The sequence below is a fragment of the Oncorhynchus mykiss genome, chromosome 28, assembly GCF_013265735.2.
Source record: "Oncorhynchus mykiss isolate Arlee chromosome 28, USDA_OmykA_1.1, whole genome shotgun sequence".
NCBI lineage: Eukaryota > Metazoa > Chordata > Actinopteri > Salmoniformes > Salmonidae > Oncorhynchus > Oncorhynchus mykiss.
Genome location: NC_048592.1, coordinates 7,223,644 through 7,295,732, shown reverse-complemented (window position 1 = coordinate 7,295,732; position 72,089 = coordinate 7,223,644). Strand labels below are relative to the sequence as shown.

The 72,089-nt window shown below is 43.1% G+C and overlaps 1 protein-coding gene across 1 annotated transcript; it reads left to right on the top strand.

Annotated features, from left to right (window-relative positions):
• Positions 1 to 42,683: 42,683 nt before the first annotated feature.
• LOC110509205 (one cut domain family member 3-like) lies at positions 42,684 to 69,426 on the top strand. The gene is made up of 2 exons (XM_021590186.2): positions 42,684 to 44,002; positions 67,452 to 69,426. The coding sequence occupies exons 1-2, from the start codon at positions 42,943 to 42,945 to the stop codon at positions 67,820 to 67,822; spliced, it is 1,431 nt and encodes a 476-aa protein (XP_021445861.2). The 5' UTR covers positions 42,684 to 42,942; the 3' UTR covers positions 67,823 to 69,426.
• Positions 69,427 to 72,089: the final 2,663 nt, after the last annotated feature.

Sequence of the window (72,089 nt, the reverse complement as noted above, 5' to 3'; positions counted from 1 at the left end):
GATGACGTTTGCTTGTGCTTTGATTGTTAGTTCATAGTTCATGTCTCATGCGAAAGAGTGCTTTTAGTGTTGGGAAATCAGCATCTTGTGTGTCACGTGGTGAATCTTGCCACGTTCCTGTGGACAATAGGCAAATCACCTTCTATAGAGCAGAATCTTTCTTTGTTTCTTCTTGCACCTCTGAGTTATCGCTTTGAGAATTGTGTTGTTGATGATAAAGTTCACATGTTCCTCTGCCATGCAAGAGGTTCTCTGTGGCGTTTCCCCTGCGATGGGATGTCTTGACATGTAGTCGGCAGGGTTATCTTTACCAGCTTTGTACTTCACAGTGTAGATGTAAGGTTGAAGTCTCAGTCTCCAAGTCGTGCTGGGGGTGTGGCTTTTGGGTTGTTGAAGTTATGCTCTAGTGGTTTATGATCTGTGATGTCTGTGAAGTGAGCTCCATAGAGATACAAGTGAAAATGTTCACATGCCTAGATGATCGTCAGAGCTTCTCTCTCGGTTTGTGAATAGCACTGTTTAACTTCAGTGCAGTTGTTGCGAAGTCTGGTATGAACCACGAGCAGTATTGTATCGTATTGTATTGTAAAGCCCAGTAGATTGCGAACTTCCGAGGCATTTTGAGGTGCTGGCAGATTCTGTATGGCTTTGATTTTCTTTGGATCCGCCGAAATACCATTCTCTGAGAAAACATAGCCGTAAAACTCAAGTGTTGTTTTGCTGTATTCACATTTTTTATTTGTTCAGCATGAGATTTCTCTCTCTGTTCATCTTGAGATCTACCGTAGACTAGGATGTCATCGCTCATGTTTCTCACGTTGGGAAAGCCTTGCAGCACTTGCTGTATTGCATTTTGAAATACCTCGGCAGCTGAATTTATGCTAAATTTCAGCCTGGTGTATCTCCAGAGGCCAGAATATATAGTGAAGGTTGTGCTATACCTTGAGTCTGAATGTAACTCAAGCTGGTGGTATCCAGCATTAAGATCTAGCTTGGAGAACACCACTGCTCCATTCAGATCATGGATGAGGTCATCAACCGTTGGTGTGATGTGTCGTTCACGTTGTATTGCTGTGTTCGGAAGGCACATGTCGATACAGACACAAACTTTATCTGTTGTCTTGGGTTTTGGTGTGACCACGATTGGGGATACCCATGGCGTTGGCCCGCTGATTTTTTCAATGATGTCTTCAATTTGTAGTGTGTCAAGCTCCCGTTCAACTTTTTTTCTCACGTGAAAAGGAATCCTCCTGTGTGGTTTAGAGGTCAACCGATTATGATTTTTCAACTCCGATACCAATACAGATGATTGGAGGACCAAAAAAAGCAGATACAGATTATATCGTCCGATTTTTATATATATGTAATAATGACAATTACAACAATACTGAATGAACAATGAACACTTTTATTTTAACTTAATATAATACCTCAATAAAATGAATTTAGTTTCAAATAAATAATGAAGCATGTTCAATTTGGTTTAAATAATGCAAAAACAAAGTGTTGGAGAAGAAAGTGCAATATATGCCATGTAAAAAAGCTAACGTTTCAGTTCCTTGCTCAGTACATGAGAACATATGAAAGCCGGTGGTTCCTTTTAACATGCGTCTTCAATATTCCAAGGTAAGAAGTTTTAGGTTGTAGTTATTATAGGACTATTTCTCTCTATACCATTTGTATTTCATATACCTTTGACTATTGGATATTCTAATAGGTACTTTAGTATTGCCAGCCTAATCTCGGGAGTTGATAGGCTTGAAGTCATAAACAGCGCAATGCTTCAAGCATTGTGAAGAGGTGCTGGCAAACGCAGTAAAGTGCTGTTTGAATGAATGCTTATGAGCCTGCTGCTACCTACCACCGCTCAGTCAGATTGCTCTATCAAATCATAGACTTAATTATAATATAATAACACACAGAAATACGAGCCTTAGGTCATTAATATAGTCAAATCCGGAAACTATCATTTCGAAAACAAAACGTTTATTTTCAGTGAAATATGGAACCGTTACATATTTGATCTAATGGGTGGCATCCATAAGTCTAAATATTGCTGTTACATTGCACAACCCTCAATGTTATGTCATAATTACATAAAATTCTGTCAAATTAGTTCGCAATGAGCCAGGCGGCCCAAACTGTTGCATGTACCCTGACATTGAACGCAAGAGAAGTGACACAATTTCCCTAGTTTAATATTGCCTGCTAACATTAATTTATTTTATCTAAATATGCAGGTTTAAAAATATATACTTCAGTGTATTGATTTTAAGAAAGGCATTGATGTTTATGGTTAGGTACATTCGTGCAACAATTGTGCTTTTTACGCAAATGCGCTTTTTTTCATAAATCATCCCATTTGGCAGTTGGCTGTCTTTGTTAGGAAGAAATAGTCTTCACACAGTTCGCAACGAGCCAGGTGGCCCAAACTGCTGCATATACCCTGACTCTGTTGAACAGAACGCAAGTGACCCAATTTCCCTAGTTCAAAGAAATTCATGTTACCAGGCAATATTCACTAAATATGCAGGTTAACAAATATATACTTGTGTATTTTATTTTAAGAAAGGCATTGATGTTTATGGTTATGTATATATTGGTGCAACGACAGTGCTTTTTTCACGAAAGCGCTTGTTAAATCACCCATTTGGCGAAGTAGGCTGTGATTCAATGATAAATTAACAGGCACCGCATCGATTATATGCAACGCAGGACAAGCAGGACAAGCTAATCACTAGTTAACTTGTGATTATGTTAAGATTGATTGTTTTTATAAGATACATTTAATGCTAGCTAGCACCTTACCTCGGCTCCTTGCTGCACTCGCATAACAGGCAGTCAAGCCTGCCACGCAGTCTGCTCGTGGAGTGCAATGTAATCGGCCATGATCGGTGTCCAAAAATGCAGATTACCGATTGTTATGAAAACTTGAAATCGGCCCTAATTAAATCGGCCATTCCCATTAATCGGTCGACCTCTAGTGTGGTTGTACTGCTGGTTGCACTGTGTCATCAATGTCCAGCTTCACTTGAAAGTCTGAGTTTTCCTATGCCTTGGAAGAGGTCCTGGAATTCATTGGTAAACTGGCTTATTGTCGGAACTAGAAGCACAAGCATTTCGCTACACTCGCATTAACATCTGCTAACCATGTGTATGTGACAAATAAAATTTGATTTGATTTGATTTGATTTATGAATGAACCATCAGCTGGTTCACTTGGAGTGTACAGAGAGTTGATGATCTTCAGAAGTCCAAAGTTTGTTGCTGTCTGACAGTTAAGTAGTGAGCCATAGTCAACTTTGATTTCATTGAAAGTGGAATCCACCATCTTAGTCTTTGAGCCCGACTGGTGCTGTTTATTTCTCTCTCAGTAGATGTGGTTCAGATGAGCCATAAGCAAAGATGTTTGCTTTAGCCTTTTTTAATTCACAGCTGGGCTTTAACTTGTCATATGTGACATCATCAACAATGTTAACGCTTGCTCCCGAATCAACAATAACATCCACAGTAGTGTTCATAATGGTAACTTAGATGTTCTGGTTGCGATGATTTCTGTAGTGTACACACAACATACACATAATCATCATCATCATCAGAGCTTGGTGTCATGTTTTTGTGTCATCATGTGACTGCACTTTATGCACTTTGTGTTTCAGACGCCATTGGGTTCGTTTTTCAGCAAATGTATTAGTTAACTCTGTGGTTTGTGATCTACAACATTTTTGAAAGTGATTCAACTTTCCACATCCTTTAATTGTTTTCCCCCTTGCAGGGCAGTTTGTTTGTCCTCGTGTGGGAATTTTCCTCTAGTTATTGCATGTTCCGTTTTAACGTTTGTCACTTTCATTTTAGTAGCCCTGGCTTTTGTCATATTTTGTCATTTTGTACAGCGCACACTGAAAGTTATTTTTGTGATTTTGATTGAGCATTCTTCATGCCTGCAGTTTGTTTACCTGACATCTCTTGTGCTCTGCCTGTATCAAGTATTTGTTGGAGAGCCATTGAACCATCTTTTAGCGCCATCAGGGGGAGGCGTGCGGAACTGCAGCTTTGTATTATCTGTGACTTGATTTCTTTATCAACATTTGCAAACTCGCATGTGGATGTTAATTGCCCCAATCTTGTGTGGTAAGCATCCAAGGTTTCGTTTTCATTTTGTCTTGCTTGTCTGAAAACGTAGGTTTCATATTCTGTGTTGACTTTTAGACAGATATGCATTGAGCTTGGCTGCAGTTGTATCATAGTCATCAGCTGCTCCCGTATCTTGCAGTGACACATCCGACCTGCATAGCGTAACAGTAATGCCCTTTTCTGTGCGTTATCCGCGATGTCTAATTGCCACTGGAAAATGGTAGAATCCGTTGATCAATTTTTTTCCCACCTCAAGCCGATTAAGCTGGGTTCTGTGTGCACATCAAATATTTGAAAGTGTGGAAAACTAGCCATCGTGGTATTTATTGTACGATGTTAGCTAGATGATTCCAACGTTAGCTTGGCTGTTGTTGCGATCTGCGTTTACTCACGTAGTTCGTCTTGTTAATCGCATTCTTCTGTTGTGCGTTTTACTCTTCGCCAATTGTAACATCCGACTGTTGAGATTGCTTATTGTTATAAGAACTGAGGTCGGGGAATTTGTATACTTTAGTTTACCTTTATTCAGAAGTACGCTGGCCTTACATTGTTCACATGTCCCTCGCATGCATGTAAAACATGCTACTGTAAAACAAAGACAAACAGTCTTTACTTACTTACATTTTGTTGTAGTGTCATGTACACGTTTAACGTGGCGTTTTAAATACAAAACACAATTGACAATACAACTTTCATAACAGTTACATACCAATAAAAAGAGACTAGCCTGCTGTCCTTACTGAGTCGATAGGAACATTAGCCCAAGCTATTTAGGAGGGATATCACACCTGGTACAAATTATTGTCTAGTTCTGTTTTTCCTGCTGAGGGGTGCGCTATACCTGCGCCCAGAGGGGAGTAGTTCAAGGTCTGGGTACAGGGGGTGGCTTGGGTCTAAAAGGATTTTGTGAGCCTTGCGGAGGGCCCTGACCTTAAAGAGCTCATCCAGGCCTGTCTGTTTGACTCCAAGTACCTTGCTTGAAGTGGTGATAATCCTTCTCAGCATATTTCTCTGGCTGACAGTGGCATTGGCAAACCAACAAACAATACAAAAAGTTCAAATACTCGCAATGAAAGATTTGTAAAACGAGTCAGTGTAGTACAGTCTACATTAAAAGAACCTAGCTTTTTGTATATCAGGTCTGTACATTTACTCCACTGAAGCTTATTGTTCAAGAGGACACCCAGATGTATTCCTCTACAATCTCTATATTCTGACCTCTGATAGATGTTGCAGAGGTAGGTGTTGTACGCTTTCTGAAGTCTATGCACATCTCTTTGGTCTTGTTGGTATTGAGGACCAAGTGTGATTCCTCACACCACTCTACAAAGTCTTCTAGGACCGGGCCATGATGTTCCTCGTCATGATCAAGGCAGTGTCATCAGCGAACTTAATGAGGTGTCTGTCAGGATGGGAACTAGTGTAACAGTATAAATTTAGACCGTCCCCTCGCCCATACCCGGGCGCGAACTAGGGACCTTCTGCACACATCAACAGTCACCCTCGAAGCATCGTTACCCATCGCTCCACAAAAGCCGCGGCCCTTGCAGAGCAAGGGGAACTACTACTTCAAGGTCTCAGAGCAAGTGACGTCACTGATTGAAACGCTATTTAGCGCCCACGCTAACTAAGCTAGCCGTTTCACATCTGTTACACTAGTACAACTATTAGTGTACAAGAGTGGGGACAAAACACATCCCTGAGGAGAGCCTGTGTTGTTATTGCGTATGTCCGACACGTGGGGACCTATTTTGACTCGCTGTGAGTGTTGGCTCAGGAAGTCCAACAGCCACAAAACCAGCCCCCATCTAAGGAGAAGTCCTAAATGAGTCTCTATGCCAGAATGTAAGGCTGGATTGTGTTGAAGGCAGAAGAAAAGTCAACAAACAGAACCCTGACATGGGATTTGGCACCCTCTAGGTGTCTATAGACCATGTTAATCCCTCTCTAGGGGGTGTGGGACGCTACCATCCCACCTGGCCAACATCCAGTAAAATTGCAGAGCACCAAATTCAAAAACAGAAATACTAATTATAAAAACTCATAAAACATACAAGTGTTATACATCGGTTTAAAGATGAATTTATTGTTAATCCAACCACGGTGTCAGATTTCAAAAAGGCTTTACGGTGAAAGCATACCATGCGATTATCTGAGAACAGCGCCCAGCAGACAAATCATTACAAACAGTTACCAGCCAAGTAGAGGAGTTACACAAGTCAGAAATAGTGACAAAATGAATCACTTACCTTTGATGAACTTCATATGGTTGTACTCACAAGACTCCCATTTACTCAAATGTTTGTTTTGTTCGATAAAGTCCCTCTTTATATCCAAAAACCTCAGTTTTGTTTGTGCGTTTTGTTCAGTAATCCGCAGGCTCAAAGGCAGTCACAACAGACAGACAAAATGTATCAGTAAAGTTTGTAGAAACATATCAAACAATGTTTATAATCAATCCTCAGGTTGTTTTTAGTCATAATAATCAATAACATTTCAACCGGACAAAAGCTTCGTCAATTTAAAAGCAAAACAAGAAAGGCATGCTCTCGGTCGTGCGCATGAAAAACCTCTGGGACACTGCAGGGTCCACTCATTCAGACTGGTCTTACTCCCTCATTTTTCATAATACAAGCCTGAAACCATTTATAAAGACTTTTGACATCTAGTGGAATCCATAGGAAGTGCAATTTGAGTCCTAAGTCAATGGATACTGTAATGGCATTCAATAGAAAACTACAAAAATAAAAACATCCCACTTCCTGGATTTTTCTCAGGTTTTCATCACCCATATCAGTACTGTTATATTCACAGACATTATTTTAACGGTTTTAGAGTGTTTTCTATCCAGATCTACCGATTATATGCATATCCTAGCTTCTGAGCCTGAGTAGCAGGCAGTTTACTTTGGGCACGCTTTTCAAGAATGGCATCATCAACTCCTCAGCTAGGCTGATAGGCAAACTGAAATGGGTCGAGGAGCTTCTGGGTGACGCTGAGAATATGACTTTTCACAATTTTCTCAAGGCTCTTCATGTCAAGGCGACAGGGCGATTGTCATTCAGCACAGAGGGATTAGATGCTTTAGGAATTGGTATAATTGAGTTTTTCCACAATACTGGCACGTGTTGCACCAGCCAATTGTTCAGCACAGTGCTTTAACACATGTCCACGTATTTTGTCTGGGCCTGGGTTTTTGTATGCGTTACATCCCCTGAACAACTTTTAAAACATCAGACTGTTTAACAACAACTCTCTCATTGGGAGAAGACTGCGTTGCGGAGCTGGTCCGAGTCTGCTGGGTCCGTCATGGCGAGTTCGTACTGTCAAGGCTCAGGAGAAGACCCAGATGCAGACAGTTTCGAAGTAACAAAAGTGTATTACAAAAACAAGGGGGCAGGCAAACGACAGGTAAAGGGCAGGCAGAGGTCAGTAATCCAGGGTGGTGTGACAAGGTACAGAGTGGCAGGCAAGCTCAGGGCAGGCAGAATGGTCAAAACTGGGAAACCAGGAACTAGAGGAAGACAGTCGCATGGGGAAACCGCTCGTTGGCTTTACGAAACAAAACAAACTGGCAACAGACAAACAAAGAACACAGGTATAAATAGGCTGGGGATAATGGGGAAGATGAGCGGCACCTGGAGGGGGGTGGAGACAAGCACAAAGACAGGTGAAACAGATCAGGGTGTGACATAATGAAGTAATTCAGCAACTCAGTTCAATATGAATTCAATTTAGGATCATAACCGTTCATCATAATTATGAAAATGCAAATAAATGGATCAGTTATCAATGATTCAATCTATAAACTCAGTCAATTTGACCTCAGCATGATCATTTTAGCAAATAATAATTATGTTTCATATTTCCTACTTCCAGGTTTGTCTTCACATGCACATATCATTTAGTTACATTTTAACCATATATCAATGGCATAATTGTCCCGTGATGATCTGCAGGGCTGTGATCATTATCCATTGATCTATCACAACAGGTTTGGAGCGTGCGCACTAAGCCACGCTCCGCGGTAATCACTCACCATCACAGAGGGATGTAGAAAAAGCCAGGTATAGCGGAGGCGACCAGCAGCATCTTCCAACCCCGTATGAAGTAGGCGAGGAGAGCGAGGCAGGCGTAGCCCAAGCCGAAGGCCACACTGTGGTCCAGGATGGTGTAGCTCTCGCGGGTCATCTTCCCCAGGATTGCCGACACTGAACCAGGACCCCCAGACAACACATTACTAGGCCCAGGAGTTAGTTTATCCTGACAAGCAAAGACTCTGTGCCCTGGTTATAGCCTATGGCTAAAGCCTAGAACTATTATTACTGCTGTACTACAACTACTTGCCACAAAATAATGGATCACCATCACAAACCATTCAGGATGGTTTGGGGTATGCATTGTACATGAAGACTGTTTGTAGTATGCAGTATAATAACTTCCTGTGTTTGGTATTCTGAGTTCTATGTACCTCTGCTGTGTAGCCTATTTGAGAACACAATTGGCAATCCTGTACTGTTGGAAGCCCCCGGTTTTTAACTGGAACATTCAAAGAGGTTGGGCAGGAAAATGAATGCCACTGCCCTAGCCTTTTGTCACACGAAACACTTATGTCACTTAATACTAGTGATGAAATGTAACTAGATATCTGGCCCACGCCCCTCAGACAGTTGAGCACACAGTACATGGGCCAGTGGACCGAGGTAGACTGGATTAGTGCGACGATTGTCTAAACAGCCATTGTACTGAAAATCACTGGCCTCCTCCCAAACCTGCAGGACACAGAAATAATATCAACACAAGCATAGAAATATGACCATAAGACGTTCATTGACTTGAATAGGGATTCCCATTCTAGTAATTCCGTTTCTGAACTAAAAACCTTTTGTGTATTTAGGCTTTGGGAGCCTACTGTATCTTTTAGTGGTTGGCGGCACCAATGTCGATAATTTGATGTCATTATGAGCAAGTCATATCATGATATCGGTTTATGCTTCCTGTTGAACTACACATAAAAAAGTATATATGACTGTTCCTGCATGCAAAAAAAATCTCTTGGCTTCTCATTCAGAGTGGTTGGGTAGGTTTAGGCTCCCTTTGTGTAGATGTGTGTGCATACTGTTGCATGTTGATGTTTGTGTTAGTCTTAGGTCAATTTACATCCCCATGCTAGTCTCGGAATGGAACATTGGTTACATTGTGGGAGGCAACCAGTCTCTGTAGCAAGACTATCCCCATGCTATAAATCCTAGATCTGATCCTAGATCTGTGCCTAAGGCCAAACGTGAATGAACCTACCTGTCAGAGAGCTGACCACTAAAGAATGATCCGATCAGAATAACTCCTAGGAAAAAGATGGAGGTAGAGAGGAGGACCTTCCATGCATTATCACACATCAACTCCCACTGCCTTTTATGCTCACTTCGAGGCAAGCAACACTGAAGCATTCATGAGAGCACCAGCTGTTCCGGACGACTGTGTGATCTGTGTGATCACACTCCCTCCATAGACGTGAGCAAGACCTTTTTCAAACTCTACCTGACCGAGCCTGTAATACCTAAATGTTTCAAGCAGACCATCAGAGTACCTGTGCCCAACATAGCGAAGGTAATCTGCCTAAATGACTACCGCCCCGTAGCACTCACGTCGGTAGCCATGAAGTGCTTTGAAAGGCTGGTCTTGGCTGACATCAAGACCATCATCCCATAAAACCCTAGACCCACTCCAATTCGCATACCGCTCCAACAAATCCACAGATGACGCAATCTAAATCGCACTTCACATTGCCCTTTCCCACCTGGACAAAAGGATGTGAGAATGCTGTTCATTGGATACCACCTGGTAAGGGTGTTGAGCGTTCAACACCATACAGCTCAGCGTTCAACACCATAGTGCCACAAAGCTCATCACTAAGCTAAGGACCCTGGGACCGTCCCTCTGCAACTGGATCCTGGACTTGTTGCCTACCCTTACCAGGTGATCCTCAACACGGGGGCCACTAAGGGGTGAGTGCTTAGTCCCCTCGACTGTCCCCTCGACTCCCTACGACTGTGTGGCCAAGCACGACTCCAACACCATCATTAAGTTTGCTGACGACACAGCAACGATGAGACAGCCTGGCAGTGTGGTGATTTTCACTTTATGACATACAATTGGGCATTTGTGGATGAGTTATTAGCAATTGCGGGTGGGTGCAGGTGAACAAACAGCTGACCCGCACACCACTATAGCCTATCATGAGTTTTATGGTGGTTTTGTTTATATAAGGTCCCACAGTTGACTGTGCATTTCAAAATGCAGACAGCAAAAAAACAAACCTTGAGGTCGAAGGAATTTACTGTGGCGCCCCGAGACAGGACTGTGTCGAAGCACAGATCTGGGGAAGGGTTAAAAAAATGTCTGCAGCATTGAAGGTCCCCAAGATCACAGTGGCCTCCATCATTCTTTAATGGAAAAAGTTTGGGAACCACCAATTACTCTTCATAGAGCTGGCCACCCGGCCAAACTGAGCAATCGGGGGAGAAAGTCCTTAGTCAGGAAAGTGACCAAGAACCCTAGGGTGACTATGACAGAGCTCCAGAGTTCCTCTGTGGAGATGGGAGAACCTTCCAGAAGGACAACAATCTCTGCAGCACTCCACCAATCAGGCCTTTATTGTAGAGTGGTCAGACGGATGCCACTCCTCAGTTAAAGGCACGACAGCCCGCTTGGAGTTTACCAAAAGGCACCTAAAGGACTCTGACCATGAGAAACAAGATTCTCTGGTCTGATGAAATGAAGATTTAATTTTTTGGCCTGAATGCCAAGTGTCATGTCTGGAAGAAACCAGGCACCATCCCTACGGTGAAGCATGGTGGTAGCAGCAACATGCTGTGAATATGTTTTTCAGCGGCAGGGATTGGGAGACTAGTCAGGATCGAAGGAAAGCTGAACGGAGCAAAGTACAGAAAGATCTTTGATGAAAACCTGCTCCAGAACCTCAGACTGGGGCGAAGGTTCACCTTCCAACAGGACAACGACCCTAGGCACACAGCCAAGACAACACAGGAGTGTTGCTTTGTCATGATGGGGTACTGTGTGTAGATTTATGAGTTAAATTTTTTTTTAAATACATTTTATAATAAAGCTGTCACGTAACCAAATGTGGAAAAAGTCAAGGGATCTGAATACTTTCTGGATGCACTGTATATGAAGCCATAGAAGCTTTCATGTGTGACCTGTATGATCAAAAAGTGATGTATATCAAACAAGATGTCAGATGTTCAGCAACAGAAAGTGCTCAGACAGGGGTCTATCACCAAACAAAAACAGGCAAACAACTAAGCAGTCATACAATGGAGGAGCCTACAGAGCTAGCCAGACATCCCCCAGTGGCCCACGGCTAGAAGATTGAGGGAGACTTCTTGGTGATCGACTGGATGACACTCCCTCCAGCTCCAGCTGGCATCTTGGAGCTTGTGCACTGTTCCTGCAAGAAAATGTGTAATGTGTAATGTGTAAAATGGAGATGTACCTGCAACTCGAACAAGCTTACCATGTACAGATGTGTCTTTGTGTAAACTGCACATCTAATTAAGTGTAACCTTGATCACGACACTGACAAAGTTGATCTGGTCTTAAATGGGTAAATTACAGTGGGGCAAAAAAGTATTTAGTCAGCCACCAATTTTCAAGTTCTCCCACTTAAAAAGATGAGACAGGCCTGTCATTTTCATCATAGGTACACTTCAACTATGACAGACAAAATGAGAAAAAAAATCCAGAAAATCACATTGTAGGATTTCTAATGAATTTATTTGCAAATTGTGTTGGAAAATAAGTATTTGGTCAATAACAAAAGTTTATCTCAATACTTTGTTATATACCCTTTGTTGGCAATGACAGAGGTCAAAGTTTTCTGTAAGTCTTCACAAGGTTTTCACACACTGTTGCTGGTATTTTGGCCCATTCCTCCATGCAGATCTCCTCTAGAGCAGTGATGTTTTGGGGCTGTTGCTGGGCAACACGGACTTTCAACTCCCTCCAAAGATTTTCTATGGGGTTGAGATCTGGAGACTGGCTAGGCCACTCCAGGACCTTGAAATGCTTCTTACAAAGCCACTCCTTCGTTGCCCGGGCGGTGTGTTTGGGATCATTGTCATGCTGAAAGACCCAGCCACGTTTCATCTTCAATGCCCTTGCTGATGAAAGGAAGTTTTCACTCAAAATCTCACGATACATTGCCCCATTCATTCTTTCCTTTACACGGATCAGTCGTCCTGGTCCCTTTGCAGAAAAACAGCCCCAAAGCATGATGTTTCCACCCCCATGCTTCACAGTAGGTATGGTGTTCTTTGAATGCAACTCAACATTCTTTGTCCTCCAAACAAAACTGGTTGAGTTTTTACCAAAAAGTTATATTTTGGTTTCATCTGACGATATTACTTTCTCCCAATCTTCTTCTGGATCATCCAAATGCTCTCTAGCAAACTTCAGACGGGCCTGGACATGTACTGGCTTAAGCAGGGGGACACGTCTGGCACTGCAGGATTTGAGTCCCTGGCGGCGTAGTGTGTTACTGATGGCAGGCTTTGTTACTTTGGTCCCAGCTCTCTGCAGGTCATTCACTAGGTCACTAGGGTGAGATCTTGCGTGGAGCCCCAGATCGAGGGAGATTATCAGTGGTCTTGTACGTCTTCCATTTCCTAATAATTGCTCCCACAGTTGATTTCTTCAAACCAAGCTGCTTACCTATTGCAGATTCAGTCTTCCCAGCCTGGTGCAGGTCTACAATTTTGTTTCTGGTGTCCTTTGACAGCTCTTTGGTCTTGGCCATAGTGGAGTTTGGAGTGTGACTGTTTGAGGTTGTGGACAGGTGTCTTTTATACTGATAACAAGTTCAAGCAGGTGCCATTAATACAGGTAACGAGTGGAGGACAGAGGAGCCTCTTAAAGAAGAAGTTACAGGTCTGTGAGAGCCAGAAATCTTGCTTGTTTGTAGGTGACCAAATACTTATTTTCCACCATTCATTAAAAATCCTACAATGTGATTTTCTGGATTTTTTTTCTCATTTTGTCTGTCATAGTTGAAGTGTACCTATGATGAAAATGACAGGCCTCTCGCATCTTTTTAAGTGGGAGAACTTGCACAATTGGTGGCTGACTAAATACTTTTTTTGCCCCACTGTATGTTGACAAACTTCTGTTCTTAAATACAATTTCAATGATAAATGTTATACAGTGCCTTGCGAAAGTATTCGGCCCCCTTGAACTTTGCGACCTTTTGCCACATTTCAGGCTTCAAACATAAAGATATAAAACTGTATTTTTTTGTGAAGAATCAACAACAAGTGGGACACAATCATGAAGTGGAACGACATTTATTGGATATTTCAAACTTTTTTACCAAATCAAAAACTGAAAAATTGGGCGTGCAAAATTATTCAGCCCCCTTAAGTTAATACTTTGTAGCGCCACCTTTTGCTGCGATTACAGCTGTAAGTCGCTTGGGGTATGTCTCTATCAGTTTTGCACATCGAGAGACTGAAATGTTTTCCCATTCCTCCTTGCAAAACAGCTCGAGCTCAGTGAGGTTGGATGGAGAGCATTTGTGAACAGCAGTTTTCAGTTCTTTCCACAGATTCTCGATTGGATTCAGGTCTGGACTTTGACTTGGCCATTCTAACACCTGGATATGTTTATTTTTGAACCATTCCATTGTAGATTTTGCTTTATGTTTTGGATCATTGTCTTGTTGGAAGACAAATCTCCGTCCCAGTCTCAGGTCTTTTGCAGACTCCATTAGGTTCTTCCAGAATGGTCCTGTATTTGGCTCCATCCATCTTCCCATCAATTTTAACCATCTTCCCTGTCCCTGCTGAAGAAAAGCAGGCCCAAACCATGATGCTGCCACCACCATGTTTGACAGTGAGGATGGTGTGTTCAGCTGTGTTGCTTTTACGCCAAACATAACGTTTTGCATTGTTGCCAAAAAGTTCAATTTTGGTTTCATCTGACCAGAGCACCTTCTTCCACATGTTTGGTGTGTCTCCCAGGTGGCTTGTGGCAAACTTTAAACAACACTTTTTATGGATATCTTTAAGAAATGGCTTTCTTCTTGCCACTCTTCCATAAAGGCCAGATTTGTGCAATATACGACTGATTGTTGTCCTATGGACAGAGTCTCCCACCTCAGCTGTAGATCTCTGCAGTTCATCCAGAGTGATCATGGGCCTCATGGCTGCATCTCGGATCAGTCTTCTCCTTATATGAGCTGAAAGTTTAGAGGGACGGCCAGGTCTTGGTAGATTTGCAGTGGTCTGATACTCCTTCCATTTCAATATTATCGCTTGCACAGTGCTCCTTGGGATGTTTAAAGCTTGGGAAATATTTTTGTATCCAAATCCGGCTTTAAACTTCTTCACAACAGTATCTCGGACCTGCCTGGTGTGTTCCTTGTTCTTCATGATGCTCTCTGCGCTTTTAACGGACCTCTGAGACTATCACAGTGCAGGTGCATTTATACGGAGACTTGATTACACACAGGTGGATTGTATTTATCATCATTAGTCATTTAGGTCAACATTGGATCATTCAGAGATCCTCACTGAACTTCTGGAGAGAGTTTGCTGCACTGAAAGTAAAGGGGCTGAATAATTTTGCACGCCCAATTTTTCAGTTTTTGATTTGTTAAAAAAGTTTGAAATATCCAATAAATCTCGTTCCACTTCATGATTGTGTCCCACTTCTTGTTGATTCTTCACAAAAAAATACAGTTTTATATCTTTATGTTTGAAGCCTGAAATGTGGCAAAAGGTCGCAAAGTTCAAGGGGGCCGAATACTTTCGCAAGGCACTGTATGTTCCACTTTCATTTCTGTCTGGTTTGCTCAGTCATATCATAGGCAAGGCAAGAGAGCATGTACACATTTTAGGCTACTTACAAAATCTTTGATTTTTCCTCTACTATTTGATCATTTTCTCCAAAAGCACAAGCCTTCACATGGACCTTACACTTTTCTAATCAAATCAACGTTTATTTGTCCAGTGCGCCAAATACAACAGGTGAACAGGTTCACCTTCCAGTGAAATGCTTACTTACAGGCTCTAACCAAGAGTGCGAAAAAAAGGTATGTGTGTGTGCGTGTGCGTGCGTGTGTGCGTGTGTGTGTAAGTAAAGAAATAAAACAACACAAACAATACATTTGAAAATAAGAGTAGCAAGGCTATATACATACACTGGTTAGTCAGGTGTATTGAGGTAGTATGTACATGTAGGTATGGTTAAAGTGACTGCATATATGATGAACAGAGAGTAGCAGAAGCGTAAAAAGAGGGGTTGGCGGGTGGTGGTACACAATGCAGATAGCCCAGTTAGCCAATGTGCGGGAGCACTGGTTGGTCGGGCCAATTGAGGTAGTATGTACATGGATGTATGGTTAAAATGACTATGCATATAAGATAAACAGAGAGTAGCAGCAGCTTAAAAGAGGGGTTGGGGGGGCACACAATGTAAATAGTCCGGGTAACCATTGGTTACCTGTTCAGAAGTCTTATGGCTTGGGGGTAAAAACTGTTGAGAAGCCTTTTTGTCCTAGACTTGGCACTCCGGTACCGCTTGCCATGTGGAAGTAGAGAGAACAGTCTATGACTGGGGTGGGTGGCTGGGGTCTTTGACAATTTTTAGGGCCTTCCTCTGACACCGCCTGGTGTAGAGGTCCTGGATGGCAGGCAGCTTTTCCCCAGTGATGTATTGGGCTGTGCGCACTACCCTCTGAAGTGCTTTGCGGTCAGAGGCCGAGCAATTGCCGTACCAGGTAGTGATGCAATCAGTGGTGCAGCTGTAGAACCTTTTGAGGATCTCAGGACCCATGCCAAATCTTTTTAGTTTCCTGAGGGGGAATAGGCTTTGTCGTGCCCTCTTCACGACTGTCTTGGTGTGTTTGGACCATTCTAGTTTGTTGTTGATGTGGACACCAAGGAATTTGAAACTCTCAACCTGCTCCACTACAGCCCCATCGATGAGAATGGGGACGTGCTCTGTGCTCCTTTTCCTGTAGTCCATAATCATCTCCTTAGTCTTGGTTACATTGAGGGATAGGTTGTTATTCTGGCACCACCAGAATGATTGGCAAACTCCAGGTCATAATCATTATGCCTAATTCTATGTCAAAAAAAATATTTAAAAAACTCTGCATAGGTTATCTAAGCAAGCCTCTCTACCAGTTCAATTATCATTTTAATTAATGATACATAATGATTCCTTAACCCCTTTAACAGGCAGCTCAACAGGGTGGTTGAGCAAATTTTGACAACCAATTTTAAATTAAATTAAACATATTAATTTTGTTTGGCATATTTTATCATCTCAACCAACGCCATTTAGTAAATGATCATGTGGTTTTCATTATTGGACTCCTGATGGTTGAAAACCAGGAAATGAACGTTAGCAAAACCGAATCTCATTAATCACAATTTTTGTTGTACAAATTGTGTATAAAATGGGAAAATACAAGACTGTCAAATGTTGTTGACCTATAAAACGTCAGTTTGGAATGATGAAATTGTGGTTGTTTTATAATTTTAGGAACTTTTGAAAAATATGCTCTACCAGGGTGTTGAATTGCCCATTTAAGGAATGCAATTTAGTCAAAGCTAGCTGTAATGTACAACGTAGAAATATTGTTTTAGGAATTTTTTCCTTCTGCAAATTAAAAAATATTTTCCTATTCATATCAGTATTTACTGTCTGTGTTTTAGCTTCAATATGTTTCACAATATTTTTCCTGTTTTTTTTACTTACAAGTTGGAAGTTTACATACACTTAGATTGGAGTCATTAAAACAAATTCACTGTATCACAATTTCAGTGGGTCAGAAGTTTACATACACTAAGTTGACTGTGCCTTTAAACAGCTTGGATAATTCCAGAAAATCAAGTCATGGCTTTAGAAGCTTCTAATAGGCTAATTGACAGAATTTGAGTCAATTGGAGGTGCACCTGTGGATGTATTTCAAGGCCTACCTTCAAACTCAGTGCCTCTTTGCTTGACGTCATGGGAAAAATCAAAAGAAATCAGCCAAGACCTCAGAAAAAAGTGTAGACCTCCACAAGTCTGGTTCATCCTTGGGAGCAATTTCCAAACACCTGAAGGTACCATGTTCATCTGTACAAACAATAGTACGCAAGTATAAACACCATGGGACCATGCAGCCGTCATACCGCTGAGGAAGGAGACGCGTTCTGTCTCCTAGAGATGAACGTACTTTGGTGCGGAAAGTGCAAATCAATCCCAGAACAACAGAAAAGGACCTTGTGAAGATGCTGGAGGAAACCGGTACAAAAGTATCTATTCACAGTAAATCGAGTCCTATATCGACATAACCTGAAAGGCCGCTCAGCAAGGAAAAAGCCCCTGCTCCAAACCGCCATAAAAAAGCCAGACTACAGTTTGCAACTGCACATGGGGACAAAGTTCGTACTTTTTGGAGAAATGTCCTCTGGTCTGATGAAACAAAAATAGAACTGTTTGGCCATAATGACCATCATTATGTTTGGAGGAAAAAGGGGGATGCTTGCGAGCCGAAGAATACCAGCCCAACCGTGAAGCACGGGGGTGGCAGCATCATGTTGTGGGGCTGCTTTGCTGCAGGAGGGACTGGTGCACTTCACAAAATAGATGGCATCATGAGGTAAGAAAATTATGTGGATATATTGAAGCAACCAAGTTAATGCTTTGTTGCAAATGGGTCTTCCAAATGGACAATGACCCCAAACATACTTCCAAAGTTGTGGAAAAATGGCTTAAGGACAACAAAGTCAAGGTAGTGGAGTGGCCATCACAAAGCCCTGACCTCAATCCCATATAAAATTTGTGGGCAGAACTGAAAAAGCATGTGCCAGCAAATTGAGTGTATGTGAACTTCTGACCCATTGTGAATGTGATGATAGAAATAAAAGCTGAAATAAATCATTCTCTCTACTATTATTTTTACATTTCACATTCTTAAAATAAGGTGGTGATCCTAACTGACCCAAGACAGGGATTTTTTATTAGGATTAAATTGTGAAAAACTGAGTTTAAATGTATTTAAGGTGTATGTAAACTTCTGACTTCAACTGTATATTAACAACATTACTTTTTCATCATAAACATTACAATTATCTAAATCACATGCTAGAACTAGCACATTTTAATTTCACTGGAAGAATCGAAGTTTCGACTTCCTGTGTATTTGTTTGCTCATAGTGAACCACAACGTCCAGAATTCATAGCGAATGCAGATACCGCCCGCTATGGTAGATGGCACTTCGAACGAACAACACACATCAATCTGAGAACTTCTGTAGGCAAGATTTTTTTTAACAATGTCAAAATGTTAATATCAGCTTTATTATTGCAGATTGTAGCTTCCATCAATGTAATTTTCTGCATTATTTCCAATCCCCCATATATTTTTGGGGAAATGTATATATTTATATACACTACCAGTCAAACGTTTGGACACACCTACTCATTCAGGGGGTTGTCTTTATTTGTACTATTTTGTACATTGTGGAATAATAGTGAAGACATCAATACTATGAAATAACACATGGAATCACGTAGTAACCAAAAAAAGTGTTTGCCTTGATAACAGCGTTGCACCCTCTTGGCGTTCTCTCAATCAGCTTCACCTGGAATGCTTTTCCAACAGTCTTGAAGGAGTTCCCACATATCCTGAGTACTTGTTGGCTGTTTTTCCTTTACTCTGCGGCCCAACTCATCCCAAACCATTTCAACTGGGTTGAGGTCGGGTGATTGTGGAGGCCAGGTCATTTGATGCAGCACTTCATCACTCCCCTTCTTGGTCAAATAGCCCTGACACAGCCTGGAGGTGTGTTGGGTCTTTGTCCTGTTGAAAAGAATATGATAGTCCCACTACATGCAAACCAGATGGGATAGTATATCGCTGCAGAATGCTGTGGTAGCCATGCTCGTTAAGTGTGCCATGAATTCTAAATGAATCAGTGTCACCAGCAAAGCACCCCCACACCATCACACCTACTCCTCCATGCTTCACGGTGGGAACCGCACATGCAGTGATCATCCATTCACCTACTCTGCGTCTCACAAAGACACGACGGTTGGAACCAAAAATCTCAAATTTTGACTCATCAGACCAAAGGACAGATTTCCACCGGTCTAATGTCCATTGCTCGTGTTTCTTGGCCCAATAAAGTCTTTTCTTCTTATTGGTGTACTTTAGAAGTGGTTTCTTTGCAGCAAATCGACCATGAATGCCTGATTTACGCAGTCTCCTCTGAACAGTTAACGTTGAGATGTGTCTGTTACTTGAACTCTGAAGCATTTATTTGGGCTGCAATTTCTGAGGCTGGTAACTCGAATGAACTTATCCTCTGCAGCAGAGGTAACTCTGGGTCTTCCTTTCCTGTGGTGGTCCTCATGAGAGCCAGTTTCATCATGTGCTTGATGGTTTTTGTGATTGCACTCAAATTTTCCGGACTGACTGACCTTCATGTCTTAAAGTAATGATGGACTCTCGTTTCTCTTTGCTTATTTGAGCTGTTCTTGCCATAATATGGACTTGATATTTTACCACATGGCTTGGTATTTTACCACATGGCTATCTTCTGTATACCAACCCTACCCCTACACAACTGATTGGCTCAAATGCATTAAGAAGGAAAGAAATTCCACAGATGAACTTTTAAGAAGGCACACCTGTTAGTTGAAATGCATTCCATGTGACTACCTCATGAATCTGGTTGAGAGTGTGCAACGCTGTCATCTACTTTGACTACTTTGAAGAATCTCAAATATAAAATATATTTTGATTTGTTTAACACTTTTTTTGGTTACTACATGATTCCATATGTGTTATTTCATAGTTTTGATGTATTCACTATTATTCTACAATACTCATTAATATTATCACAGTGTGTACACTGTGATAATATTAATGAGTGTTTAGAATCACAAGTTCATGTTAAAATATTTGTAAAAATGAAGGAAAATGGTTGCCTATGTTCAGCAGCATTGTTCAATGTGTCGTTAGAAACCACTAGGGGGCGGAAGTACATTATAAACAAAGTGTCTGCACCATAATGATTTCCGTTGTAAACATCCAGAAACATAACCAATTTCATCAAGCTCATTAGCCTAAAGAAGCCAAAAACTTCTCATATTGTTAAATATCATGGTCAAAACCTCCATGTTGGAAACCAGCTGTTTGTTTTTCATCAAACAAACTCTGAAAGCCCAGGAGCTATACTGTATTCACAATATATTATGTCCTTTAATGCCTGCCTCCTTTATTATACAGTTTCATAATGCTTGATCTACAACTACATATAATGCAATGTGATATGCTTATACAGTTGAAATCGGAAGTTTACATACACCTTAGCCAAATACATTTAAACTCAGTTTTTAACAATTCCAAACAGTTCTATTTTTGTTTCATCAGACCAGAGGACATTTTTCCAAAAAGTACGAACTTTGTCCCAATGTGCAGTTACAAATCATAGTTTGGCTTTTTTATGGCGGTATTGGAGCAGTGGCTTCTTCCTTGCTGAGTGGCCTTTCAGGTTATGTCGATATAGGCCTCGTTTTACTGTGAATATAGATACTTTTGTACCTGCTTCCTCCAGCATCCTCACAAGGTCCTTTGCTGTTGTTCTGGGATTGATTTGCCCTTTTCGCACCAAAGTACTTCATCTCTAGGAAACAGAATGCGTCTCCTTCCTGAGCGGTATGACGGCTGCGTTGTCCCATGGTGTTTATACTTGTGTACTATTGTTTGTACAGATGAACGTGGTACCTTCAGGTGTTTTTCCCATGATTTTCCCATGATGTCAAGCAAAGAGGCACTGAGTTTGAAGATAGGCCTTAAAATACATCCACAGGTATACCTCCAAATGACTCAAATGATGTCAATTAACCTATCACAAGCTTCTAAAGCCATGACAATTTTCTGGAATTTTCCGAGCTGTTTAACGGCACAGTCAACTTAGTGTATGTAAACTTCTGACCCACTGGAATTGTGATACATTGAATTATAAGTGAAATAATCTGTCTGTAAACAATTGTTGGTAAAATTACTTGTGTCATGCACAATGTAGATGTCCTAACCGACTTGCCAAAACTATAGTTTGTTTTAACAAGAAATTTGTGGAGTGGTTGAAAAACGAGTTTTAATGACTCCAATCTAAGTGTATGTAAACGTCCGACTTCAACTGTATGTTTATAACCTTTGGGGGGAGCTATAGTCCAGTCTAGTCCAGTTAGTCATCACTTGTTTCACATGGCAACCCACTGTAGGTCATTTCTCTCTATACCCATATACCCCCCTTCAATCCCTCAATGGGCAGGTGGGTAACCATGGCGATGGCACTCTGTTCAGCGCCATAGCGATGCCCTTTGAGCCCTGGAGAGGTGACCTTTGGCTTGAGGGTCATCAGCAAGAGTCAGGGGGTCAACACTGGCCAGAGGGGCAGTTAAAGCACTTCACTGATTGGCTCTCATTTGCCCTGGCGATAGCCTCATCGATATAATTGCAGTATTGACCAATTGGCCACTCGTATACTGTCCATAACACCTTATCCACTTTACAGGGCTAAGGTGTAGTGGGTAAGTCGGTATGTATAATGTTTATGGGAATGTAAAATTCAACAACTGCAGCACTTCTGTTGAACGTGTCTGTTTTGGGTCTGTGTGTCTTGTGAAAATATTTTTCTATTGTGATCATACAAGGTTTTTATTCAATGATTACCTGGTGAATGAATAACCCACTATGGTTACAGGTGCAGGGTGGGCAACTCAGGTCCTAAAGGAATGCAGTGTGTGCACAGTTTTGGGATTCACTGATAATATTCCTCAATTCAGAAAACGTCTCTCGTTTGAATCATGTGTGTTACAGCTGAGCCAGAACAAAAAAAAACTGTACATCTAGCAACCCAAGACATTCAGGTACGTGTGGTACCATAGTAGCCTACAGCCTAAAGGAAATCCTGTCTGACCATATAAAGCAGTGTGATCTCATCCCAGCCCCTCTTCCTTCCTTCTTCCTGATGATTTATGCCCCCTTGAGCAGATGGCTTGTCAATATCAACATTTTAATCTTACAGGCAGCATGGTGATGCATACAGCCCCACGGACGAGCTCCGAGCAGAGGCGTTACGAGCCTGAGGGGTGGATGTATGCAGGGAGAAGGGGGAGGAGATAGAGTTGTCGTTAGACAAGGACAGAGAAAGGGAAGAAGGCTGAAAGAGGAATGAAAGAAGGATGAGAGAGATTAAATGAAACATAGGGAATATAATAAGAGGCTTGAGAGAGAGAGATTGAGGAAACACTGCAGGCTGTATTCACTTTTTTAACAGTTAAGATGAAAAGTACATTAATCTATTCTCTCTTCAATCCCATTCGTCAAGTATCAAATGGATGGTTTGAGAAACATACTCCTATTGTTTGAGAAATGCCTGAACTCAGCAGAATCCCTAATGGTAATGGCCAAGTGAACACTGGGCTAAAATGCATGTCAAATCCATCATTCTGAGCCATCAAATCTCCGGGCTTCTTCAGGGCGAGGATGTCGGAGAACAGTGATTTATTGGGGAGAAGTGCTTTCTTATTTTACTGCAGTAATACAACCATGTCCTCCACTGACCTTTTTAGGTACCAGGCTAGTAAAAACACTTCCGGTCCAGGGGGCCTGACATTTAACATTGATGGGTTACTCAATAACCATCCCCTCCCCTCTCCATCCCCTCCACATCCATATCCAGGGCTCAGAGGTATTTTTTACAATACCCCCTGACCCTTAACCCCTCAACTCTGACCCCAACCACATGGTCTAGATTACACTGGGGAGCGACAAACCTTGCACCCCACCTCCTCTCTCTCCCCAGTGTCATCTTTGCTTCCCTGGGTTGATTGATTAATGATATAACTCCCCTCCTATCTGTTTGTTATTAATAGTTTTGCCTGATCTTCCTATCTATCTGTTTAGAATACCAAGAAACCACAGGAGGCTGGTGACACCTTAATTGGGGAGAGAGAACTGGCTCGTGGTAATGGCTGGAGTGGACTTGTATCAAATACATCAAACACGTGTCTTCCATCTGTTTGATGCCATTCCATTTACTCCATTCCAGCCATTATTATGAGCCATCCTCCCCTCAGCAGCCTCCACTGTAAGAAACCTACTCTGGGCTGTCAAGGGTCTGGGCTGGTCAGGCTGGGCTGTGGGAGGGGGGTGGGAGTATTGGCTTTTCATTGGAAAAGAGGAGAAATACTTACACACAATGTAAATGGTCCCATAGTTTGATTATCAACATTAGCTGTTCTACATTCAATGTATCAACATAAACATTGCACCTGTAATCATATATCATTGCACCTGTAATCATATATCATTTCCCTTCTCACACACACCACCCTCATCTCCAGCCTGGTCTCATAGACTAGCAGTAACATAGTAAACGTAATTCCGGGACACTCAAATTAGTATGATCTGTTGAGTTTGCTATGGTTACATAAGACAGAAGGTTACTTAAGGCAAAAATTAACGTGGGGTGGATGGGTAGGCATACAATGTGGATGTCTAGCAAACCAAAAGTTACGTGTTTGAATCTCATCATGGACAACGTTAGCATTTTATATAATTAGAAACCTTTCTAACACTTACTATTTTTTTGAGACTTTGCAACTACTTCCCCTAAACCTACCCTTAACCCTTTAACCTAACTCCTAATCCTAACCTTAACCTCTAAGCTTAACCTCTAACCCCTAGCCTAGCTAATGTTAGCCACCTAGCCACCTAGCTAACGTTAGCCACAACAAATTGGAATTCGTAACATATCACATTTGGGAAATTTGTAACGTATTGTAAGAATTTCAATTCGTAACGTATCATATGAAATAGATGATGGACATCCAAAAATGAATACATTACGTACGAAACGTAACATATCATACTAATTGGAGACTCACGGATTTACATTTACTATGTTATGTCTACCGCTGAGTCCAGGTTGTCTACTCATATACACTCTCTCCAGTCCCTAATACAAGCTAAATGCATACCCAAATACAGCCTTTCCTTTGGTCTCCTATTGTCTTTCAATCTGATACACAATCTATCTTTCAATACTTCAGAGATGGACTCTGTCAGACTTTGGAGTATTTGACCAGGTATTTGACAGGGTTTGGTCCAGTGAATATTAGGGTCTATAGGAATCCTGTGATGCTGTGCTTTGTTAAGCACCTGCTCTGCGTAGAATTCAATAGCTTTCCCCTCTCTTCATGACAGAAATGATTTTAGCTACTGGATCTGCAAAGAGGCCAAAACACCTGTGCCACCAACTAACCATATTTTCTTCTCCAATAAACAAAGGCATATATCTCTCACTCTCTATCTCTATCTCTCTCACACACTCTCTCTCTCTCTCTCCTTTTCCTAGTTTAAAACAATTTTATTCAGACCCATACATACATGAATAGCCTGGAAAGCACGTGATGTGTGTGTGTGTTTGCGCCTGCTGCATCCATGCATGCATTTGTGTGTGCCTTTATATGGGATTTCAGACAGAGCAGAAATATGAGCATTTCCCAGCTCCCTTTCCAATTCAGAGGGTTATTTGTCATCGGCAGAGTAAAGGATTTTTAAAAGTCAACCCAGGGCCCACCCCCTCCCTATCCCCCTCTCATTCCCACTATCCCCCTGACACTCGCCAGCTGAGATCAATAGGTTATTGATCAACTCTCTCTATCGCCAGCCCACCAGACTAATCACCTTAACACCAGCCCAACTCTCTCTTTCTCCAACTCTCTGTATCTCTCTCCCCATCTCTGGCTATGTTCATCGCTCTCTCTCTGTCCACCTCCCTCTCCTTCTCCATTTCTCCCTCTCCATAACACACAGTCGGAAATACCTACACAACCATATTCATTGTTATAAGCTCTCGGATCAAATGCTGAGGGATTTTTGTGCATTGATATATGCCGAGTGTCAAAACCAACCTCATACTGAAGTAGTATCTACAGTATCTACAGTATGTATACCTTCATAAGACTTACAGTACAGATATTGTATATGCCCAACAAACATCTGTGGCCAACTGGCCATGCATTATCTAATCAAATAAAAAATGCAAGCATTCTCTATTCCCCTCCTCCCTCACTTCATACATCCCTCCCTCCGTTTCTCTCATTCTGTCTTTGTTTGTGGGCAAAATCGATAGTGGTATGAAACAGACATATTTTTCTACCTCTCGTGGTAGCCGACCAGGGGAAATGGTTGGTGGAGGAGCAGGCATGTTAGATTAGTGTGAGGGATTGGGTGAAAAAAAAACATACATTTTGTTTGTTTACATAATGTTATGTATTGGAAATATTCAGCACTGTATAGAAATTCTGCTGTATTCGTATGACTTACATGTATTTGCAGTAATTTCCTAAATATGCAGCACCGCACATACTGTAGTCATCCTATGTTATCTTACTAGCCTAACCATTCTCTAGGGTAGGCTATCTCAGTAGCCTACCCTAGGCTTCCTCTCTTTTAATTAACCTGCACTGATGTGACGGAATGGTGTAAGTAAATTCCTGCCACAGAAAGCATCCACATTGTTTTCACCTTCCCTGTGACTATTGGGACAGTATTTCACTCAACATATGTTCCAGTTGTGTCAACATTCCTCTCTCCTATTGGCCAGGGACTGTTCAATTATCTAACGATAGGACTTTTTATTGGTCCGTGAGACTCAAAGGTATGAACAGGGTTATATTTTCAGGTGATGTTGGAGGATCGATGTATCCCTGTTGGGCTTTGCAGTGCTGGGAGTGTAAAGATACTGTATATCTGACTGGTTAGGCCATGCCTCTGACAGGGTATGGAGAAGATAAGATATTCCCATATTCCCTAAACTAGACACAGTTAATCAGATAAGCCTCTGGAGAGAGGGAGGATGACCTGTGACCTATAGGAATAAAACGACTTAGTCGATATCCCCATCGGGATCAAAGAATTGGTATGGTTGGGCATGTTGTGATCTGCCCAGTATATATCTATCTGTCTGGGAACAATATGGTTGGAGGAATAGAAGATCGTCCTTTCCTCACCCCATACCTCTATCCCAGTCCTTACTGTATATTCATATACACGTGCACACGTGCATGAGTGCATGCTCACAAGCCCGCAAACACAAGCATGCGCACACAATCATAAGCGCGCACACACACCTCCCTGAAGAATCGATCGACTATTCCGTCTCAATCCATCTCTCCCTCTGTTACTTAGCAACCAGTGCCTCAGTGGAGCTAAAGGTTGTGGGAGTTTTACGCCAGTGTATTTTCAGTAAATAAAGTAGATATTATTCATTTCAACGCCAGATACTTCATGTATGCTCCAGTATGCTTTATTCTAAAGTGGGTGTATATATTTATTGATTGTTCGTGTGGACTGTTATTTATTCCATAGGATATATTTCCTTTTTTTTTTTTTACAGAGAACCCTGTCCTCAACAGGATCTCAACTTTGAACAAAATGACAGAGAAGCCTATTGAACCGACAACCAATGATACATACAGGTAAAATGGAAAGCGTTCCTCTACCCTAGGAGCTGATCAATCGTCAGTATTGTGGAATAATTGAATGGAGAAAGCTGATCCGAGAGCAGCGCTGCCTTTCTTTCGATCCTAACAGTAGCAAAACATCCCTCAACAACGCACTTTCTCTCTGCGTGATGTTTTGGGAAACACATGTAACATCTTCGGCGGTTAGGAAAGATGCATCATTACTCTCGTAAGCCTAAATCCCGTTGCTATCGGGAAACCGGGCCTAGATCAATAAATCATTTAATACAAAGATGAATGAAGGAAGGACAAAAATATTTGATTCAATTTAATGAGGACAACAGGAAATGATGATCATGACATTACAAGCAATACTGAAGGCTGGTTCAAAGATACGAAGCCTCCCTTCTCATACCCTCCCCCTCCCTCTCCCAAAATCCTCATTCATTCAATATAATTCAAATCCTTCTGCCAAAATAGTTCACATGCACATACAGTTCTGAATTGTCCTATTGTTCTCATGATTTGTTCTAATATTTGGTCATTTGCTGAGGATGAGATAAAGGAATGATGGAGAAAAAGGTAATACCAAGGATACTTTTGCTATTTGATTTAGAATTTTAAGACCCCTTGAAGTTTAAAAAAATATTTTAAAAATATTTAGATGAAAAACTGTTACTGCTATTAGCCCATACAAACACATTGAATAACAGACTCACTACATGGAACAACAGATAGTCCCCCCCAAAAAAATTCCAAAGGGGGTTTGTTCTGAGAGATATAAGACAGATCTGGAAACATTGTGTTTAACCCCTTATTTTTGTGACTAAACAGTCTCCTTATATACACTATATATTCAAAAGTATGTTATTTCAGGCAATTTCAGCCACACCCATTGCTGAAAGGTATGTAAAATCAAGCACACAGCCATGCAATCTCCATAGCCTAAAATTGGCAGTAGAATAACCTAACTGAAGAGCTCAGTGACTTTCAACGTGGCACCATCATAGGATGCCACCTTTCCAACAAGTCAATTCGTAAAATTTCTGCTCTGCTAGAGCTGCCCCAGTCAACTGTAAGTGCTGTTATTGTGAAGTCGTGAATTGGTAGGCCACACAAACTCACAGAATGAGACCACTGAGTGCTGAAGTGCGTAGTGCGTAAAAATTGTCTGTCCTCGGTTGCAACACACATTACCGAGTTCCTGGAAGCAACTTCAGCACACAAACTGTTCATCGGGAGCTTCATGAAATTAGTTTCCATGGCCAAGCAACAGCACACAAGCCTAAGCCCAAGCTCGCCACCATTGGACTGGAGCAGTGGAAATCTGTTCTCTGGAGTGGTGAATCACACTTTACCATCTGGCAGTCCGACGGAAGAATCTGGGTTTGGCGGATGCCAGGAGAATACTACCTGCCCCAATGCATAGTGCCAACTGTAAAGTTTGGTGGAGAAGGAATAATTGTCTGGGGCTGTTTTTCATGATTCGGGCTAGGCCCCTTCTATTGAAGGGAAATCTTAACACTACAGCTGACGATGACATTCTAGATGATTCTGTGCTTCCAACTTTGTGGCAACAGTTTGGAGAAGGCTCTTTCCTGTTCCAGCATGACAAAGAGAGGTCCTTACAGAAATGGTTTGTTGAGATTGGTGGAGAAGAACTTGACTTTTCTGCACAGAGCCCTGACCTCAACCTCCTCGAACACCTTTGGAATGAATTGGATTGCCGACTACGAGCCAGGCCTAATCGCCCAACATCAGTGCCCGACCTCACTAATGCACTTGTGGCTGAATGGAAGCAAGTCCCCGCAGCAATGTTCCAACATCTAGTGGAAGCCTTCCCAGATGAGTGGAGGCTGTTTTAGCAGCAAAGGTGGGTACCAACTCCATATTAATGCCCATGATTTTGGAATGCGATGTTCGACGAGCAGGTGTTCTCATACTTTTGGCCATGTAGTGTACTTCCATTAGTTTTTTCGACTGGTACTGGGGGACCTTCAGGCGAGTCTTTTGAGGCCTGTGGGTGTCCTAGAGGAAAACAACCGACATGTACATGTTCTTGAGAGTGTCATCTTAGCACAGTTAGTGTGTAGCCCAACGAACATTACAGACAGAAGTTGGCAGATCAGCTGTACCGACTTCAGACAAGACCCAAAACGGAGAACACCATCTTGTTCTTGAGAGTCTCATCTTTCCATAGAGGGGTCATAATAGTTTGCAGGCCGCTACAGACGATTGTTTGATCTGACACCGCTCTAGCTCTATCACCTAGTGTTACATAGGCGGATGTGGTGGATTGAAAAAAAACATATCTCTAGTTTAAACTGATGGATTTTTATGGGGATCGCTTTCTTATACTAATTTTATTTCCGAGGGGGGGCGGACATCAGCTTATAACAACCTGTGATTTAAAACTTAAAACAAGTACACTTCCGTTCAAATGTTAGGGGTCACTTAGAAATGTCCTTTTTTTAAAAAAAAGAAAAACACATTTTTTTGTCCATTAAAATAACATCAAATTGATCTCAAATACAGTGTAGACATTGTTAATGTTGTAAATTACTATTGTAGCTGGAAACAGCTGATTCTTTTAATGGAATATCTACATAGGGGTACAGAGGTCCATTATCAGCTACCATCACTCCTGTTTTCCGGGAAAATTGAGAAATTGAGAAATTGCCACGAAACTGAAGATCTCATACAACGCTGTGTACTACTCCCTTCACAGAACAACTGGCTCTAACCAGAATAGAAAGAGGAGTGGGAGGCCCCGGTGCACAACTGAGCAAGAGGACAAGTACATTGGAGTGTCTAGTTTGAGTACAGAAACAGTCTCAACGTCAACAGTGAAGAGGTAACTCCGGGATGCTGGCCTTCTAGGCAGAGTTGCAAAGAAAACGACATATCTCAGACTGGCCAATAAAAAGAAAAGATTAAGATGGGCATAGAACACAGTCACTGGACAGGAACTCTGCTGAGAAGGCCAGCGTCCCGGAGTTGCCTCTTCACTGTTGACGTTGAGACTGGTGTTTTGCGGGTCCTTTATATTTTGCGAGTCCTTTATATTTAAAAACTTGAGTCTCAAGTTATATAGGGGGACTGGAGGCCCTTATTGGGAAATCACTGATATCAAATAATTTGGCGAATGCTCCAACGTCAATTTCTTGGAAAAATTTAACAGTGAGCTTTGTTTGGTCATGATACTTGTTTTTGCTAGCCAAGTTGGTTAGTGAGTCTTAGCTAGCTAGCTAATGGTGAGTATCCTACACAGTGTAGCCGAGCCTACACAGAGATAGCTACTGTTTACTGCAATGGTATTAGTGCGAAGTGACATGTGCCAGAACCCGCCCATTATTTTGAAATTGATCAGCTGATTGTTTTTTTGTTTGTTTTTTACAAATTGTTTTTGTTTTTCTCCAGTAAATAATCAAGCATAATTCAAATACCAGTCATATCCCAGTCTGCTGTGCCCACATGCTTCAAGAAGGCAACCATTGTTCCTGTTCACAAAAAATCTAATGTAACTGAACTAAATGACTAAATGACTTCTGTCATCATGAAGTGCTTTGAGAGACTAGTCAAGGACCATATCACCTCCACCCTACCTTATACCCTAGACCCACTCCAATTTGCTAAGCGCCCCAATAGGTCCATAGACGATGCAATCGCCATCACACTGCACACTGCCCTATTCCATCTCAACAAGAGGAATACCTATGTAAGAATGCTGTTCATTGACTATAGCTCAGCATTTAACACCATAGTACCCTGCAAACTCGCCATTAAGCTCGAGACCCTGGGTCTCGACCCCGCCCTGTGCAACTGGGTCCTGGACTTTCTGACGGGCCGCCCCCAGGTGGTGAGGTTAGGAAACAACATCTCCACCGCGCTGATCCTCAACACTGGGTTCCCACAAGGGTGCGTTCTCAGCCCTCTCCTGTACTCTCTGTTCACCCATGACTGCGGGGCCATGCACGCCTCCAACTCAATCATCAAGTTTGCAGACGACACTACAGTGGTAGGCTTGATTACCAACAACGACGAGACAGCCTAAAGGGAGGAGTTGAGGGCCCTCGGAGTGTGGTGTCAGGAAAATAACTTCTCACTCAACGTCAACAAAACAAAGGAGATGATCGTGGACTTCAGGAAACAGCAAAGGGAGCATCCCCCCATCCACATCGATGGGACAGTAGTGGAGAAGGTGGAAAGTTTTAAGTTCCTGGGTGTACAGATCACAGACAAACTGAAATGGTCCACCCACACAGACAGCGGGGTTTTTATTTTTTTATTTAACTAGGCATGCCAGTTAAGAACAAATTCTTATTTTCAATGACGGCCTAGGAACAGTGGGTTTACTGCCTTGTTCAGGAGCAGAACGGTCCATTTTTACCTTGTCGGCTCGGGGATTTGATCGAGCAACCTTTCTGTTACTGGCCCAACGCTCTAACCACTAGGCTACCTGCCGCCACAACCTCAGGAGGCTGAAGAAATTTGGTTTGTCACCTAAAACACTCACAAACTTTTACAGATGCACAATCGAGAGCATCCTGTCGGGCTGTATCACCGCCTCGTACGGCAACTGCTCTGCCCACAACCGCAGGGCTCTCTCCAGGGGTTAGTGCGGTCTGCACAAAGCATATCTGTGGGCAAACTACCTGCACTCCAGGACACCTACAGCACCAGATGTCACATGAAGGCCAAAAAGATCATCAAGGACAACAACCACCCGAGCCACTGCCATTTTTCATTTTCTATTGTTTTTGTCTTGTCTTCCTACACACCTGGTTTCAATCCCATTCATTACCTGTTGTGTATTTAACCCTCTGTTTCCCCTCATGTCTTTGTCAGAGATTGTTCGTTGTTCAGTATTCGTGTTGTTTGTATTGGTGCGCGACGGGTCCTCGCACCCACTTTGTTTTATTGTATTCATGGTTTTGGAGTTATGTTTGTTTTCAAGTTATTAAACAACCCCATTCCATTAAGTTTGATTTTCCTGTGCCTGAGTTCCCTGCCACCTATACACACTACTCTGACAATATTACTGCACTGTCGGAACTAGAAGCACAAACATTTCGCTACACTCGCATTAACAGCTGCTAACCATGTGTATGTGACCAATAACATTTGATTTGATTTGAAATGTATTGCATAGGCGTAAATTAAATTGATTTTATGTACAGCACTAGATTTTATGTGAGATGTCCTTCGGTGTCCTGAAAGGCATCTGCCAAATAAAATGTATTATTATTGTTATTATCATTATTGCTGTCAATATCCACTTATTGGCCAGTTTATAAAAAAAACGCTAATGGTTTGCTCCTACAGACAGTGTGTTACGATCTACTAGGTGTGGTGGGTGGAATCAGGCGCAGAGAGCAGGGTTCAGTCGTTTCTTCAGATTTATTCCCCAGCGCAACAAAAACAGTCACGCCAACACACAGGGTGTAAATAAGTTGCCAGTCCGAAACAACAACAGGACTATACAGTCCGGAGAATAAATACAAGAATAAATCACACCATCAAAACACAGAGTAACAAAAACAAGCCCGCACAAATACCCAGCGGGCCTAGTGCCCCTAAATAACCTACAAACAAACCCTAATACAAAACAGGTGTACCCAATTAACCAATAACCCAAAACAAACGGAAAGGGAATCGATGGCAGCTAATAGGCCGGCGACGACGACCGCCGAGCACCGCCCGAACAGGAAGAGGCACCATCCTCGGCGAGGTTCGTGACAGTACCCCCCCCCCTGACGCGCGGCTCCTGCAGCGCGCCGACCCCGGCCTCGAGGACGACCCGGAGGACGAGGCGCAGGGCGATCCGGGTGGAGGCGATGGAAATCCCTCAAGAGGGAAGGATCTAAAATGTCCCTCCCCGGTACCCAGCACCTCTCCTCCGGACCGTACCCCTCCCAGTCCACGAGGTACTGCAGGCCCCTCACCCGGCGTCTCGAGTCCAGAATAGCTCGTACTGTGTACGCCGGGGACCCCTCGATGTCCAGAGGGGGTGAAGGGACCTCCGGTACCTCACCGTCTTGTAGGGGACCAGCTACCTCCGGCCTGAGGAGAGACACATGAAACTAGGGGTTAATACGATAATAAGAGGGAAGTTGCAATCAATAACACACCTCGTTTATCCTCCTCAGGACTTTAAATGGCCCCACACACTGCGGCCCCAGCTTCCGGCAGGGCAGGCGGAGGGGCAGGTTTCGGGTCGAGAGCCAGACCCTGTCCCCTGGTGCGAACACCGGGGCCTCACTGCGGTGGCGGTCAGCGTCTCTCTTCTGCCGTTCACTGGCCTGCCTGAGAGAATCCTGGACTGCCCGCCAGGTCTCTCTAGAGCGCTGTACCCACTCCTCCACCGCAGGAGCCTCGGTCTGACTCTGATGCCACGGAGCCAGGACCGGCTGGTAGCCCAGTACACATTCAAATGGCGACATATTCGTGGACGAATGCCGAAGAGAATTCTGGGCTAACTCTGCCCACGGGACGTACCTCGCCCATTCTCCTGGCCGGTCCTGGCAATACGACCTCAGAAACCTGCCCACTTCCTGGTTTACTCTCTCCACCTGCCCATTACTTTCGGGGTGATAACCAGAGATAAGGCTGACCGAGATCCCCAGACGCTCCATAAACGCCTTCCAAACCCGAGATGTGAACTGGGGACCCCGATCGGAGACGATATCCTCTGGGACCCCATAGTGCCGGAAGACGTGGGTAAAAAGAGCCTCTGCAGTCTGTAGGGCCGTAGGGAGACCAGGCAATGGGAGAAGACGGCAGGACTTAGAGAACCGATCCACAACGACCAGAACGGTAGTGTTCCCCTGAGATGGGGGAAGATCAGTAAGGAAATCTACCGAGAGATGGGACCATGGCCGTTGTGGAACCGGGAGGGGCTGTAACTTCCCTCTAGGAAGGTGCCTAGGAGCCTTACTCTGGGCGCATACCGAACAGGAAGAGACATAGAGCCTCACATCCCTAGCTAAGGTGGGCCACCAGTATTTCCCTCTAAGACCCCGCACTGTCCTATCGATCCCCGGATGACCCGCAGACGGTAGTGTGTGAGCCCACCGAATCAACTTATCACGGACACCAAGCGGTACGTAACTTCTACCAGTCGGACACTGTGCAGGCGCAGGTTCAACCCTCAACGCCTGCTCGATGTCCGCGTCCACCTCCCATACCACTGGGGCCACCAGCCGAGAAGCTGGAAGGATGGGAGTGGGTTCGATAGACCGGTCATCGGTGTCATAGAGACGGGACAGCGCGTCGGCCTTAGTGTTGAGGGAACCTGGTCTGTAAGAGATCGTAAATCTAAAACGTGTAAAGAACATGGCCCACCTAGCCTGGCGCGGATTCAGTCTCCTCGCTGCTCGAATATACTCCAGATTACGGTGATCAGTCCAGATGAGAAAAGGGTGTTTAGCCCCCTCTAGCCAGTGTCTCCACACCTTCAGGGCCTTTACCATAGCTAGTAACTCCCGGTCCCCCACATCATAGTTCCGCTCTGCCGGACCCAGCTTCTTAGAAAAGAAAGCGCAGGGACGGAGCTTCAGTGGCGTACCCGAGCGCTGAGACAGCACGGCTCCAACCCCAGCCTCGGACGCATCCACCTCCACTATGAATGCTAACGAAGGGTCCGGATGCGCCAACACGGGAGCCCCAGTGAACAGTGCCTTCAACTGGTTGAAGGCTCGATCAGCCTCTGCTGACCACCGCAAACGCACCGGCCCTCCCTTCAGCAGTGAGGTAATGGGCGCCGCTACTTGGCCAAAACCCCGGATAAACCTCCGGTAGTAATTGGCAAACCCTAAAAACCGCTGCACCTCCTTTACCGTGGTCGGAGTCGGCCAATTACGCACGGCGTTAACGCGGTCACACTCCATCATCATCCCCGAGCTGGAAATGCGATAACCCAAGAAGGAAACGGCTGGTTTGGAAAACACACATTTCTCAGCCTTAACGTATAGGTCATGCTCCAGCAGTCGCCCAAGAACCTTGCGCACCAGGGAAACATGCGCGGCGCGTGTGGCAGAATAAATCAAGATGTCATCAATATAGACTACGACACCCTGCCCGTGCAAGTCCATGAGAATCTCATCTACAAAGGATTGAAAGACGGCTGGAGCATTTTTCAACCCATACGGCATGACGAGGTACTCATAGTGGCCTGATGTGGTACTAAACGCTGTTTTCCACTCGTCTCCTCCCCGAATACGCACCAGATTATACGCGCTCCTGAGGTCCAGTTTTGTGAAGAAACGCACTCCGTGGAATGATTCCACCGCCGTAGCGATGAGAGGTAGCGGATAACTAAAACCCACTGTGATCGAATTGAGACCTCGATAATCAATGCACGGACGCAGACCTCCCTCCTTTTTCCTCACAAAAAAAAAAACTTGAGGAGACGGGTGACATGGAGGGCCGAATGTACCCCTGTCTCAGAGCTTCCGTGACATATGTTTCCATAGCCAGCGTCTCCTCCTGTGACAGTGGGTACACATGACTCCAGGGAAGTGCAGCGTTCTCCAGGAGGTTTATCACGCAATCCCACCGTCGATGGGGTGGTAATTTGGTCGCCTTCCTCTTACTAAAAGCGATAGCCAAATCGGCACATTCTGGGGGAATGCGCACGGTGGAAACCTGGTCTGGACTCTCCACCGTCGTGGCACTGATGGAAACTCCTATACACCTCTCTGAACACTCGTCTGACCACCCCTTAAGAGCCCCCTGTTTCCAGGAAATAAGGGGATTGTGAATAGCCAGCCAGGGAACCCCGAACACCACCGGAAACCCAGGTGAATCAATAAGGTAGAAACTGATCCTCTCCCTATGATTCCCCTGCGTTACCATGTCCAGCGGAATCGTGGCCTCCCTGACCAGCCCTGACCCTAGCGGTCGGCTATCTAAGGAGTGCACGGGGACAGGTGGGTCTATCTGCACTAACGGAATACCCAATTTACGGGCGAGTCCACAATCCATAAAACTCACAGCTGCGCCTGAATCGACTAGCGCCTTATGCTGAAGAGAGGGGAAAAATGCAGGGGAAAAAATTAACAAAAACATGTGACCAACAGGGAGCTCTGGGTGAGTTTGGTGCTTACTCACCTGGGGTGGCCGAGGAGCGTTCTGCCGACCATCTCGACTCCCAGAGGGACTCCTCCAACACCGGTCCGAAGTGTGTCCTCTCCGTCCACAATAGGAGCAGGAGGAGCCCCCTCTGATCCCCCTAGATGCAGCTCCTCCCAACTCCATCGGAGTGGGAGTGGGAGAGCTGGAAGGTGGAATTAACAGGACCCCTTCTGAACGCCCGCGGGCAGCTAGCAGGTTGTCCAATCGAATAGACATGCCTATTAGTTCATCCAGGGAGAGAGTTGTGTCCCTGCAAGCCAGCTCCCGGCGGACGTCCTCCCGGAGACTACACCGGTAACGGTCCATCAGGGCCCTGTCATTCCACCCAGCACCAGCAGCTAGGGTCCTAAACTCCAACGCGAAGTCCTGCGCGCTCCTCGTCTCCTGTCTGAGGTGGAACAGTCGCTCACCCGCCGCTTTACCCTCTGGTGGATGATCGAACACTGCTCGGAAACAGCGGGTGAACTCCCGGTAGTTGTCCCGAGCCGAGTCTGGACTGTTCCAGACTGCGTTAGCCCAGTACAGGGCCCTGCCCGTTAAACAGGAGACGAGGAGGCTCACACTCTCCCTGGCACCCAGCAGCCGCTCCATCGTACTCCCTCGGGGGGGAGAGACGTAGTGCGCCGGACCCAGAGGACGACGTAGGTGGAGTAGGTGGTGTCGGCAGTGGGGGTGCTGGGGTAGACGTCGGGAGACCACTCCTCTCCCATCGTTCCATCCTCTCCATCATCTGGTCCATCGCGGTACCAATCCGATGGAGGACAGCTGTGTGGTGATGAACGCGCTCCTCCATACTGGGGAGAGGAGTGGTCGCTGCTCCTGCTGACTCCATTTCAATGGAATGTTACGATCTACTAGGTGTGGTGGGTGGAATCAGGCGCAGAGAGCAGGGTTCAGTCGTTTCTTCAGATTTATTCCCCAGCGCAACAAAAACAGTCACGCCAACACACAGGGCGTAAATAAGATGCCAGTCCGAAACAACAACAGGACTATACAGTCCGGAGAATAAATACAAGAATAAATCACACCATCAAAACACAGAGTAACAAAAACAAGCCCGCACAAATACCCAGCGGGCCTAGTGCCCCTAAATAACCTACAAACAAACCCTAATACAAAACAGGTGTACCCAATTAACCAATAACCCAAAACAAACGGAAAGGGAATCGATGGCAGCTAATAGGCCGACGACCGCCGAGCACCGCCTGAACAGGAAGAGGCACCATCCTCGGCGAGGTTCGTGACACAGTGAGTCACATGGCCGTGGCTTGCTATATAAAGCAGGCAAACAGGCATCGTGACATTCAGTTACTATTCGATTGAACATTAGAACGGGCAAAAACGAGTGACCTAAGCAACTTTGAGTGTGGTATGATCGTCGGTGCCAATCTCTGCGTTTCCAGTATCTCAGAAACGGCCGGCCTCCTGGGCTTTTCACACACATAACAGTGTCTGGGGTTTACCAAGAATTGTGTGACAAACAAAACATCCAGTCAGCAGCAGTCCTGTGGGCGAAAACAGCTTGTTGATGAGAGGTCGAAGGAAAACGGCAAGAATTGTGCAAGCTAACAGGTGTGCCAGAAACAGGCAAATAACGGCGCAGTACAACAGTGGTGCGCAGAACGGCCTCTCGGAACGCACAACTCGTCGGTCCTTGTCACGATGGGCTATTACAGCAGGTGACCACTTTGGGTTTGCAGTCCTATTAGCTAAAAACAAGAAGCGGCTCCAGTGGGCACGCGATCACCAACACTGGACAACTGAGGAGTGGGAAAAACATCACCTGGTCTGATGAATTCCGGTTCCTGTTGCGTCATGCTGACGGCATGGTCAGGATTTGGTCAGGAGTCCATGGCCCCATTCTGCCTGGCGTCAACGGTACAGGCTGGTGGTGGTGGTGGTGTAATGGTGTGGGGAATGTTTTCATGGCACACGTTAAGACCTTGATACCAAATGAGCAATGTTTCCGTACCCTGGAGAATTCAGGCTGTTCTGGGTCCAACCCAGTACCTAATAAACTGGCCAACTGAGTGTATATCCCATTCATTTTTACACCGCCTCCCTGCTGCCTGCTTTGAATTCTATCTGATGGTGTATGTTTAGGCCAGTGCTTGACTTGGACTGAAATAGGTGCCATGAGTACCGGTACATTTTATATTTAGGTGCAGGAACTCCTCAATACTTTTGAGATAATATTATACAGGAGGAGCAGGATCTCAAGCAGAAGAAAGTGTGAGGTGCCGGTAGTCAATTCCAGTGAGCTCCTGCCCAAGTCAAGTACTGTGCTTAGGTAAAAAGACAAATAATGTCCCGTTTGGAGCACTGAAAAGTAGAGCATAATTATTCAAATGTTTTGCTCAATCTGATTGGTGGACCTGCGCCCACCCATGCCAATCCATGCCTATGCCCCTGGAGAGAATGTTAGACCATGTGTCAATACTGGTGGGATCACAAGAAAAGCAGCGTTCTCTTGGATCAGCTTTCTCCAATCAAATTTGACCTTCACATTATAATTGTTCCACATACTAGTGATGGATCAGATCCTAGAGAGATGTTAGTACCTATGGCTACAAATAGGCTTTCGATGGAGCTTAAATATGCTTACCCAGTAATAATGCACTAAATCACAGATTCATTTGTTACACATCATGAAACACGTTGAGTCAAAAATTACAGACAGTAGCCTAGTTGTAAAATAGAACTCAGTTGATTGAACATAAAATTGATTGAAATATGATTGAAATAGCCTATATAGGCCCATGTATATTGGAATTCAGTCATCTGGGTTTTCATTTGAAACATAATTTTAACCTTCACTTGTTTGTAACAATTGCAAATATTTTTGCAACTTCGTTCTGAAGGTATCGGCAGTCACAATCAGACTGATCAGATCACAAGCAGACATCTCGAAGCTATGTTTAGCGGATATATTCTGTAAATAAAGTGACGCAGAGTGGAAAAAAATATCTGACTGTGCACTTTGGCTCCTCTACAAGTGCTCTGGGTCACTCGTAGATGTAGGAAGGCTATTAAGAGCCATATTACTAACAAAGGCTCTGGGAAACACCTTGACTACTGTACTAAAGATACTGTACATCGTAAGAAGCTTCTAACGATGATCTTATTATTGAAGGCTATTGGAAACGAGGCCCTGAACTATCTCATTCAAAGCCATTTGAACAAATAATTCGATAAAAAAAACTGTTAACTTTGTCGAGTTGGAGAAACCCCCCAATAAATCGGTGTTTCGTTAACTATGTGAACGGTACAGGCTCCTTCTCACATCCACATACATATCTCAACGAATAATGAACACTGCACCTATCCAATGTATGTCACAATAATTAAAAGGGTAGCCTAGGCCTAAATATTTATATTAAAGTTTGACCAACAATTAGCCTGTGGGTTGCATAAAAAGAAACAATAAACCTATAGGCTAATTCATGAAATCAGCATTTTGTAATAACCAACTCAAAATTAATTTGACAATGATATTGTCACACAGCCAAATTTAGCCTACAGCAGTTTTAGGTAGACAACCTAAACACATTCTTCAACGAATCTAGCAACTTCAAATGAGTTGTTTACCTAAACAGATCCATTTAACAACCTTTGGATTTCTATTCACTGGGTATTGATTACCAATTACATCGATAAGACGTAGGCCACGCTGTTCAGTATTATGCCCACAGTCCGTCGGTCGTTGCACTCCAATTGCAATCCCCTGTTATGACGAAAAGCAGAAACGGTAGCGTAAACATGTGGAAGTCCGTTTTTTATACTTCAAACACCACCAAGACCTAGAGCGCAATTATTGCTAATTTATTGTGTTATAACTATAGGCCTAAATATAATGTGTGAGAGGCAATATCTCGATATCATACGGATGTAGGCCTATCAAAATAAATAGAGCATCCAACCTAGCCCTACACACCTACAGACAAATGTACTTTCCCGTTTCCGGGAAATAGACTATGAACAATAAAAATAAACTATGAACACAAAATTAATTTCATAGACGAGGGATTAGGCTTACTTACTGTTTTTTTTTTTTTTGGAAATAACCATGCCGAACATTGAGAAGTGTATGAATTTGGTCAATAAATCGAATGAGTAAATCAATTGAATTGTTTTTTAAATAATTAAGTACCAGTACTACCTATAAGGAGGAAGATTTGTGTGGTTAAAAAAATAACGGTGATTCAGTTTTATTTATTAGTAACTTGAATCTACTATTACATAACGAATAATGATTCCAAATGATGTTTAATATGATATAATATGGATAATATTATAAATAGATTACACATTTATTTTTTTACCTTTCAAAACAACAGGTTGACTCTAAAATCACTGTATTATTCGCGACTTATAAAAATATACATTAGCCTAAATAAAATCTAAACTAAACTAAAAAACTTTTAGCAGAAGATCTTTATAAATAAGGAGGCCTGTCATAATATTCATCAAAAGGAATTCAAATATTTTTTTAAGGCCCAAACATTTATGCATTGCCTAGATAACACAGATGCTCAAACTTCTGGTTGACTTTTTCTATCTATTTTCCACACACAAGGGTTTAACCTGACATAACATTACATTGGTTAGTTCCATCTTACCAGCCAGACAACACTGACAACAGGTTCCCGTAAAACTCGCAGCTGGAAAATCTGACGTCTTGATCTCCGGAAATCTTCGTTCAACAGCTACCATTTGTTGATATCAAAATGGGTGTGCTGTTCAATTGTATATATGAAGTGTTTCTAACAAATTCCTTTGAGATTTACTGTTCAAATAAAACTTCATTTTATCCCATCTAAATTAAAGATTCAATATATTTTCAGAAGGCCCATGGTCACATGAGAGAAGTGTGCAGCTATCGTGCAATCAAAAGTGATCTAATTCATGAACAGGATTATTAAACTAAATTGTATTGTCAAAGAGACAATCTTACATAGTTGCAACCTTATGCGTATCATTTCTCTAAATTCTGCACAAAAAAAGTTATTTACAGTATGTGTGCCGTAGTCATATGCATTTTGTCTACGTAGTTCTTGTCACAACCAAAAAATAAAACACGTACAAAATAAGTCAAGTCCATTGGAACTGATAGGCCTATCTGTATTTGGTTCAGTGTCTATCTGCCACACTTTAAATCACACATCACATTTTACCGTAATTATTCAAAATGTAAAAAATGTTGCAATACTGTGAGCATCGAAATTAAAGAGTGGATTGGACTTGTTTCCGTATCACAGTGCTGTATTGTGGACAGGAAAGAAACATCAAGATTCGATAGCCTCTCAGTACATCAAAGAACTAGCACATAAAACAGGGCCAGAAAACAACTATCCCAAAAGTGTAGAAAGTGCAAACGAGCTGGCTCATATAGCTACAGATTCAAGGTCTAAAGCTGAATTTCAACTTCCACAAAGGGCGCGCGCACACACACACACACACACACACACACACACACACACACACACACACACACACACACACACACACACACACACACACACACACACACACACACACAGTACCCTATAGCTCCCCAGAGCCAATACCCAGGGTGAAGAAGCGCTGTGCATGTCGAGGTAACCGATTCTCTGGCTATCCAACGGGCATTTATTTCCGATAGCAGTGTGTCATCGATAGACGAAGAGTAGGCTAACCCGGGGAGACACATTCACACACTGCATGCTTTTTAGAAGCTGCAACAGTGTGACCAGTGAAACCTCTACCTATAGCCACTTTATTCAGGACAAGGCCTATACGCTTCAATGTATGGTCTATTGCCTGGTATTTACTTATACTGTATGATCAAATGGAAATGACATAATATTTACCAAATAAACACAATTTTGTTTATTTCAGATTTAATGGAGAAACGATTGTGCTGAATGATCTGAAATAAGTATCCAGAAAGTATGCCTTAGTAAATCATGAAAATACCATCTGAAACCGGACTGTTAAAATGAAGTTCCCAAATACACGCAATTATAAAGCAATTGTTATGTTGCATTCGCAAATGCTATAAACAAGTATTATGATTATTATTTGTATTATTATATATATTTTATTATTTTCCAGTATGTCCTGATAAATTAAAGAAGGTTAGTAGAATGGAATCTTACGGTCACAAGTTCTGAAAATATCTGAAAACAATATAAACGTGCTTTTGCGCGAGATCAGAACTATAAAAAGAGCATTTTATATAGAAGAACCAACTTGTTTATTAAGTCTACGTTCACATATCCATGCTGTCTTTTGTGACGAACAAATAGCTACGTACCAGCCGAGTGAACCTCAGAATGCAGGCTGGAGATTAGAGGGAAACGATTCAGAACAGAAGACCATCCTCTCTTTTTCCTTACCATCGCCATGCACGGCGTTAGGATCCTAACTTTGTGACCTCTCCATCCCTCCACCCCTAACTGGGCCAGGCCACGTCATTAATCTCTGTCAATCAATACATTGATCAGGTTTATCACTGAGCGCATAAATGCCAAACCATTCACTCCGTGGGAAACAAAGTTTATTTAGAAGGGGCACTTGTGTGTGGAGTGAATCAAATGTAATTGTGCATATACTGCAGTGAAGTACTAAGAGAGATATATTGTTACTTTTACATTTAAATCTCTCTCTCTCTCACTCACACACACACAGGTGCATGCCTTGAGGTCCTTATATACTCCTCACACACCACTACAGTGTGGTCTGTCTGTGAATCCCACACGACTATCATGCGCGTAACCGGCACAGTTCTAAATACACGGGGCGCGCTCACATACACACTGACACGCGGCTCAGACAGTTTTCAGTGGAAGCGCTGTTGGACAAGGGATGAGATATAGCCTACGAGCGCCTATAACACAGGACACCAACACATGTAACGTGGACGAGGACTATACTCGATATTTAACCACTTTGGATCAAGATAAATTGTTGGAACATGTTGGATTGACTGGGGAAAAATTCGTTTGGTAATATTATCGCTCCAGGAAAGGGAGAGGGAGGAGAGTGAGCGCGCTCCTCTGTCTGTTTGTGTGTGTGAGTGAAAGGAGCGAGAGAGGGAGGGGAGGGAGGTGGGATCGGGAAAGATATATTCTTTCAGCGATGGAAGTCACAATGGAAAACCTTGGCAACCTTCACGGCGTCTCGCACTCACAGGCAGGGGACCTGATGAGCTCCTCACACGCTCGGCAGTCCTCCGCCCCTTCTCACCGGAACCTAGTTTCTCACGCGCACGGCCGGTCGGCGATGGTGTCCAGCATGGCCTCGATACTGGATGGTACCGGGGACTACCGGACAGACCCCTCGTCGCTCTCCGGCCACCTTCACCCGGCCATGAGCATGTGCGAGTCCGGGATGAGCCTGAGCAACACCTACACCACCCTGACACCTCTCCAGCACCTACCTCCCATATCCACAGTCTCCGACAAGTTCCACCACCCACACTCCCACCACCACGCAGCCGCCCAACAGCGACTCTCCGCGGGGAATGTCAGCGGGAGCTTCACGTTAATGAGGGATGACCACCGGGGGCTGGCGTCTATGGGCAACCTATACTGCCACTACCCCAAAGATATGTCCAGCATGGGCCATGGGTCCCTCTCCCCGCTGTCCAACGGCCTTGGCTCTTTGCACAACTCCCAGCAGACGCTCTCAGCTTACGGTCCAAGTGCTCACCTCTCCAATGATGCCAAGATGCTCTCCCCCGTGACAGGCTTCGAGTCCCACGCCACTATGCTATCTCGGAGCGAGGATCACATTGCCAGGAGTTTAGGTGGCCATGGGCACGGCATGATCTCCAACCTCAACGGGATGCACCATACGCACAGCCACCTCCACTCCCAGGCCAATGGGGCAGCGATGCTGGCCGAGCGGGAGAGGCACGGCGCTGGGGCCGGTCAAGGAGGAGGGTCAGGCGGGCATGCGGAGGAGATCAACACTAAGGAGGTGGCTCTGCGGATAACAGCGGAGCTGAAGCGCTACTCCATCCCCCAGGCGATTTTCGCACAGAGGATCCTGTGTCGGTCCCAAGGAACCCTCTCAGATCTCCTGCGGAACCCCAAGCCATGGAGTAAACTCAAGTCTGGCAGGGAGACGTTCCGGAGGATGTGGAAGTGGCTCCAGGAGCCCGAGTTTCAGCGGATGTCTGCCCTTCGGTTGGCTGGTAAGATGCACCTGGTCTCACTGCCTATGTCGTGTGGGCTTCGTATTGAACAGTCAATCGTAACCAATTGACGTTTTGCGCTTATTAAAAGCATACGTTCTCGCTTTTGTCAAATTCGCTCTATTTAAATAGCTATCTGTATAGGCTTATATAATACATTTGCTATTCTATACAAAGCACTTGTTTTATGCTAAAGACTTAAACGAACTTTATCAGACAAAACCTCAACTTCCAAACGATTCAGCACCATGGACAGCGGTCAGTGTAAAACGGTTGCGAGCAAAGCTACTTATGAGACTCTGGGTATATTATGTCCACAAGGTCCTCGAGATAGGGGGAATGTGTGCTCTCTAACGCGCCGGGTGTGTGTGTGTCTAAAACATGTCCCCCTGTCCATCGTGGGTCTCTCTAGTGAATCTCATATGTTCCAAACATGTAACTCACTGAGACCAAGACACTGAATGTCAGTGTCTTGGTTGCTTTGAATCAAGATGTTTCTCTGCTCTATCTTGACTTGTTTATTGAAAATATCACTCGTTCTCATGGGTCCCGTGTGCTCCACCAGCTTGAACATGGAGGCACATAAACTAGTGCGCGGGAGGAGAGCGCGTCAGCGGCGCGTGACCTCTGGCTGCTGATCAATACGCGACGTCCCACTCTACCCTTTAAAATGTGGCACCCGAATCAATATTCGAATCCGACCTGAAAGACAGCCAACCACACGGCCGCGCCGGCTTTTCATTTAGACCCTTAACGGTCTAAAATTAGACTACATATGGGTTGTCAGTCTACAACTGGCTTCCCTCTGCTTCTATGACGCGGGTTTTAGTTCATGCCATATCTAAAATGCTATGGCATGCTATGCTATCCCTTGGGCATAGAAACACATATACTACTCAAGTAAAATACAAAGTATTTTCGTTCAAAGGACATTTCTTGCTTTTGGCAATACTAGTAGGCATACAGGCCCTCCAGCCAACCCTAAATCATCGAAATAAAGGCCACAAACGCGTCCATTTTATTTTTTTAGATTTTCTCTCTGCAGTTAATTGGTTTGATTAATTTATCAGATTCTGGTTTTACATTTTAATCACTGTCCAATTAATAGTTTAAAAACAAGAGACATTCGAAATGAGTGTAAGACAAAAAATACAATAATTTAATCAATCCACATTTATAGGGAAAGTTGTTTTTCCAAATGGTTGTCGTATTTCAGAGAAGATGTATGTGGGATGTTTTGAGGCAATAACCTTTATGTTCGGTCCACACCAATGAGTAAATGGGCTTCCCCTATCGTCCTCATCCTATATAATTTCAGAAATAGTCCAGACATCATATTTAAGAAATTACTAGGAATGTCCGTTTATGGCCAATGCTTTAATATTTTCGAATGTCTTTTCCAATTTACTCAAAAACAGGCAGTTGAAACAACAAGACCACACAAAACGTACAGGCTATGTGATCACCTTACATCTGTGGCTTTTCACTGTTCTAATCTGTCAAATAAAAATCACTCTGACCAATGTGTAGGCGTGTGTAAATTCCCTTGTCAATAGCGGCCAGAGGGGTTGACTTTAGTGCCCCTCCCAGACCACAGTTTTCAATTAATTCAGGTACATCTGAATGGCTGGTGAGTTACAGACTCATGAAAAGTGTGTGCGTAAGCCTTTGTGCGTGTGCACGTGTGTGTATTTGTCAGCAAGCATGTGTTGAGTGGAAATGCTGATCTCACCAATCTCGCTATCATACCATACACATTTGTAAAGGCATTGAACCAACACAAAAACGTTTTGAAGCTCAGACTGGATCAGCAGGCTAGCTCAGGGGTCCGTAAGGACAGACTTTGGTAAGGTGGAGCTTCTAGCAGGTTGTTGGAGATGGTGTTGACACCGCCAGATCGTGTTCTTGTAGCATATGATTTCCCCAAGTGTTACAGTCAATAACTGATTCCTCTGCACTGTCACACTGTATACATGGTGTTGTGATCACAAGCTGCAGGTCAGACAGTGTTAGAGCTGTCTGAACTTGTACTGCCATAGACCGGATACAGGTGCAACCTTTTCCTTATAGGAAGCATATTTAATAAATAGTGAAAACGCAAGACAGAATGCTGTAGCCAGCAGCCATAATAGTGCGGAGGGCCATTCATAGTGTAGCTCTGTCCTTTCCCTGTTTGCCTGGCTTCGCAGATAGGAGATCAATAAAGCTGCTTCCAATTCCCAACCCCCACTCTCTCTTTCCTCTCTCTCTCTCCCTCGCTCTCTCTCTCTCCCCTTTTGTCTCTCCCTCCTCTGCACAAAAATGCAACCTATAATCCATTATGATTGCCATTGCCGCTAGCACTGGACTGGCTGCTTCAGTGGATTGGAAACCCACACACTGCAGGACAAAGAGTTGAGGGATAAAGCTGGAGGATAGAAGGAGAACTGTCTGATAAAATATGACAAAATAGGCAAATAATTGCGAGTAGGAATAGTTGCAAATCCATCTAGCAGTATTCTGTCTGTACATGTGAATTTGACTTTTGCCCACTGATATTAAGTTAGGATTCGGCCAATGGTGTACCGCAGTTGCCTTTGTGGTTCATTCTTTCTCTGCGACTGTGTCAGTTAGTGGTCACAAATCATGGTCCTAGAGAGCTACAAGGTTGGCATGCTTTTGCTCCAGCCTAGTTCCAACTCATATAATTGAGTAAAAAAGAGACCTGGCCAAGAAGGCAGATCTACATAGAAATAGCCCTCGCAAGACAAAGGCAGTGTTTTTGGGGGTATATAGAGCCAGTTAAGGCAGCTATCCTTGGTCCTGATGATTCAGACTGCTGTGGTTCTGAATGGACAGCTGGGAACATTTATTCAGAAGCTGGCCCCAGGCTTCTGTTTCGTGACAGTGGATGTAGACTTGGAAAGAGTGAACAACCTCATCGTACATCAGATGTTGCTTGATTATATTAATAGGGGTTCAATGCTCAGAATTGTGTTGTTGTTATTATTAGAAATGTGATCTACAGAATGGATTGATAGAGATACGTTTTTGGAATAACACTATGTATACCCTTAAGTCTCTGTGTTGTGGGGGCGCCCATACCCTAACACTGCCAGCTGGGAGAGCAGGCGTTTATTGAGGGTTGGTGAGTTTGGGCTTTGTGTCAACAGGCAGATAGAGGTAGGGTAGAGAAAGGATCAATAGAGACTTTAATAATTGATAAGAATGAGGGAGAGGGAGATGGAGGAGAGTAGAAAGAAAAGGGGAAGAGAAGAGAGAGGGAAGGATGAGTGGTGTAGCCCTTGTAACAGATTTGTTTCTGGGTAAGCAAAGTCAAATGTGTGGTTAACAACACGCAGCGTCAACCACAACCCAACATATGTGTGGTAGCTACAAACAAAAGTGTGTACAACATGCTGTTTTTACACCTGTAGGAAAATAACAAAATCACATCTCAGTCAGTAAAATAACTGGGTTACTTAAGAATGCACTGTTTAAATGTTTGTTAACTCCGACGGCATACTAATATTCAAACACTTTCTAATTGAACTTTTACTGAAACCTGAAGGTCCTTTTATGATAAAGAATCTCTTGTAGAAAGGCTGCCTGGCCAAGAAGGAAGATCTACATAGAAATAACCCTCGCAAGACGAAGGCAGTGTTTTTAACAGGGGGATTCTAGTGTATGTAGTCAGCCATAGTAATGATCTGTTTCTGCTTATGTCAGCAAATCGACCTCAATGCAATCCAAGGTTGTGATGTCATTAGATTTGTAAAGGTTGTTATGGTTTATGGGGTATGTAATGCATCTTTATGTGGGCATGCAAGCACATTTCACTGTGTGTGTGTGCTTGTGCTTGTGTGTGGTGTGTACGTGTGTGATTGGGTTATAGAGTGTGTCTGCACTATACATTGTTCAGGCTTATCTGACTCCCTCTGAATCAGAATCGATATTCCCTCCCTCCCTCCCTCCCTCCCTCCCTCCCTCCCTCCCTCCCTCCCTCCCTCCCTCCCTCCCTCCCTCCCTCCCTCCATCCATCCATCTCTGGCACTGCACCAGCAGCGCCAACCGAGCAGATCTGTCCAACTCCTCCTCATCCCATGCCCCCCCCCCCCCCCCTCTGCGTCACAGGTTCTCCCATCAATGGTCTTCCCTGCTACTACAGAACAAACACCACATGTTTAGTAACACCCTGCATGCACTGGACCACAGAGCATACCACACTACATCAATGCAGTAACCTCCATACAGTAGACTACAAACAATGCAAGTAGCCTATATAAAGGCCAATAAGTAAACATTTGCATGACATATACACGTCTCATATTCACATTTGGGGTTTAATAGAGAATTTGAGAATTTTAGATACAAAAATAAAATAAAAGCTAAATACTGTCCAATTACGTAGCCTAATACAATGTTGTGAAAGACTGGGTAGGATCAGTTTTATTCAGGAAAAAACGTGGACAAACACAGAATGTGAAGAGGTTGAGAAGTAAAGTAAAGCTGAGTAGATTAGGTCAATAATGTTCTGATGGAAGTCGAATGACACGCTCAGCTGTGAGGGTTCGGCTGGAAAGGCGCTGTCAAGGGTTCTTCTGTGCATAGTTCTCTCGGCAAGCGAGGCGCTGTCTGGGGTTCTGAAGAGTATTCGGTGTGCTTATGAGGTGCTGTCTGTGGTTATGCAGAGTGTTCTGTGTGCCTATGAGGCGCTGTCCGTGGTACGGAAGAGTGTTCAGAGTGCCTATGCGCGATGTTTGTGGTAGACTGTTTGAGCGACTGGGGCCTCATTTATCAACCGTGAGTACATTTCTCACTAAATTCTGGCATACATGGAGATTCTAGAATTTTCATTTGGTGCTCAACAAATTATTGGGATTTATCAAACTGTCCCACGTTACATAAATCAGAGCCATACTATACACGGAGTATACCAAACATTACGAACACCTTCCTAATATTGAGTTGCACCATTTTCAAACTAAAAAGGCATTCCGCCTTTAACAAGTGCCAAACACTGGCCGCGAGCATGCTTGGCTATTAAATGAGCTATGGGTAAGAGCATCTGCTAAACGACTAAAATGTAGGCCTAAATGTAGAAGAAACACATTAGGCTACATGGTGCTATGTGATCTCCTTACCAACGGCAAATGCACCTGTTTTATCATTAGGCCTATGTTTGAATGTTTTTATTACCCTCCCAATTATTATAATTCCCGTTCATCAATCATCTCCATTTCCCTCAAAATAACAATATTTGCTTGCAAAAAAATTGATGGACCACTAGAAGTTGTACAAGCATACACATGGCCTGAGAAATGCACACTTTTGCGTCAAATTCACATTTTATAAATACCAATCTTTATGCGAAAACTGGCGCACGCAAGGTTTAGTCTTTTTTGTGCGCTCGCACCTTTGAGCGTTGTCCATAGTTCTGGGTAAAAGTTCTGTCGGCTGGCGAGGCGTTGTTTGTGGTTCTGAACCGAGTTAGCATCAAAGGACAACAGCATTCGTATTTGCATTCTCATTGGAGCTTGTAGACTTCATTAGAAAGCACAGGATTTAATCCAAAATAAATGAAGTGATTAATCGAAATAAAACCATTTTCTATTTAGTGGCAACATTATACCCCTTCAAAAACTGGCAAGCTGACTTAGCCAGTCCATATTCCCCAAATTCCCCATTTCAGTTTTGTAAACCCTGCAGTGCAATCACTAGGCTACTTGAAACTTGAAACCTGTGTGTGTGTGTGTTAATATCTTCAGTGGGGTTGACACCTTCTCTCAGGTTTAGAATGTACAATCATAACACTTAATTCACACAACTTCAATTAAATGCAATCGAAGACGAAAACAAAATACAACGGCAACAGCAACATTGCTTTCGCATAATATAACCGGTTTAAGGATTCAATTATTCGACTAAAATGTACAAAAAATAACTGGAACAACTATGATGTAAATACTTCAACCCTGCATGATAGGATTAATCCATACAATTTCTAAGTGTATTTTTAAAGACACGAATCCGCATAGTCACGTCAGTAACTTTTCCCTCTTTTCATGAACATTTGTATGAATAAATGCGCATAACCGATTTCTCTGTTTCACTAATTTTATTCATTTATGATTTTTTTCCCCCTCCAAATTATTATTATTTAAACGTTTTCCATAATTTGGAGAAAAAACAAAATAATTATCGGGGTTCTAAAATTCTTATTTGAACCCAATAGCCAAATAAATTTAGCATTAAGAGCCCGTGACCTATATGCAATATATTTAGGCATATTCTTTTCAAACCCATAGCTTATAAACACCATACGAATAAACTGCTTTGAACAAATCTCGTGTGCGCAATAGGATAGCTTTTAAATTACACAACAAATAAACAGCAGACCAAACTATTCAGAAACCGTATTGTCCTATCGAATAAACAACAGAAGTGTCTCTTTTCCTTTATAAGCAGGGAATACTATGCCTATACCAAATGGCTACAGGAAATAGGCTCTTTAAATTGTGAATATATTTAGAATGATTGTGAATAATTTTTCCAAACATGCATTATTATAGTTTGCAAAAACATCTGCATTGAATAGCCAATGTTGGCTAAAATGTGAACGTATGGTGGTGTAGCATGTACAAGATAATTCAATTGCAATAATGCTTGGCTTGTAGACTTCATTAGAAAGCACAGGATTTCATAAAAATTAACGAAATGATTCATCGAAATCAAACAATTTTCTATTAATTACGGCAGCTTCTAATGTAAAATCTTTTGACGGCTGTACAGTTGCTGTTGCATGTCTTTGTGGAAATCCAACCGTTGAATTTACAGCAATATATGGGCTCTAATCAAGACAACCAATGAGCGTAGATCCCAGAGGTGTGACCGACAGTGATTGATTGACATAAACTGTTTCTCGCCTGCAGTAGTCCGGCCGGTAAGGGAGAGGGCTCATCTCACCGCACGCAAAACGCGATCACGTCATTCCGCCCCTGCCTCGGTCCCAGGCACGCCCAGGCTCAGGGGCACACCACTATAGCAGCATGGTGCGGTCAGTTATGAAACACACACACACACACACACACACACACACACACACACACACACACACACACACACACACACACACACACACACACACACACACACACACACACACACACACACACATACAGAGAGAGAGCAAGAGAGAGACACACACTTACTGTAAAGGGCGACTGAACTTCCTGATTTGGCCTTGTTTTAGAGTTGGTTCATTATGAAATGGTTGTGGCTATGACTGAATTCAAACCTAGGCTGGTTTCAGGGTGTGGTTTGATGTGGGTGTCTCCAATTAGCTTCAGCTGGCTGGTGTGTGACTGTGACAAATATATATAAATATATATTTTTAATTGCATTTATTAAAACAACAACAATACAATACAAAGACTATGCAAATGGCCTCTCCCATGAGCGGGTGCTCTGGTCAGTGGGTGCACTTGCTCCCACCCACCCCGAGAAGCCTGCAGAGCGAAGCCCCTGACCCAAAGCCCAAAGGGATTTTCCAAGGGCGGGAAGGACCAAGCTCTGCCTGATGGGCATGGAAGCGAGCGCACCAATAATCATCAGGACCAGCACACACACCAGTCACAGTGTGAAACCAAAACACAAAACATACATAACTAAACACAAAACATACATAACTAAACACAAAACATACATAACTAAACACATCCCTACCCTCACCCCTGATTGGAGGATCTCAAACATTTATACTGTGCATTTATCCCAACACTCGTTCATTCCAGCCACAGATCACCCCATCTTTCCCAGTAAATCGGCATTCTACCATTTCCTCTTGCAATACATCCCTCCATTCTCCCATGGTGTCTCACTAGGGACTTGAACCTCCCCATCTGCAACATTTCTGCCGAAATTGCCCCAATAATTAAAGTGTTACCAAAGAGTACAATGATATTTCCTATTTACTGACTGTGGTCCTTCAAATCCCCCAACAATACAGTTTGCATGTTCATTCACACCCTGATATTATGATCTAACAACCATTCCTTGACCTGACTCCAAAAACAAGCCATAGATGGACAGCACCAAAAGAGATGCTCTATTGATTCTGTTTCCATGTTGCAGAGTCTACACCGGTCTACTGTTTAATGCCCCATATACTGACCATTCTTTTTGTAGTGAGAATTTTATCAAATGGCTTAAGTTGAAAAGAACAGTGGCAAAGTTGGTTTGACTTTTGGATAGCCGATCTCCGGGGCTCGTTAGGGCCCTTCAATAAATTGCACAGAAAGTTTTCACATCCCATGACTTTTTCCACATTTTGTTGTGTTATAAGTTCAGGAGTAAAAATGTGCTTAACACATCACATAATAAGTTGCATGGACTCACTCTGTGGGTAATAATAGTGCTTAACATGATTTCTGAAAGACTATGTCACCTCTGTACCCCACACATACATCCTGTTTGCAACAAGGCACTGCAGTAATACTGCACACAAATTGTCCAAGCAATTCACATTTATTCCTTAATACAAACTGTTATGTTTGGAGCTAATCCAATAAAACCCATTACTGATTACCACATTTTAATGGATGGGGGTGGCTGCATCACATTATGGGTGTGCTTGTAATTCTTAAGAACTGGGGACGTTTTCAGCATTAAAAAAATGATGGAATGGAGCTAAGCACAGGAAAAATCCAAGAGGAAAACCTGGTTCAGTCTGCTTTCCACCAGACACGGTGAGACGAATCCACCTTTCAGCAGGACAATAACCTAAAACACAAGGCCAAATCTACTTACAGTGCCTTGCGAAAGTATTCGGCCCCCTTGAACTTTGCGACCTTTTGCCACATTTCAGGCTTCCAACATAAAGATATAAAACTGTATTTTTTTGTGAAGAATCAACAACAAGTGGGGCACAATCATGAAGTGGAACGACATTTATTGGATATTTCAAACTTTTTTAACAAATCCAAAACTGAAAAATTGGGCGTGCAAAATTATTCAGCCCCCTTAAGTTAATACTTTGTAGCGCCACCTTTTGCTGCGATTACAGCTGTAAGTCACTTGGGGTATGTCTCTATCAGTTTTGCACATCGAGAGACTGCAATTTTTTCCCATTCCTCCTTGCAAAACAGCTCGAGCTCAGTGAGGTTGGATGGAGAGCATTTGTGAACAGCAGTTTTCAGTTCTTTCCACAGATTCTCGATTGGATTCAGGTCTGGACTTTGACTTAGCCATTCTAACACCTGGATATGTTTATTTTTGAACCATTCCATTGCAGATTTTGCTTTATGTTTTGGATCATTGTCTTGTTGGAAGACAAATCTCCGTCCCAGTCTCAGGTCTTTTGCAGACTCCATCAGCTTTTCTTCCAGAATGGTCCTGTATTTGGCTCCATCCATCTTCCCATCAATTTTAACCATCTTCCCTGTCCCTGGTGAAGAAAAGCATCCCTCTAAGACTCACTAAGCACACATGCTTTGTTTGTAAATTATGTCTGAATGCGTGTGCCCCTGTCTATCTGTAATTTTAAAAACAAGAAAATGGTGGAATCTGGTTTGCTTAATATAAGGACTTTGATATGATTTATTATTTTACTTTTACTTTTGATACCTAAGTACATTTTAGCAATTACATTTACTTTTGATACTTAAAGCATATTTTAAACCAAATACTTTTAGACTTTTACTCAAGTATAATTTTACTGGGTAACTTTGACTTTTACTTGACTTTTTCTAATAAGGTATCTTTACTTTTACTCAAGTATGACAGTTGGGTACTTTTTCCACCACTGCTGCTTATACATAATTACTTGCTCACCAACGTTTCGGTCAATATTTTTGCAGTTTGCACATGCCTTTTTGGATCTTCTTTCAGGCCTATTATTCAAATGTTTAAGATGAGCTTACAATTTATACAATTGCTATTGTATAAACCTATACAAATCTACAGTGCCTTGCGAAAGTATTCGGTCCCCTTGAACTTTGCGACCTTTTTTCCACATTTCAGGCTTCAAACATAAAGATATAAAACTGTATTTTTTTGTGAAGAATCAACAACAAGTGGGACACAATCATGAAGTGGAACGACATTTATTGGATATTTCAAACTTTTTTAACAACTCAAAAACTGAAAAATTGGGCGTGCAAAATTATTCAGCCCCTTTACTTTCAGTGCAGCAAACTCTCTCCAGAAGTTCAGTGAGGATCTCTGAATGATCCAATGTTGACCTAAATGACTAATGATGATAAATACAATCCACCTGTGCGTAATCAAGTCTCCGTATAAATGCACCTGCACTGTGATAGTCTCAGAGGTCCGTTAAAAGCGCAGAGAGCATCAAGAAGAACAAGGAACACACCAGGCAGGTCCGAGATACTGTTGTGAAGAAGTTTAAAGCCGGATTTGGATACAAAAAGATTTCCCAAGCTTTAAACATCCCAAGGAGCACTGTGCAAGCGATAATATTGAAATGGAAGGAGTATCAGACCACTGCAAATCTACCAAGACCTGGCCGTCCCTCTAAACTTTCAGCTCATACAAGGAGAAGACTGATCAGAGATGCAGCCAAGAGGCCCATGATCACTCTGGATGAACTGCAGAGATCTACAGCTGAGGTGGGAGACTCTGTCCATAGGACAACAATCAGTCGTATATTGCACAAATCTGGCCTTTATGGAAGAGTGGCAAGAGGAAAGCCATTTCTTAAAGATATCCATAAAAAGTGTTGTTTAAAGTTTGCCACGAGCCACCTGGGAGACACACCAAACATGTGAAAGAAGGTGCTCTGGTCAGATGAAACCAAAATTGAACTTTTTGGCAACAATGCAAAACGTTATGTTTGGCGTAAAAGCAACACAGCTGAACACACCATCCCCACTGTCAAACATGGTGGTGGCAGCATCATGGTTTGGGCCTGCTTTTCTTCAGCGGGGACAGGGAAGATGGTTAAAATTAATGGGAAGATGGATGGAGCCAAATACAGGACCATTCTGGAAGAAAACCTGATGGAGTCTGCAAAAGACCTGAGACTGGGACGGAGATTTGTCTTCCAACAAGACAATGATCCAAAACATAAAGCAAAATCAACAATGGAATGGAATATTCAAAAATAAACATATCCAGGTGTTAGAATGGCCAAGTCAAAGTCCAGACCTGAATCCAATCGAGAATCTGTGGAAAGAACTGAAAACTGCTGTTCACAAATGCTCTCCATCCAACCTCACTGAGCTCGAGCTGTTTTGCAAGGAGGAATGGGAAAAAATGTCAGTCTCTCGATGTGCAAACCTGATAGAGACATACCCCAAGCGACTTAAAGCTGTAATCGCAGCAAAAGGTGGCGCTACAAAGCATTAACTTAAGGGGGCTGAATAATTTTGCACTGCCAATTTTTCAGTTTTGGATTTGTTAAAAAAGTTTGAAATATCCAATAAATGTCGTTCCACTTCATGATTGTGTCCCACTTGTTGTTGATTCTTCACAAAAAAATACAGTTTTATATCTTTATGTTAGAAGCCTGAAATGTGGCAAAAGGTCGCAAAGTTCAAGGGGGCCGAATACTTTCGCAAGGCACTGTAGTTACTCTCTCCAAAACTGTGCTCGGAACATGGAGGGTTTTTATTTCACAAACACATCGATATTTGCATGTTTTTTTTATGTAGGCTTACCCTTGGGACTCCTGCAGCCTAAATTACAGTATGTCCCTCATATGATACCAAGCCCAAAGGAAATCCCTATAAGGAAACCATCTCTCAATGCCCTAAGCCCTATGTTACTATCTTACACTCTGAGCCCTGGATAACTAGGCCCCATCTACCTCTCACATCTCTGTCATATCCTGCACACTGTCAAGAGTTATAGCTCACAGTAAGAAAGTACAATTCGACCAACTACCTGCTACCCTTTTCATCTTTAAAGGGTAAGAAGCTTGAGTTTTTACTCACCAATTTAACAACACAGTGTGGTCAAAGACTTAGTAACGATCTGGTTACCTATAAGTACAAACACACTTATGTTTTGGGGTTGTTACGTATTTCTTCACTTATTTCCATATAACTTCTAAACAATGCACTATTTCTCAACTACATATAGAGGATCTATTCTGCGCTACCGAGTTTGTATGCTAGCCTGGAAGCTAGCTCAAGCTGGTTAATGTTAGCCACACCTCAAGCTATTCCAGACTTTGTGGATGTGTTATCTAGTGGAAACCCATTGGCATGGCAGGCTCTGATGCTTTCTTGCCGTGGGCTCAAAACGAAAGAGAAAATCATATCTGCTTGATCTAATTGCATGTTTTCTGTGAAGGCTGTGGGAGTTTTTTAACATTTCCCCACCTTGGCTCATCGCTAGCGCGCTAGCTAACTGATATCTGAAATCTATCTATGTTGGATTTCGGCCCAGTGAAGCACCCACCTCCCCCTTGCTTTGGGAGCAAACTCAGACTGTACTATTTTGAAAGTTTTATACCATTGGATGGTCTCTGCTTGCTCTTTGCTTTTAATCTGCGGTTATGTTTTAGTTGTTTTAGTTGTGTTCTAGCAGGTCTCCAGTAGTTGGGCTCTATGTTGCCTACCATAACCATGGTGGTTGGCTAGGGTAGCTAGGCGAATAACTAGTTGGCTAAATAGCTAACATGAGCTGGCTAGCCAGTTTGCTGGCTAAAATAACTATAGCTAACAATCTTTGATAACTGGTTGGAGAGCGTTATGTATTTCCAAAACTTTGGATTACTTTAATGTAGCTGTGAGCTAGATGTTGACAGCAGCTGGCTGACTCATTCAGTGCTAATGTATCATTAGCAGGCTAGTAGGGCTAATATTAGCAGGCTAGTTGGATCGCAACCTTGTAGGTTGATTTGTAACAATAATACATTCATTAAATATTTGCTTGTAAATTGGCTGAAAATTAAATTGAAACCAGTAATCATGAGTGCAAACGATTTGGTTTCATTAGAAGTTTTAAATTTGAAGTTATTTCCGCTTACGTCTGGTTACATCTGGTTACGTATATGTTACCTACCTACCTACTGTGACATCACGTGTACATGTAAAGGTGATGATTATGATGAGTAAAGGGAGGCCAAACTTTCTTTCTTTTGCTATTTTCACAAACAAATTATAATGCATTGGTAGGGAAGAGTATATCTTCAGTGTGGGTCTTTATGGATATATAAAATAAGTTATTTGAATGCCCTGGTAACCCTGGAGTTTAATTTTCGGGCTGGTTAGAACAGATTCTAATAACCCATTGGCAGTCATACCAAAACTAAAAGCAGAGAGCACCTTTGAATGGAATTGAAAGTTACAGATCGTGGTTTGAATGGGGCATGATTAAGTTGGGTTGATTAGAATTAGGCCTAACCCGAGAGATGTAAGTATCTCTGGATAACATAGCCTGCATCTGTAGGGCCAATATAATAATATGTAATCCTCCCAGTCCTTTGTTTGTTTTAGTAATATTAACATGATATATTAAAATATGAATATTGAATTCAAACATAATATATTATATTGACCATTATAAGTATGTGTTAACTTATTCTACAGAAGATTTCCAATGTAGGCCTACACTGCACCCTGGGGTCTGCCGCCCAAGTGTTTGCGATGTTATTGGTTGAGCTAATGGGAGAGAAAGGAAGGGGAGAGTGGTGTTGGCATTGTAAAATGGCCGGTAGCAGCAGTTGTTTGAAAACAGGCATTACGTATTGAAGTATCAGTATATTAGCACTAGTATTCAGTCATTACATTAGTCAGTATTGAGTTGGGTTGGAACGTCACTTAGAAAGCCTGGGGAGAGCTTGGCAAGGCCGAGCCTGAACGAATTGAATAAACGTTCCATGGAATGGTTTTGAAGCGTAGATCAATCAATATGGGGACTATCAATCTGAGGACAAATGAAAACAATTGAGAACAACAAGGGGAGCTAACAGATGAAGCAGACTGGAGTGGATGGACTTCTGCTGCTTTGCTTTTAGGGGGGAAAGGGTGAGGAAAGGGAGGAAAGGGGAACACTATAGTTGAAATGTGAAGTGTGACGTGTATGTGTGGGTCCGTCAGCAGTTGTTAATGCCAAACTGAAGACTTGGAGAGACACAATTAGTTAAGTAATTACTAACCTATAGGGCTGCGGAGAACAAACAAACCTGAGAGATATCGTCCAGTGCATTCGGAAAGTATTCAGACCCCTTCACTTTTTCCACATTTTGTTATGTTACAGCATTATTCTAAAATTGATTTAAAAAGTAATATTATTTCATCAATCTACACACAATACATGATAATGACAAATTGAAAACACGTTTTTTTATTTATTTTTATTTTTATACCAATGTATTAAAATAAAAAATAGAAATAACCTTATTTACATAAGTATTCATACCCTATGCTATGAGACTCGAAATTGAGCTCGGGTGCATCCTATTTCCAGTGATCATCCTTGAGATGTTTCTACAACTTGATTGGAGTCCACCTGTGGTAAATTCAGTTAATTAGACATGATTTGGAAAGGCACACACATGTCTAGATAAGGTCCCACAGTTGACAGTGCATGTCAGAGCAAAAACTAAGCCATGAGGTTGAAGGAATTGTCTGTAGAGCTTCGAGACAGGATTGTGTCGAAGCACAAATCTGGGGAAGGGTACCAAAAAATGTCTGCAGCATTGAAGGTCCCCAAGAACACAGTGGCCTCCATCATTCTTAAATGGAAGAAGTTTGGAACCACTAGGACTCTTTCTACAGCTGAGCAATCAGGGGAGAAGGGCCTTGGAGGTGACCAAGAACCCAATGGTCACACAGACTGAGCTCCAGAGTTCCTCTGTGGAGATGGGAGAACTTTCCAGCAGGATAAACATCTATGCAGCACTCCACCAATCAGGCCTTTATTGTAAAGTGGCCAGACGGAAGCCATTCCTAAGTAAAAGGCACATGACAGGACGCTTAGAGTTTGCCAAAAGACACCTAAAGGACTCTCAGACCATGACAAACAATATTCTCTGGTCTGATGAAAGTAAGATTGAACTCTTTGGCCTGAATGCCAATCGTGACGATTACGGTGACTACAGTGAAGCATGGTGGTGACAGCATCATGCGGTGGGGATGTTTTTCAGCGGCAGGGACTGGGAAACTTGTCAGGATCAAGGGAAGATGAAGGGAGCAAAGTACAGAGAGATCCTTGATGAAACCTAAAGGGTTTTGTCATGTACTGTCATGTTGTGTCTTGTCTCTGTCCTTTCCCTTCACCCTGTCTCCCTCTGCTGGTCGTTGTTAGGTTACCTTTTCTCCCCCGCTTTCCCCCAGCTGTTCCTTGTCTCCTCTTGACTACCTCGTCACCCCTTCTCCCACCTGTTCCCCTTTTCCCTCTGATTAGTCCCCTATATCTCTCTCTGTTTTTGTTCCTGTCCTTGTCGGATTCTTGTTTGTTGTGTTTCATGCCTGAACCAGACTGTCGTCATGTTTGCTGTAACCTTGTCTTGTCCTGTCGGAATCTGCCGGTCCGTCTGAGCCTACCTATGTTTGGTAATTAAAGAAGCTCTGTTTAAGTTAATTCGCTTTTGGGTCCTCATTCACGCACCGTAACAGGTTTGAATACTTATGTAAATGGAATATTTCTGTTTTTGATATTTTTTAAATGCATTTGCTCAAATGTCTAAGAAACAGTATTTGCTTTGTCATTGTGGGGTATTGTGTATAGATTGATGAAAAATCTATTTAATCAATTTTAGAATAAGGTTATAATGCAACAAAATGTGAAACAAGTAAAGGGGTCTGAATTCTCCGAATGTGCTGTATATGAGATTGAATGGAAAATACATTTCAGAAAATAAATTGCAAGACATTTGGAGTAATGGTGATGTATGAGGGTTAACATGCTTTGCTTTCAGAGACAAAAACACAGACCACACACACTCACATAGCTCCCCCACAAACATAGCCTACAGTATCAGTCAGGTTGCTCAAGATCCAAGGCAATTGACTTCCGTCCAGATACCCAGGACGTTGCCACTAGGGACCCTGCCACCAGGGAAAATGGTGAGCACTATTACCACCATCAAGTAGTCCACGAGCTCCGGACCCGAGGGTTGGATGTTAAATTCCAGTGGAAGCCACGCGTTTATATATATTTTTAAATAAAAGTATTAGCCTATCCCAAACCATAACCCTTACCTTAAACATTCGGAATGAATGCCTAAATTTAACCGTCATGTTTTTTCTGGTGTAACCCTTTTTTTAAATTTATTTTGTATTTAACTTTTATTTAACCAGGTATTTAACAAGTTCTCATTTACAACTGCGAACTCGCCAAGATAAAGCAAAGCAATGCGACACAAACAACAACACAGAGTTACACATGAAATAAACAAACCTACAGTCAATAACACAATATCAACACATCTATATAATGTGTGTGCAACTTAGGTAAGATTAGGGAGGTAAGGCAATTTAATTACAATTTAGCAATGTCGTAACCCTATCCCAAACTTAACCGTTGAAATTTGACGTTTGGGAAAACTTCTGCATTTTACATATTGGACAAACTTGGACAAACGTCGGAATCTGAAGTCAAATTGGTTAAAAGGAAAAGCTGTACAGTATAGGGCTAATCACACACATCAACCGCATTACCAAATCAGTCAAATCATTCACAAACACAGACACACACGCGCGCGCGCACACACGCGCGCACACACACACGAACATGCAGCTTTCACTGTCGACCAACCAAAGAAAGTCTGCTGCCACACCCGTTACTTTACCTGTATACACCTCAATGAATATGTTAAAAGCATTATAAATTGCTCTGATTCGTATTTTTTTTAATTAAAAGTGTTGAGATTAGTCTTTTATGATCTGCAATTCATGCCACTGTCTCAGCACACACACACACGCACGCACGCACACACATTGATCAACTCCACACAGTCATATTTGTTTACTGGTGTTGTCTAAATTTGCCGTTCAGTCATCCATAATTTTCATACAGCACCTCAACATTGCAGAGATCATTACACGTACACACACTCATGCACGCAGGCGCACACACACATTGTGAGAGGAGGAAATGCATTCCTTTGTGTTGTTCCACAGCTTTTCACAAGAAGGTGATGAATTTTCAAAACTCTTAAAACTCCAAACTGGAAACACTTGTAATCCAACCAGTCTTACATTCAAAACCTTTCATTGTGCATTCATTGTGTTTGTATACATCCAAATGGCGACAGATTTTCATGCGAATATTCTAAAATCCGCATAAAAACAATATGCGCATTTTCCCACCAGAAATGTTTCTATCAGATTGACTTGTTAGGGATAAAAGACTGTGCGTTATGACCCTTGATATTAATTCATAGAATAAAACCTTGGATAATTATTGGAAAGGAGCATCAAGCTCATCACCATGCACTTTCACCACCCTGTAAAGTTCAGCATCATTCATTTAATATATAGGCTGATAAAATAGTAGTGGGAGGACCACACACATGTCATTGTGTGACTGACTCCAAAGTTATTTCGATATGATGGTTATTATATCAATAGCCTATTTGGCCATAAAAGCGTTTCCCGCCAACATTTCTCGCATAATGAACTTTACCCACACAAAAAGATCACACATTCTCTAGCTTATTTTGTTTTGACATTTGGAATGTTTCGACAAATGTTCTGTTTCCATCAGCACTGTCATTAAATGTTTTATCCGACATGTACCTACTTTACTCGCATAAAAACGTTGGATGGAAACCTGGTTACTGATCCTAAATATACGTTTACTGTGAAATATAATGAGTAGATTGGTTTAATCACCAAAACACAACACAATTATATCAATCAGTTATTCAAACAACATTTTAGATACATGTTTCAAATGCTAGAGTACTCTAAATTACACTACATTACACTATATTCACATTAGGCAATACACATGCATTACCCATTAAAATGAACTGAACATCACATTTCTATAATATGTGTGATAAAAGGTGTGATCATTGAAGACATCTTTCACAATGTAATCAAATGAAAGAAACATAATGTTTATTGAGCATTTGGCAATAGGTTCTCGTAGAAAATATCGCAGGAAATATCCTCATTGTTTCATGCACCTGGAGAAAAACCTTTTGATATGGCGAATTCAAACCTACCATACGTTTGGATTTAAATCATTGCATGCCTCATCCAAGCCTGTCATAGGTCTGGATTTAAATAATTGCATGCCTCATTCATGGCCTTGAAGGAAGGGTGGTACGCTCATGGGGATAGCAATCATACACCGTCCACCTTTATTGTAGTAATGTATTCTATTTTACTTATGTATTGTAGTGGTTCTGTCAGTCTGTCCACAACTGCTTTTCCTCCGGAGATAAACCATTTATTCTCTGGCTGTCTGTCACATGCTCGCTCAGGTTCTCTCTCCCGCCGTGAGTGGGACGCGCGCGCGTGCACAAGCCCACACACGGGTGCACATGTGCGCGCGCACACACACCGCGGGCTCGCAGATCAATACGGATCAATTGGGTGGGGAAGGGAAGCCTGATTACTGGACCACGTGTTCAGGAGAAAACCGCGGAAAATCGATCATTGCAGCTTTTAGACCAGCAGCACAGAACGGCTCAGAAACCCGAGGCCTAGTATTGCACCCGACAAAGCAATAAAATACTCTCTACTCCACCGCTCCAAAAGCTACCAATGCAGCTTAAAGATGAACAAAATGCCGACCACAGCAAAGGCAAACAGTATGGTCCAGTTCCAACATATCATGGTGTAGGCGAAACTACAGTGATTACCAATAGAAATAAACTAAAAATGCAATTATCAATGACATGCAGGTTTCACTGCCAACCAACCTTTGTAGGCTAAATCGCGAAGAAAGTCTGATGCTACACCTGTTACTTTACCTGCATACCTCAGTGATAATGCGAAAAGGAAAAGCTGTATAGATTACTCTGATTCGTGATAATTCAATTAAAAGTGTTGAGATTTGTCTTCTTTCACGATCTTCAATTTATACCAAACACACGTCCTTGTCCTTGTGGGGACCAAACAATTGATTCCCATTCAAAATCCAATTTTCCCTAACCCATAACCGTAAACCTTAACCTAACCCTAAACAAACACACACACACACACACATTAGTTAGTTCAGTTAAGCTGAAAAATCAGTTTCCTTGCCCCCTTCACATCCCACTCATGTCTCTCTCAAAATCACATCATGTCTACATTGGGTAATTAACTCTACACCCCTTCTCCCATCCTCAGTTTATTTTCATCTGTCTGTCCACCCATAGTGATGGGTGGACAGACCGCCCCGCCCGAATGTTTGGGAAAGATGTGGTGAAGTGGAAAAAGAGGATGAAGCAGTGCCGGCGATGTTATGTGTGATAATTATAAAGCGCTTTACACATTTTACAGTCACACAAGATGGGGACTTCAAATAGGCCTAAGGCACATCAAGGGAACTGTAGCCTACAGTTCAGATTGTTTAAATGGAAACTGAAATCTGGACACTGATTGTAGTTCTATTCTATTCTACATTGCCTTAATATTAACTCCTGCCGAATTAAGTATTACTTGCAGTAAAATGATACACTAAATATACATTTTGACACTGGGAACAGGAGTGGACAAATATTATTTATTTATTTCAGCATCTTCAGAGAATGCAATTGCACAGTTAGGGACCATCTGCTGGGGCTCTATTTTTTACCAGCATCATAAAAGCTGATAGTATTTCAACCACATGAAATATGCATCCAAGCCTATCTAAAATATTATCCGAAACATGTTGGGTCTTTTTCACAGCTTTCTATTTATTTTAATACAACTGGTGAAACTGATGTCATTTTGAAATTTTGCACAGAAAATCATTCCCATTTTTTTTGTTATTGCATTTTCTCCCCGGTGCCTAAAGGCCTTTACTCCGCGAAAGAAGCGTGGATGACAGAGAAAACTTCACGGATGTCAACTGGATTGAAGTGTTGATTCTATCGACTTGTGCCAAGGTTTTATTTAGTATTTTAGGGCAACGTATAATCACAGAAGAGATGCTGCATGTATCTAATTATAGACAGATGATTAACAAATGGAGAGCTTGGGACTACATGGTTCTATCTGCAAAAAGATGATTGTGAAATAACTGGCTTTAAAATTCCGAACCCTCATTGGTTTGAATGGTGTCAGCAATTTTTTCTATTGTATTCTTATCAACATGAATTTGGGTATTTAGACTACTATATAGGTAGAGACCATTGAACAGAACAAGACAATGTCAATAACTACATTTTGACAAAAATGCAGAAAGAACCTTATAATCCCAAGTTTTTTCGAAATAGCCAATAAAAATTAGTAAATTATAAGCAGAAACATGTGTAAATTAGGCAACAACAAAAAATCCTGCACTCCACGTCAACAAAACGTTCTGCTGTTTATGACTGTAGCCTACAGTGCATTTTCTATATTTGCAGGTTAGGGTCAGATTTTCCCTTTATCACATATTAGTTGGGTATTAGTTAGGTTATTAGCAATTGCGAGCAGGTGCAGGTGAACAAACGCATCACAATCCTCCCACCCTATCACTCTCACTTCTCCATCACCTAAACACCCTGTCCCTTCACTATATCAGTCATTCATTGTGTCCCTACATCCCTCTATTTCGCCATCATTCCACCTGGAAATCTATGAATTTTCATCCATCAAATCAAATCAAATCAAATTTATTTATATAGCCCTTCGTACATCAGCTGATATCTCAAAGTGCTGTACAGAAACCCAGCCTAAAACCCCAAACAGCAAGCAATGCAGGTGTAGAAGCACGGTGGCTAGGAAAAACTCCCTAAAAAGGCCAAAACCTAGGAAGAAACCTAGAGAGGAACCAGGCTATGTGGGGTGGCCAGTCCTCTTCTGGCTGTGCCGGGTGGAGATTATAACAGAACATGGCCAAGATGTTCAAATGTTCATAAATGACCAGCATGGTCGAATAATAATAAGGCAGAACAGTTGAAACTGGAGCAGCAGCACAGCCAGGTGGACTGGGGACAGCAATGAGTCATCATGTCAGGTATTCCTGGGGCATGGTCCTAGGGCTCAGGTCCTCCGAGAGAGAGAAAGAAAGAGAGAATTAGAGAGAGCATGTGTGGGATGGCCAGTCCTCTTCTGGCTGTGCCGGGTGGAGATTATAACAGAACATGGCCAAGATGTTCAAATGTTCATAAATGACCAGCATGGTCGAATAATAATAAGGCAGAACAGTTGAAACTGGAGCAGCAGCACAGCCAGGTGGACTGGGGACAGCAAGGAGTCATCATGTCAGGTAGTCCTGGGGCATGGTCCTAGGGCTCAGGTCCTCCGAGAGAGAGAAAGAGAGAAGGAGAGAATTAGAGAACGCACACTTAGATTCACACAGGACACCGAATAGGACAGGAGAAGTACTCCAGATATAACAAACTGACCCTAGCCCCCCGACACATAAACTACTGCAGCATAAATACTGGAGGCTGAGACAGGAGGGGTCAGGAGACACTGTGGCCCACTCCGAGGACACCCCCGGACAGGGCCAAACAGGAAGGATATAACCCCACCCACTTTGCCAAAGCACAGCCCCCACACCACTAGAGGGATATCTTCAACCACCAACTTACCATCCTGAGACAAGGCTGAGTATAGCCCACAAAGACCTCCGCCACGGCACAACCCAAGGGGGGGGGGGGGGGGGGGGGGGGGGGGCGCCAACCCAGACAGGATGACCACATCAGTGACTCAACCCACTCAGGTGACGCACCCCCTCCAGGGACGGCAAGAGAGAGCCCCAGTAAAGCCAGTGACTCAGCCCCTGTAATAGGGTTAGAGGCAGAGAATCCCAGTGGAAAGAGGGGAACCGGCCAGGCAGAGACAGCAAGGGCGGTTCGTTGCTCCAGAGCCTTTCCGTTCACCCTCCCACTCCTGGGCCAGACTACACTCAATCATATGACCCACTGAAGAGATGAGTCTTCAGTAGAGACTTAAAGGTTGAGACCGAGTTTGCGTCTCTGACATGGGTAGGCAGACCGTTCCATAAAAATGGAGCTCTATAGGAGAAAGCCCTGCCTCCAGCTGTTTGCTTAAAAATTCTAGGGACAATTAGGAGGCCTGCGTCTTGTGACCGTAGCGTACGTGTAGGTATGTACGGCAGGACCAAATCAGAGAGATAGGTAGGAGCAAGCCCATGTAATGCTTTGTAGGTTAGCAGTAAAACCTTGAAATCAGCCCTTGCTTTGACAGGAAGCCAGTGTAGAGAGGCTAGCACTGGAGTAATATGATCAAATTTTTTGGTTCTAGTCAGGATTCTAGCAGCCGTATTTAGCACTAACTGAAGTTTATTTAGTGCTTTATCCGGGTAGCCGGAAAGTAGAGCATTGCAGCAGTCCAACCTGGAAGTGACAAAATCATGGATTAATCCTTCTGCATCATTTTTGGACAGAAAGTTTCTGATTTTTGCAATGTTACGTAGATGGAAAAAAGCTGTCCTTGAAATGGTCTTGATATGTTCTTCAAAAGAGAGATCAGGGTCCAGAGTAACGCCGAGGTCCTTCACAGTTTTATTTGAGACGACTGTACAACCATTAAGATTAATTGTCAGATTCAACAGAAGATCTCTTTGTTTCTTGGGACCTAGAACAAGCATCTCTGTTTTGTCCGAGTTTAAAAGTAGAAAGTTTGCAGCCATCCACTTCCTTATGTCTGAAACACATTCTTCTAGCAAGGGCAATTTTGGGGCTTCACCATGTTTAATTGAAATGTACAGCTGTGTGTCATCCGCATAGCAGTGAAAGTTAACATTATATTTTCGAATAACATCCCCAAGAGGTAAAATATATAGTGAAAACAATAGTGGTCCTAAAACGGAACCTTGAGGAACACCGAAATTTACAGTTGATTTGTCAGAGGACAAACCATTCACAGAGACAAACTGATATCTTTCGGACAGATAAGATCTAAACCAGGCCAGAACTTGTCCGTGTAGACCAATTTGGGTTTCCAATCTCTCCAAAAGAATGTGGTGATCGATGGTATCAAAAGCAGCACTAAGGTCTAGGAGCACGAGGACAGATGCAGAGCCTCGGTCCGATGCCATTAAAATGTCATTTACCACCTTCACAAGAGCCGTCTCAGTGCTATGATGGGGTCTAAAACCAGACTGAAGCATCCATCCATCCATCCATCCATCCATCCATCCATCCATCCCACTTTACTTTATCTATCCATCCACCCCATTCTTTACACTGCCTGCATCCCTCCTTCAATATTTACTATTTTATGTAGTAGGTTCCTGTTTGAAATAGACTTTTGTATTATCAATATTACCAGTAAAATCAGGGTCAAATTCAACAGTATAGGGGGAAATACACTTGGAAAGAGCAGGAAAGACTGGAGGAAACTAAACTCTCCCCCTCTCTTCTCTCCCTCTCTTTTCCCCCTGTCTTCCCCTTCTCCAGCCTGTAAGCGGAAGGAGCAGGACCATGGTCGTGAAAGGAACCTGGTCCCCAAGAAACAGCGGCTGGTTTTCACCGACCTGCAGCGCCGCACGCTGGCGGCTATCTTTAGGGAGAACCGCCGGCCCTCCAAGGAGATGCAGATCACCATCAGCCAGCAGCTGGGCCTGGAGCTCTCCACCGTCTCCAATTTCTTCATGAATGCACGGCGGCGCTGCCACGACCGCTGGGGGTCCACCGGAGGCGTTGAGGGGAACGAGCACGGGGGTGTGCATGGGCACGGTCACATGCACGCTCATGGGAACAACAACAACGCCGGTTCATCCACGGCGCAACCGGGTACCTCCTCTGCTACCACCTTCTCCAAGGAATGAGAGAGAAGGGAAGGGGGTGGGAGAGGATGGAGGGGTTTGGATCTAAAGCGGTGGTCTCTGACCCTGGTGTGCAGGCTTTTTGTCCAGCTCAGCTGTTTCAACTCCTGGTCTTGATGAATAGTTGATGAATTGAATCAGGTGTCTATGACCATTGGTCTGAAGGTGTTCTCTTTTTGTGAGGGATCTCACCTTTTACTCCATTTGGTTTTGTCCATCAGAAACCAAAGAGAAACCAACAGGTCTGAGAGAGGAATGGTGTATTGGTGTCCTAAATTATCCTCAGACCATTAAGTTTGAGCAAATCTGTCTCTAAATCAAGCAAATCTGATTTAAAAAATAATAATAAAAAAAAAACAAGATCAGGAGTCTAAAATAGCTAAGATAAGGTAGTCCCACAGAATAGCTTTGTCTCCCTTTTTTGGGATTGATAAATCCACAAGCTCAAGTCTTTGACTAATGGGCCAAGCAAATACACCAAAGACAACCCCATGGCAATAGACCTGACTGCACAGCACCAGTGGCCATGTGTGTAAAATAGGCAAGGATAAACAGTCAGACATGTCCTCTCTTCTTCTGCTCAGTCAGAAAAACACACATTTCACTGTGTGTTTGTGTGTATGCTATGTACTTGCATGTGTGCTTTTGTGTGTGTGTGTAATGTGTTTGTACAATCACACTCCAGGAGTGTGGTTTCTCTGCAGCAATCTGGTCTGCCATGCAAGTGCAACAGTGCCACCTGCTGGTCGTTTCAGTACACTGTTGCGAGTGAGGAGGTATCTGACTCCATGCACACATCTCAATAGTCTAACTGTCTCCTTTCCTTCATCTGCACTGATATAAAATACCTAGAAAGGTGAAAGCCAAACACCAGGAGAACAATCATTACACTGCTTTCACCTATTTTGCACTTTCAGGTCAGCGCAGATGAAGAAGAGGTGACATGGGGAGACAGACACACACACACACGCACATGTGCATACACACACACAGCCTGAACTGCGTTGTTTTGGGTACAGAGGACATGTCCAAAGACTATCATCCATAGTCATATTTTGATTTTGATTTGATTTGACTAAGATTCCATATTTTGTATGGCTGTTAACTATGTAGCTACTGGAGGGTATGTTCAGGTACCGAAGAGTTACAATCAAATGGGGAAAATCTGGACCTTATTGAGTGTTCTATCGAGGTAACAGGAGGGGACTGCCCTGCTCTAGTGGCCAAACACAAGGGTCAAACGTCACAATATAATTTGAGTGCCAATGACATTTACCCTTTTATGATAATCAGAGAGAGCAGGTGCAACTACTTCCCTTACCATGCCCCCTAGTGGGTGGCCAGTGCCATAGCAACCAACAAATCATTCTAGATCCTCCCATAGAGCACGAGCTCTATGGGGAGATGTGGTCATTCCATATCTCACAAGAATGGATTAATAGATCTTATCAATACTAACCAAAACATACTGAAAATTAACTGTAAAATAAACTGGCTTTTGAGCTTTAGCTCTCCGTCTGCCCTCCCCTCCTCTCCTCTCCCCTCCCCTCCCCTCCTCTCCTCTCCTCTCCTCTCCTCTCCTCTCCTCTCCTCTCCTCTCCTCTCCTCTCCTCTCCTCTCCTCTCCTCTCCTCTCCTCTCTCTTTCTTTCTATAATATTGATGCGGGTAAAAAGTAGTACTATAGACACAAAGTTTCTCTTTCTTGTGACTATTGTGCTCTGTAGTGCTGGAAATACATGTAAAGAAGCACCTTGTTAATAAAAACTAAAACCTAAAAAATAATAATTAAAATAAATAAAATCTACATGGAAAAAACTGATCATTCACAAACGAAACAACGGAACACAACAGAATGACTGTGCATATTTGTTAATACTTGTGTGATGAAGTAGATGGACTCCTAGCTGGACTTACCGAAGGACCTCTTTATGACCTCTGAACTTTTACCCCTGAATTGGACTGCCCCCTGCATTCCTCTCTGCTGAAAGCTCCAATGAGGGGGCACCGAATTGGGCGGAGGAAGGAATGACAATGCCACTTCCTCTTTAACCTCTTGTTTCCTGTTGGAGAGGTCTAGTGGGGGACATACTGTAAAAGGCAGGAATCAGGAAGACATCTTTTTTCCAGGTTACCATGGAAACCAATGCGTTCCTTTTCCTTCCACTTGTGTAGCATCTTCTAGCGGGCGATAATCATATTTAAGGTGGAGATGCGAACAGGGACTGTGGGGGGTGTAGAGCACAGGAGGTTGGTGGTACCTTAATTGGGGAGGACAGGCTCGTGGACATAGCTGGAGCAGAATTAGTAGAATGGTTTCAAATACAACAAACACATGGTTTTCATGTGTTTGATGCCATTCCATCCGCTCCCGGCCATTATTATGAGCCGTCCTCCCCGCAGCAGCCTCCTGTGATATAGATGGGTCTCACTTAGAGGCAGAGAAGAGACCTATAGGTGTCCAGGGAGAGATTTGTAGGTTTGTAGCGAGGATGTTTAAAGCATTATGTTCAAATCCAAAGTGAAGCTGAGACATGATAGAGACACAGTGTGGCTACCTCACAGAACAGAGTGGACTGTGACACAGCCACGGATACCAAAGATACTTCAGCTGCCGGTCTGACGCTAGACCCAGGACTCAATCCTAACACACACAGATATACATATAACACATATACATATATATACACACACACACACACACACACACACACACACACACACACACACACACACACACACACACACACACACACACACACACACACACACACACACACACACACACACACACACACGCGCACACACACACACACACACACACACACACACACAAACTGTAAATCATAAACCCGCACACAGAGCAGTTGCATTGCATATTGACCACAGGGAGGTGGTAGCTATGCAGACAGAGTTGAGTGCCTTTTTTCTTCAACCACGGGTTGGACTGCTCTGAACACACACATGCACAAACAGACATGCACAGAAGTACAAATGTGCATAGACACTCACCTCATTAAACGCATGCCAAGGTGTAGGGGGGCACATACAGGATGGAACGGTATCCACAAGCTTAGAATCAACTCCCATTGGAATTCAAAAAGCACTTTGTTTTGTACATTTTATTATTCCTATTATTTATTCATTCTTACGTTAACCAAATGATCACATGGGTCATTGAATGAGACATATTTGACATATTTGACATGGATGGTGTTGGTTTGATCAACAGAGAGCCTGTGTTTGTGCACGAGTGTGTGTGTGCGCGCCAGTGCGTGCAAGTGTGTATGTGTGCTTGCAGTCGGATGTTAATGTGCCCCAGGTATGGAGGTGTGTCTGTATTTTGTCACACACACACACTTCTACCAGAGATATTTTTGTGTAATTTATAGCGGGAGTGTGAGTGTGCCACGTGATGTGTCTGCACTTTCTGTGATCCAAAACCACACCCTCAGATATCTCTCTTTAACTGGCTAGCATTGGGGTAAATCAATGGCCAATCAGCTACCCCCAAAAACATACAGTGTTCCACCGCACTCCATTCTAACCCTCTTCACCTATCTCCTGTCCCGGCTCTAACCCTCTTCAGCTATCCCTTGACCCGGCTCTAACCCTCTTCACCTATCCCCTGACCCGGCTCTAACCCTCTTCACCTATCCCCTGTCCCGGCTCTAACCCTCTTCACCTATCCCCTGTCCCGGCTCTAACCCTCTTAACCTATCCCCTGTCCTGGCTCTAACCCTCTTCACCTATCTCCTGTCCCGGCTCTAACCCTCTTCACCTATCCCTTGACCCGGCTCTAACCCTCTTCACCTATCCCTGTCTCGGCTCTAACCCTCTTCACCTATCCCCTGTCTCGGCTCTAACCCTCTTCACCTATCCCCTGTCCCGGCTCTAACCCTCTTCACCTATCCCCTGTCCCGGCTCTAACCCTCTTCACCTGTCCCCTGACCCGGCTCTAACCCTCTTCACCTATCCCCTGTCCCGACTCTAACCCTCTTCACCTGTCCCCTGACCCGGCTCTAACCCTCTTGACCTGTCCCCTGACCCGGCTCTAACCCTCTTCACCTATCCCCTGACCCGGCTCTAACCCTCTTCACCTGTCCCCTGACCCGGCTCTAACCCTCTTCACCTATCCCCTGACCCGGCTCTAACCCTCTTCACCTGTCCCCTGACCCGGCTCTAACCCTCTTCACCTGTCCCCTGACACGGCTCTAACCCTCTTCACCTATCCCCTGTCCCGACTCTAACCCTCTTCACCTATCCCCTGAC

What these genes read in the sequence shown, in the direction of transcription:
- LOC110509205 (XM_021590186.2), top strand. Translation starts at nt 42,943, where the DNA reads ATGGAAGTCACAATGGAAAACCTTGGCAACCTTCACGGCGTCTCGCAC. An exon ending in GTCTGCCCTTCGGTTGGCTG is followed by an intron (nt 44,003 to 67,451) that starts GTAAGATGCACC and finishes CCCCTTCTCCAG; the next exon opens with CCTGTAAGCGGAAGGAGCAG.